The 71214-nt window shown below is 45.9% G+C and overlaps 1 protein-coding gene, 1 long non-coding RNA gene and 1 other non-coding gene across 3 annotated transcripts; all 3 read right to left on the bottom strand.

Annotated features, from left to right (window-relative positions):
* Window positions 1-5249: 5249 nt before the first annotated feature.
* Window positions 5250-5377, bottom strand: LOC115895026. The gene has a single exon (XR_004055233.1). It is a non-coding gene; the product is annotated as a small nucleolar RNA SNORA68 (small nucleolar RNA).
* A 16048-nt stretch (window positions 5378-21425) lies between these two features.
* Window positions 21426-57657, bottom strand: CALCOCO2 (calcium binding and coiled-coil domain 2). Its single transcript, XM_010359745.2, has 13 exons — window positions 57546-57657; window positions 45591-45780; window positions 39387-39489; window positions 39098-39231; window positions 38181-38306; window positions 36188-36276; window positions 35737-35806; window positions 34356-34478; window positions 33972-34058; window positions 30096-30191; window positions 26117-26252; window positions 23990-24018; window positions 21426-23454 (listed from the first exon to the last, which is right to left on the bottom strand). The coding sequence occupies exons 2-13, from the start codon at window positions 45768-45770 to the stop codon at window positions 23287-23289; spliced, it is 1341 nt and encodes a 446-aa protein (XP_010358047.1). The 5' UTR covers window positions 45771-45780; window positions 57546-57657; the 3' UTR covers window positions 21426-23286.
* LOC115894772 lies at window positions 30415-31976 on the bottom strand. The gene is made up of 2 exons (XR_004054948.1): window positions 31592-31976; window positions 30415-31007 (listed from the first exon to the last, which is right to left on the bottom strand). It is a non-coding gene; the product is annotated as an uncharacterized LOC115894772 (long non-coding RNA).
* Window positions 57658-71214: the final 13557 nt, after the last annotated feature.

Here is a 71214-nt window from a genome sequence, read left to right as displayed (position 1 = left end):
GTTGGGAACTGTGTAATTTGAACCATCCACTTCCTATGATTGTGGAAATCTTTTGTACGTCTGTCTGGGGTTGAGTCTTCCTGCAACATTGGCTTAAAAAAATCTCAGGCCTCGGTTGGCCAGCACTATGTATTGTTTTTTCCTGGTGCCACAATTCCTAAAAAACCTGGTAGCTTGAGCATTTCATTTAGGGGGAGTCACTGCTAAAAAACTCAAACCAGGAAGCTTGTCTTCTTTGAGAATTTCCAGGCCTGGTAAGGATTCAGAGCAAGGCTTGCTTAGGGGGGTTCCCTTCCCCTTCCCCTTCCCCTTCCCCTTCCCCTTCCCCTTCTCTCCCTCCCTCCCTTCCTGTGGGGTTTTGCCATGTTTGTCTCGAACTCCTGGCCTCAAGTGGCGATCCATGGGCCTTGGCCTCCCAAGGTGCTGGATTACAGGTGTTTGCCACCGCGCCTGGCCCAGGGGGGTCCTTTCGTCCATTCCAACTCCTCTCCAGTTAAGGGCCTTAGCCCCAGGGTATGGATGGTGAATAATGGGGTTGGAGGTGTCTCATGGGAGCCTTTCTCTCCTAATCCACTTTTTTGTTTGTTTGTTTTGAGATGGGAGTGTCTCACTCTGTCACCCAGGCTGGAGTGCAGTGACTCAATCTTGACTCACTGCAACCTCTGCCTCCTGGGTTCAAGTGATTCCCTTGCCTCAGCCTCTCGAGTAGCTGGGATCACAGGCGTGCACCACAATGCCTGGCTGATTTTAATATTTTTAGTAGAGATGGGGTTTCACCATGTTGGATAGGCTGGTCTCGAACTCCTCACCTCAAGTGATCCACCCGCCTCGGCTTCCCAAAGTACCGCAACCGGCTTCTAATCAATTTTGGAAGATTAGCCTTACATGATTGTTGCATTCCACAACTATCAGTAGATTCTTTAGAGGGGGAAGCAATTTCACATTTGTCCAGCAGAGGGAGCTCGGTGGGAGATACTTTGGAGAGACCCGAGGTTTGGGTTTTTCTTTTCTTTTTTCTTTTTTTTTGAGATGGAATTTTGCTCTTGTTGCCCAGGCTGGAGGGCAGTGGGGCAACCTTGACTCACCGCAACCTCTGCCTCCCGGGTTCAAGCGATTCTCCTGCCTCAGCCTCTGGAGTAGCTGGGATTACAGGTATGCACCACCACGCCCAGCTAATTTTGTATTTTTAGTTGAGATGGGGTTTCTCCATGTTGGTCAGGCTGGTCTCGAACTACCAACCTCAGGTGATCCACCTGCCTCGGTCTCCCAAAGTGCTGGGATTACAGGCGTAAGCCACCGCGCCCAGCACCTAGTTTCTTTCATGTCCTGCTCAAATCTTGCCTTTTCAGTGAGACCTGCCTGACCTCCCTATTTAAGATTGCAATTGCCTCTTCCCTAGTCTCCACGAACTTCTTACCCTGCTCCATTATTTCCTCCAGAGTACTTAGCATTTCCTAACATACTATTCTATTGTAATGGTAACCAACAAATATCATTATTTGTTATGTTTACTATTATATTTTTCATCTTTATTCTTTCTATAATTTAAGCTCCTTGAGGGCAGGGGTCTTTGCCTGTTTTGTTCACTGTGCTTAGGATAGTACCTGGCATGGAGTAGGTGCTCGATTAGTAAATTATTGAATTAATGAATCAATACTCTTATTCCAACAGCTAAGATCTGGCCAGATGCGGTAGTTCATGCCTGTAATCCCACCACTTTGGTAGGCCAAAGCGTGAGGATCACTTGATCTCAGGATTTTGAGACCATACTGGGCAACATAGCAAGATGTCATCTCTACTTAAAAAAAAACAAAAAAGAAAATAGCCAGGCCTCAGGAGGCTGAGATGGGAGGATCGCTTGAGCCCAGGAGATCAAGGCTGCAATGAGCTATTATCATGCCACTGCACTCCAGCCTGGGCAGCTGAATGAGATCCTGTCTGAAAACAAAGAAAATATCTTACAGTTTTCTTTTTTTTTTTTTTTTGAGACAGTCTCACTGTCACCCAGGCTGGAATGCAGTGGCACGATCTCAGCTCACTGCAACCACCACCTCCCTGATGCAAGTGATTCTTCTGTCTCAGCCTCCCGAGTAGCTGGGATTGCAGGCACTCACCACCATGCCCAGCTAATTTTTGTATTTTTAGTAGAGATAGGGTTTCACCATGTTGACTAGGCTGGTCTTGAACTTCTGACCTCAGGTGATCCACCCGCCTCGGCCTCCCAAAGTGCTGGGATTACAGGGGTGAGCCACCGCGCCTGGTCAAGAGTTACTTCTTTACTTCCCCCAGGAGTGTGACTTGCCAGAGCACCTCTGTTAGTTTGATCGCCTTACCAAGAACCATGTTTTCTTCTTACTTCTTAATCACTCACCAGTTTGAGCCTGGTGTTCTTCTGCGATGTTCTGTGTGTCGGCAGCTCACACAGAGGCAGAACCTGAAGCAAGAGCTGGCCATTCCATTTCCTTGCTATTGACTGGTTTAGTAAGGGTCATGTATCTTAGGTTGGGTTCACGAGAGCACAGCCTGAGACAGGGATGCTTGTGCAAGTGATTGATGGACAGACTGTTCTCCGGAGCAGGACATAAGGGAAGCGGGGAAAAGGGAAGCAAGGATCTGATCTCATTTGGAGATTAGGTGCAGCCTGAGCCCATGGGGAGCTCCAGAGCATGAAATACTCCCCTCATGGAGCAAGGGGACAAGCTTTTGCCCTCTTGGAGGAAGACAGTGCCAATTCTGATATGTTTAGTTTCTTCTGTTTTATTTATTTATTTATTTATTTTTATTTTTTAGAGTTGGGGTTTTGCTCTATTGCCCAGGCTAGAGTGCAGTGGTGCAATCATAGCTCATGGCAGCCTGGAACTCCTGGCCTCAAGTGATGCTCCCACTTTGGCCTCCTAAAGTGTTGGGACTACAGGTATAAACCTCCGCTCCTGGTGCATTTTGCACTCCCACCAGCCAACTATGAGCATGTCTATTTCCCACACAGCCTCTGCCACAGGGTGTATGGTCGTGCCTTTGAATTTCTGCCAATGTGATTAATGAGAAATAGTCTCATAGTGCAGTTTTAATTTGCATTTCTCTTCTAAGTGAAGTTGAGCATATTTTCACATACGTAAAGGCCATTTGTAGCCCTTTTTTGTGTGAGTAAACCATCAGCTAATGCCTTTTCCCCACTTTTCTAACAGGAAAGGATTATTTTAAAAAAAACATGCTGCATTAATTAAAGGTACATGGTAATCTGCTATTAACAAAGAGGCGCCAGAATCCAGTGGCTTAGGTAAGATAGATCCGAAAAAAGATAATTTATTTTTCATGTAGCAGTAAGAGGTGAGCAGCCCGGGGTTTTCAGAGTGACTCTGCCATCCTCAACATGTGGCTTCCATCTCTGTGGCTAAGGTGGCTACGCCAGGTGTTACCACTTCTCAATCAGCAGGAAGGAGAAAAGTGAAGAGCAAGCAACTTTATTCCTTCTAAGCATGGGATCTAGAACTTGCATGACTCCCTACTGCTCACCTCTCATTGGCCAGAACTTAGTTTCATGGCCACAGCTAGCTGCAAGGAGGGCTATTAAGTCCAGTCTCTGGCTGGGCCACCATGTATCCTACAAAAGCTTAAGGATGGGCTTTCCATTACTTTTTGTTTTTTTTTTTGAAAGGGAGTCTCACTCTGTCACCCAGGCTGGAGTACAATGGTGCAATCTCTGGTCACTGCAACCTCCACCTCCTGGGTTCAAGTGATTCTCCCGCCTTAGCCTCCCGAGTAGCTGGGATTACAGGCATGTGCCACGACACCCGGCTAATTTTTGTATTTTTAGTAGAGATGGGGGTTTCACCATGTTGGCCAGACTGGTCTTGAACTCCTGACCTCAGGTGATCCGCCTGCCTCGGCCTCCCAAAGAGCTTGGATTACAGGCATGAGCCACCACACCCAGCCTTTTTTTTTTTTTTTTTTTTTTTTTTTTTTTTTTTTTTGGAGATGGAGTCTCGCTCTGTCACCCAGGCTGGAGTGCAGTGGCCAGATCTCAGCTCACTGCAAGCTCCGCTTCCCGGGCTCACGCCATTCTCCTGCCTCAGCCTCCCGAGTAGCTGGGACTACAGGCACCTGCCACCTCGCCCGGCTAGTTTTTTGTAGTTTTTAGTAGAGACAGGGTTTCACCGTGTTAGCCAGGATGGTCTTGATCTCCTGACCTTGTGATCCGCCCGTCTCGGCCTCCCAAAGTGCTGGGATTACAGGCTTGAGCCACCGCACCCGGCCTTTTTTTTTTTTTTTTTTTTTTTTTTTTTTTTTTTTTTTTAAAGACAAGGTCTCTCTCTGTTGCCCAGGCTGGAGTGTAATGGCATAATCATAGTTTACTGCAGCCTCAAACTCCTGACCTCAAGTGATCCTCCTGCCTTGGCCTCCCAAAGTGCTGGGATTACAGGCGTGAGCCACCTCACCAGCCAGTGCATCATTAAGTGACTTTCTCAAAGTCTCACAGCCAGTTGATGGTGAAGACAGGATTCCTGCTCAGGAAAGAAATTCATGAATGAAGCAGGAGTTGTTAGGGAGGTAGGAGAGCCAGAGGTATTCTGGAAGCTCTCCTGGCTCCTCTCAGCATGCTGTGCTCCCTTGTCTCACCCCTGCTCCCACCTGAAAGTTCCCCACCCACCCTGGCCTCATCAACTCAGCACTAATGTCTTCAGCTGAGACTCTGTGAGAGGCAGGTGCTGTGTCTCAGTGTCTGTGGTCCTGGTCCTCAATATGCCTGATTCTCCCTCCACGGAGACTCTGAATGGCTGGGTCAGGTCTCCCTCTGTTTGGCACAGAGTTCTGGCCACAGCATCACATCCTGTTTTGTTTGGTTTGGTGTTCTTGAGGAGTTTATTTGGGCAGACCCAGGGTGAGAGGGCCCTGCACCTATAAGATGTCGGGCCTCTTGGTGGTGACACGTGGCTTGTTGCTGGCCATAGAGGACTCAGTGGGGCAGCAGGAACTCAACCTTGGAGTCATGGAGCTGAGTGACTGCTGGCCGGTTGCACTTGCTGGCTCTGGTCTCCTCCACCTTCATGATCTGGATCAAGTGGGCCCAGATGTGGTGCTGGGTGCCCACGTCTTGGTCTGCAGAAAACAGGAGAGGGCAGGGTGACTGTAATCACTGGGATCTGGGCATTTGGCAAACCTCCTATCAAGTACCTGGCACATTCTGTCAGGCACATCAATTGCCTGGGAGCCCCCACTTGGGATTAACTGGGGGACTGGGTGACCACGAGTGATGTAGAACCTCCAAAGTCACTTTGAGGGGCACAACCACAACCCCTCAAAGGTGACAAGATCTTCCTGTTTGTTCCTCTGTTTAAACCACCGCTGCAAGAAAAAGAGTGTTGAGTTTAAGTGCGACATGTCCTACTTTTTTTTGTTGTTTGTTTTATATATTTTATTTTTTATTTTTTGAGACAGAGTCTCACTCTGTCGCCCAGGCTGGAGTGCAATGGCGCAATCTCAGCTCACTGCAACCTCCACCTCTCAGGTTCAAGTGTTCAGATTCTCAAGGTTCAGGTTCTCCTGCCTCAGCATCCTGAGTAGCTGGTATTACAGGTGCCCATCACCACACCTGGCTATTTTTTGTATTTTTTGTTTTTTTTTTTTTTTTTTTTTGAGACGGAGTCTCGCTCTGTCACCCGGACTGGAGTGCAGTGGCCGGATCTCAGCTCACTGCAAGCTCTGCCTCCCGGGTTCACGCCATTCTCCTGCCTCAGCCTCCCGAGTAGCTGGGACTACAGGCGCCAGCCACCTCGCCCGGCTAGCTTTTTGTATTTTTTAGTAGAGACGGGGTTTCACCGTGTTAGCCAGGATGGTCTCGAACTCCTGACCTCGTGATTCGCCCGTCTCGGCCTCCCAAAGTGCTGGGATTACAGGCTTGAGCCACCGCGCCCGGCCTATTTTTTGTATTTTTATTAGAAATTGGGTTTTATCTTGTTGGCTAGGCTGGTCTCAAACTCCTGACCTCAGGTGATCCGCCCACCTCAGCCTCCCAAAGTGCTGGCATAAGCCACTGTACCCAGCTTTGTTTTATTTTTGAGATGGGGTCTCTCTCTCTCTCACCCAGGCTGGAGTGCAGTGGTGCAGTCATGGCTCACTGCAGCCTTGACATCCTGGGTTCAGGTGGTCTTCACACCTCAGCCTCCCAAGTAGCTGGGACTACAGGCTCATGCCACCATGCCCTGCTGCTAATGTTTGTTTGTTTGTTTTTTGGTAAAGAGGCAGTCTCGCTATGTTACTCAGGCTGGTCTTGAATTCCTGGCCTCAAGTCATCCTCCTGCCTTGGCCGCCTAAAGTGCTGGGATTACAGGCATGAGTCATTAGGCATGGCCCGTTTTCTGTTTTTTTTTTTTTTTTTTTTTTTTTTTTTTTTGAGACGGAGTCTTGCTCTGTCGCCCAGGCTGGAGTGCAGTGGCACGATCCCAGCTCACTGCAAGCTCCGCCTGCTGGGTTTATGCCATTCTCCTGCCTCAGCCTCCCGAGTAGCTGGGACTACAGGTGCCCGCCACCTCGCCCGGCTAGTATTTTGTATTTTTTAGTAGAGACGGGGTTTCACCGTGTTAGCCAGGATGGTCTCGATCTCCTGACCTCGTGATCCGCCCGTCTCGGCCTCCCAAAGTGCTGGGATTACAGGCTTGAGCCACCGTGCCCGGCCTGTTTTCTGTTTTTTTTTAAGAGACAGTCTCACTATGTCGCCCAGGTTGGAGCGCAATGGCTATTCACAGGTGTGATCATAGCTCACTGCAGTCTCAAACTCCTGGGCTCAAGCAGTCCTTCGATCTCAGCCTCTCGAGTAGCTGGGACTACAGGCGAGCACCACCACACCTGGCTCACTTCCTGTTTTTTGAGTGGGAGTTTCACTATCTGGCCCCACCTGCCTCTCTAGCTGGGTCTTGACTGTTCAGTGCTATGCATGCTCCAGCTTTGCCACACCTCACTGGCCCTCAACAAACCTGCATTTCTACACTGCCATTCCTTCTGCCCCGAATGCCTTTCCTCCCCAGCACTGTATGGCAAACTCCTACACATCCTTCAAGGCCCATCTTGAATGCCACCTTCCCTGTGATGACTTCCCCTATTGCCCCAGACTTATTTCCTTGTCTTTAGTGCTCCCATAGAACTTGGTGCACATCTACTCCAGTAGTCATTGCACAGAACAGTAATCATTTGTTATACATGGTGACCTCCTGGAGAATGGGGACGTGTGCTATTTCTCTTTGTATTTGTCTTTTGTTCCCAGAACAGGTAAGTATGTGGTGCCGGGTATAGGTAGGTACTCACACAATAAGTGTGAATGAGTGAACGAGGGGTGGGGTTGATCTGAGCCTGAAAGAGGAAGTTCCCTAGCTGCACTTTCCTGGAGCAATCTCTAGAGGGCAGTCTCACACCATGCTTGTCTTCTCTAGCCTTTTCCCGAGTTGCTTTTTTTCTACTATAGGCAGCTCAGATATATATGGGTGGATGGATGGATGGATGGATGGACAGATGGACGAACGAACGGATGGATGGATGGGTGGATAAATAGATAGGGTGGGCATGGTTCACATGGGCTCTGGAGTTGACAAGCTCTGGGACCAGGGAATCTAACCAAGTCAACCTAGGCACTGGAGGCACTGCTGGCCCATCCCTTAGACACAGTGGCATAGGAGCTAGGCTTATTATTGAAACCTGGAAAAAAGTTATTGTTTTCAAAAAAAAAAAGTTGCAAAATGGCATTGGATAAATATTGAAATAAATGGCTACAAAACAAAATCTCAACCAATTGCAACTCAACTCAGTTTGCATATATAGTTTATGTATAAACTACATTTCAGGTGGGGTGCGGTGGCTCACGCCTGTAATCCCAGCACTTTGGGAGGCCGAGGCAGGCAGATCACCAGAGGTCAGGAGTTCAAAACCAGACTGACCAACATGGAGAAACCCCATCTCTAATAAAAATACAAAAATTAGCCAGGTGTGGTGGTGCATGCCTATAATCCCAGCTACTTGGAAGGCTGAGGCAGAAGAATCACTTGAACCCGGGAGTTAGAGGTGAGCCGAGATTGCACCACTGCACTCCAGCCTGGGCGACAAGAGCGAAACTCCATCTCAAAAAAAAAAAAAAAAAACAAAAACCTTCTGTGGGATGTGAATGCATTTTAATATTTTTGAAATGATGTGGGCACTCCTAAAAGTGTCAAGGGCCCTTGACTTCTTGAAAAGGCCCTGCAAGGACCAAGCGGAATGGAATCCAAGACTCCCCACCAGGGGGCTCAGGACTCTGCTGCTCATTATAAGTCCCTGCTCTGAGTCTGAGTCTGCAGGTCCAGTCCCACTTCCTACTGAGGGCTCTGGAGCCAAACCCGCGAAGATAACATTCAGTAACACAGGCTGCCCTCAACCACAGTCTTTCCTAATCTCAAGGTAAGATGGGAGAGGGTGGTGGTATTTCGTTTACTTAAGCTCCTACATGGGGGAGCTATTGAATAGGAAGAGGCTGTGTCTCCTGGGACTGCTGGCTCGGGGGTGGAATGGACAGGAGACAAGAACAGAACCAAGTGTCGTGTATGCATGCCTGTAGTCCCGGCTACTCAGGAGACCGAGGTGGGAGGATCACTTAAGCCTGGGAGATTGAGGCTGCAGTGAGCCGAGATTGTACCACTGTACTCCAGCCTAGGTGACAGAATGAGACCCTGTCTCCAGGGAAAAAAAAAAAAGTCAAGATTCAAGGACATCTGATGTTTAACCTAGTGCTCTTAATCACTACATCATAATCATACCCTCTTTCAGAGTGACCTGCCCAATTTCACAAAGCTGTTAATCAGGTGGCAGGGCAGAACACTTATTGAGTGCTTACAATCAGCATGTGTCAGGTGCTGTTCTAAATGCTCTACCCATTTTAACTCATCTAGCTGAAGCAGGGACTATAATTTTCAATGCCATTTTACAAATGGGGAAACCAAAGCCAAGAGCGGTTGAGTGACTTGTCTAAAGTTGCCACCAGACAGTCTAGTTCCAGAGTCTGGGCTCTTCACCATGATGACCTACTAGCCTGTCTACTTTATGGAGGGACAAGGTTTGGGGCTGTCAAAACTCAGGGTCAAAAATGACAGGACAAATGGAATAGAGGATGGGCAGGAGGGATGCAGGGGTGTGTGAGGTATGTGAAAGAGGTGGAGCCGGGCGCGGTGGCTCAAGCCTGTAATCCCAGCACTTTGGGAGGCTGAGACGGGCGGATCACGAGGTCAGGAGATCGAGACCATCCTGGCTAACACGGTGAAACCCCGTCTCTACTAAAAATACAAAAAACTAGCCGGGCGAGGTGGCGGGCGCCTGTAGTCCCAGCTACTCCGGAGGCTGAGGCAGGAGAATGGTGTAAACCCAGGAGGCGGAGCTTGCAGTGAGCTGAGATCCGGCCACTGTACTCCAGCCTGGGAGACAGAGCCAGACTCCGTCTCAAAAAAAAAAAAAAAAAGAGGTGGAACATGAAGGAGAACCCAGTCACAGAGGTTCACAGATATTCTCTGCTGTTTCCTCAGTAGGAACTCAATGCTGAGTTCCTATCAAAACTACTGACAGCATATCTCCCCAAATACCATTTCCTTTAAAGGCATTTTGTCAGTGTCTTTTTTCTAAGAAATGGGGTGTCACTCTGTTGCCCGGGCTGGAATGCAGTGGTGTGATCTCAGCTCACTGCAACCTCAGCCTCCCAGGTTCAAGCGATTCTCCTGCCTCAGATTCCTGAGTAGCTGAGATTACAAGCACCTGCCACCATGTCCAGATGATTATTGTTTTTTTTTTTTTTTTTTTTTTTTTTTTTTTTTGAGATGGAGTCGTGCTCTGTCACCCAGGCTGGAGCACAGTGGCGCCATCTCGGCTCACTGCAAGCTCCGCCTCCCGGGTTCACACCATTCTCCTGCCTCAGCCTCCCGAGTAGCTGGGACTACAGGCGCCCACCACAATGCCCGGCTAATTTTTTGTATTTTTAGTAGAGATGGGGTTTCACCGTGTTAGCCAGGATGGTCTCCATCTCCTGACCTCGTGATCCCCCCTCCTCGGCCTCCTAAAGTGTTGGGATTACAGGCGTGAGCCACCGTGCCCGGCCTAATTATTGTATTTTTAATAGAGCTGGGATTTCACCATGTTGGCCAGGCTGGCCTCGAACTCCTGACCTCAAGTGATCTGCCCACCTTGGCCTCCCGAAGTGCTGGGATTACAGGCTGTGCTCAGCCTGTCAAAGTGTCTTACTTAGCAAATATAGCTGCTTTGCAAACGGGTTCCTTTTTCCCTTGTGACTAGGACCACTGTTCTGCCAGAATGGCTAGCCAGGCCTCCAGATAGGGTTAGGAGCCACTTTGTTGAGAAGGATATGAGCAAGATGGCTGTGCAGGGGGAATGACTGGTGTGGACTTCATCAGAGATTGAATTAAGTGATGGAAAGGGAATGTTCCATGGCTTTGGTCCCTAATATAAATCTATTCAGGGTTGTGGCATCAGCCCTAGGTTTCCTGACTCAACTGGAAATCATAAGGACAGGTTTACGGAGGTAGAATGATTCCATTTGGAGAAAGGAGAACTGGAAAGAGACACAGAGCATCTGTAATTAAGTGCAAGAGCTCTGAAGTTGGACTGCCTGAATTCAAATCCCAACTCTGTAGGCAGGGCATGGTGGCTCACACCTGTAATCCTAGCACTTTGGGAGGCTGAGGCTGGCAGATCGCTTGAGCCCAGAAGTTCGAGACCAGCCTGGACAACATGGTGAAACCCTGTCTCTACAAAAAATACAAAAATTCTGGTGGAGCGTGGTGGCTCACGTCTGTAATCCCAGCACTTTGCGAGGCCAAGGTGGGTGAGACCAGCCTGGCCAACATGGTGAAACCCCGACTCTGTCTCAAAAAAAAAAAAAAAAAAAAAAAACCAAAAAACACAAAAATTTACTGGCCATGGTGGTGCACACCTGTAGTCTCAGCTACTCGGGAGGTTGAGGTGGGAAGATTGCTTTAGCCCAGAAAGTAGAGGCTGCAGTGAGTTGACATCATGCCACTGCACTCCAGCCTGGGCAACAAAGCAGGACTGTCTCAAAAAAAAAAAAAAGGTCCCAACTTTGTAACTATATGACCGTGAGTGATTCACTCAACCTCTCTCCGTGGCCCATCTGCAAAATGGGTTTATTAATACCTTTGTTAATTATCACATATTAATGATTAATGTTTTGTTGTGGGGGTTAAAATGATCAAATCCGAAGTGCTTAACACAGTGCTTACCATATAAGCACTCAATGCCTACTATTTTCTTTCTTTCTTTTTTTTTTTTTTGAGACAGAGTCTGGCTCTGTCGCCCAGGCTGTAGTGCAGTGGTGCGATCTCAGCTCACTGCAACCTCCGCCTCCCGGGTTCACACCATTCTCCTGCCTCAGCCTCCCGAATAGCTGGGACTACAGATGCCCACCATCATGCCCGGCTAATTTTTATATTTTTAGTAGAGATGGGGTTTCACCGTGTTAGCCAGGATGGTCTCGAGCTCCTGACTCCCAAAGTGCTGGGATTACAGGCGTGAGCCACCGCACCTGGCCTATTTTTTTTTCTTTTTCGAGATGGAGTTTTGCTCTTGTCACCCAGGCTGTAGTGCGGTGAGTGGTGCGATCTTGGCTCACTGCAACCTCCACCTCTAGGGTTCAAGCGATTCTCCTGCCTCAGCCTCCCAAGTAGCTGGGATTACAGGTGCGTGCCACCATGCCTGGCTAATTTTGTATTTTTAGTAGAGACAGGGTTTTACCAGGTTGGCCAGACTGGTCTCGAACTCTTGACCTCAGGTGATCCACCCGTCTCGGCCTCCCAAAGTGCTGGGATTACAGGCGTAAGCCACAGCGCCTGGCCCAATGCCTACTATTTTATCCAAATTAAGAGGAGATGTTACACTTAAAATTTTGTTAAGAAGGTAGATCTCATGTTGTGTTCTTACCACAATGAAAAAAAACTTAGAAAAGTAGGTAGTCAGCAGAAAAAAAAGAAAAAAAAGGAAACAAAGTTAACTCAGAAAAAAATAAAATATTATATACGGCAGATGCAGAACACAACAAAAATAATCCTGTTGTTCAGTATGTGTTAACAGGGACTGAAGCTGGCTACAGGAAGAATTTCCCAGCAACAAAGAGTGGGAAGCCCTGAGCAAATTGTAAAAGCTCCTCCTCAGTTTCTTCCCAAGAGAAGTTTTCATCTCAGGGGTGGTCATTCTGGAGGCAGGGGCCTGCAGGAGACACCCTGGTAACAGGCAGGTCTGTTTGGCTTCCTGAATCCATGACAGTTGATAAACAAGGCCCCTTCAGATGCTCTGTTGGGTATTGCCTGGGGTGTGTAACCAGGAGATGGAGTGCCTGCATTTCCAAGATCATTTATAGCTGTTTCCTGTACCCGAGTAAATTTTTCATTTTAAAGATGCCTCCTGGCCCGACCCAAATTTCGGCTTAACATTAGCAGTTGCTTCTCTTTGGCTGAGCAGATGAACTGCAAAAACTCTCAGAGTGAAAGAGGGAAGGAGGGTGGGGCTGGGTGAGGCGGCAGGGATGGGTTCCAGGAAATGGGAGGTGGGACTGGTTCGTCACCAGGGTCTCTCTGGTAAACTGGAAGGCCAGGCTGGCTACTGGCAAAGAAAGAGTTACTGAGCATCAGCTGAAGGGATGGCAAGCAGTGAGGGAGGCTCTGGCCCAGCAATTCTTATCTTCAGGAAAGTTTAAGAGTCATTGTCACTTGGAGGGAATTTCCTGGACTATGAACTTTATTGTAGAGAGGACAGAATGGTTGGGTGGGAGGAAGTTAGCCTCAGGTTCCACACCCACCGCTCCCATTCCCCCACAGCTGGGTTTGCTGTTTCTCCAAACAATTTAGTGTTAACAACATAAACCCTGGTCCAGCCTGGCCTCCTGCAGCTGTGTGGCCTTCAAGTCTTTATCCTTGCTAAGCCTTGGCTCCCTCATCTACAAATGGGTTTAATAACAGCACTTGCTTATAGTAAATGCCGAATATATGTTGGGTTTGAATAATGAGGAGGAAGCTGGGGCCAGAGATTTGCACTGAGGAGAATGAACAGAAATCTGTCCCTATTCTTCTTCTTCTATTTATTTATTTTTTTAGACAAGTCTTGCTCTGTAGCCCAGGCTGGAGTGCAGTGGTGCAATCTCAGTTCACTGTAACCTCCACTTCCCGGGTTCAAGTTTCTCATGCCTCAGCCTCCCAAGTAGCTGGGATTACAGTCACCCACGACCATGCCCAGCTAATTTTTGTATTTTTAGTAGAAATGGGATTTCACCGTGTTGGTCAGGCTTGTGTCAAACCCTTGACCTCAGGTGATCTGCCCGCCTCGGCCTCCCAAAGTCCTGAGATTACAGGCCTGAGCCCCTGTGCCCGGCCTGTCCCTGTTCTTGGATGCTGATTAGAGGAACAAGACAGGCATGCATCAAAATAAATGCATTTGGTTGCTTCACCTAACCAATGGTGCAAAAGCACCAATCTTGAAAACAATTTCTAGTTACACCTTGTAGTATATTTTGAGTTCTTGTTTGTTTGTTTGTCTTGGAGATGGAGTCTTGCTCTGTCACCCAGGCTGGAGTGTACTGGCGTGATCTCAGCTCACTGCAAACTCCGCCTCCTGGTTCAAGCAATTCTCCTGCCTCAGCCTCCTGAGTAGCTGGGATTACAGGCGCCCGCCACCACACCCAGCTAGTTTTTTGTATTTTAGTAGAGATGGGGTTTCACCCTGTTGCCCAGGCTGGTCTCAAACTCCTGAGCTCAGGCAATCCGCCTGTCTCAGCCTCCCAAAGTGCTAGGATTATAGGCATGAGCCACTGCACCTGGCCCCTTGTAGTACATTTTGTCTTCCCAGTCTATTTTGAGATGTTGTTCAAGTAAATGTGTGTCCCCAGGGCTCCAGCAGGCTCACAGCAGGAAGCAGCAGTCAGGAAGTGCAAGGTGGCAAGCAGGACACTGGGTTGTCAAGCAGAACCGGAATGTGTTCTGGACCCACTGGCAGGTGAGGTTTGCTGAATTCTACACAACAGCAGCTACCACATCCTTCTGTGTTCTGGAGCCAGGGAAGGCTTCCAGACAGAGGGGGCTTCTCCCTGTAATTTGAGGGAGATTATTGGCTCAGGCAAAGGTTAGAGGGTTTAAAGAGGAGAAAAAGAGAAGCACCGAGCAGCCTCAAGCTGGAGAAAGCCCTGGGGACCTTGTAGAGCTCCTCTTCTGGGGACAAAGACCATGAGGGGTCATAGCTGGCACAGCAGAGCACAACATCCCAGGGAACAGATGTTGAAGCTGGATTAGACCCTGACAACGGATGTGAAATATTGACCCAGCGAAAAGTGCCTGGTGTTTGTACAGAGGCCAAATCGGTGCAGCAGCTTCCATGGGAGGAGGGGCCGGAAAGTGCCCAGGTCCGGAGGTCACTCTCCACACTCCCACACACTCTCCCAGGGGCCACAAGTCAGTCTCCAGCTCAGGGAGGATTTAAAGGAGGATGCCTGTGTTGGAAATCAAGGCAGGCATTCACGGGCATGCACCCACACATGCACACATAGTCTTTTTTCTTTACTTGAAGGCTCACCTAGTTCTGTTTGTGTTAAAAAAAAAAAAAAAAAGAAAAAGAAAACAAAAAGATAAAGAACGCTCACCTAGGCCGGGCATGGTGGCTCACACCTATAATTCCAGCACTATGGGAAACTGAGGCAGGGATCACTTGAGGCCAGTTCAAGCCCAGCTTGGGCCACATAGCAAGACCCTGTCTCTACAAATTTTTTTTTTTTTTTTAAATTAGCCAGGTGTCGTGGCATGTGCCTGCAGTCCCAGCTACTCAGGAGGCTGACGGAGGAGGACTGCTTGAGCCCAGGAGGTTAAGGCTGCAGTGAGCCATGATCATACCACTCCTGCCTGGGTGAGACAGAGTGAGACACCGTCTCAAAACCCCCCAAAAAATCACAAGCTCACCTCCACATAGAAACAACTAGATGTACTGGGTCATGGTGGTGTACGCCTACAGTCCCAGCTACTCTGAGGCTGAGGTGGGAGGATCACTTGAGCCCAGGAGGTGAGGGTTGCAGTGAAGTATCGTGTCACTGCACTCTAGCCTGGATGACAGAGCAAGACCCTGACTCAAAACGATGTTTTAAAAAATGGATGGAAATGCTAATAATTGTGTTTTGTTGATGTAACTATACTTAAGTTTTGTACTTTATGCATTTTAAATGTTCTCTAATGAGAATACATTTTTTTAAAGAGAGAAAAAAGCTTATCTGCCTGTCAACATTAAGTTCCTAAAATCAAAGGTTTCTTTCCAGTCCTACCCTACTAGTATTTGACACTATTGAACCCATTTTCTGAAACTATTTTCTTGCTTGGCTTTCAGGCTGCCCATTTTCTCCTGGTTTCTCTTCCCTTCATGGATGGCTTCTGGTACCCTGCCTGACTCCTAACGTTAGCATTATTCAGGGTCTGTCCTCAGCCTGCCCTATCTTTTCTCTCCAGATTAGCTTGTCCACTCCCTTGGTTTCAGCTATGCTACTCATGTCAGCTCCAACCCAGTTCTTTGCTGAATTATCCCATTGCCTACTGAGTATCCCCACAAGACCCTCAAATTCAGTGAAAACTTGAAGTTCCCTCCCTGAAGGCTGCTGTTCCTTCTGTGTGTTCTATCTTGACTGGCTGGGTCAGAATCCTAGTAATCATTTATCTGCCCCTACCTTTCTGTAGTGGGTTGAATGGTGCCCTCCCACCCAAAAAGAGATGTCCACACATGCCACCAAGCCTGGCTTTTTCTTTTTTTGTAGATAGGGGTCTTGCCATGTTGCACAGACTTATCATACCCTTTATATAGTGAACAAGTATTGCCTTATATGACCAAAGGTGATTAAGTTAAGGATCTTGAAAAGACTTATCCTGGATTAGCCAACTGGGCCCTAAATCCAATGACATATGTCCTTATAAAAGGGCACACAAAGCGCACACACTGAGGAGAGGCGGCGGCACAGGGAGGAGGCACTGTGGCCGTGGAAGCAGGTTTTGTAGTGATGCCACAAGTCAAGGGACACCAACAACCACTGAAATAATGGACTGTCCCCTACAGCTTCGCGATGGAGCCTTGTCTCTCATTATGCCCCACTAGAACACTATACCCTCACCTCACACATGGTTGCAATTCCCTCATTTCAACATGCTCTTTGAAGCTCTTCCTTAAAAAAAAAAAAATCAGCTTTAGAGATAATTGTAGATTCACATGCGGTTTAAGGCTGGGTGCAGTCCTGGGAGGCTTGCAACCTGGGATTCTGAGCCACTCCTACATCCTCGTAACACAATCCTTCCCCACCTTCACCCTACCCCTTGTTAGCACAAATAAGCTTGTTAATGTAGCTCAACTAGGTTGTGTTGTCTTTCAGGACAGAGACTGATTTCTTTTCATGTTCTAGTATTTTTGCTTAAAAGTCCTTTGCATTCTGGTACTGCTTCTCCTTCTGTCTTTGCAGAGAACCTCAGAATACATTCCCTGTGTCTGTCTGCCATCTCTGTCCCTCTGCCTCTTCCAAAGCACACTTCTCGAACATCCTTAACTTGAGCTTTCAAAACACCTTTAATTAACACTGAAGTCCCATGGCTGCCAAGTCCTTAATTTGCAGGATGACTTCCCTTATCTTTTAAGTATCCTTAGGGCTGCCGGTTAGCTCAGTTGATCAGAGTGTAGTGCTGTAAGTATCTTTACATTGCTTTTCTGGGTGGTTTTCTCCTTTCCCGATCTGACTGGGAGAGCCCTGAAACCGAAGACTTTCTCCCCTAGCAGTTTCCAAGCTCCCAGAGGCAGAGACTTGGTTAATCTTGTAGATCCCTCAGGGGAAGAACTTTTTACTTTATAAATCCTGGTCTGATACTAGCTCTGCACACTGTGGGTGCTCAATAAATGTTGATTGACTGAGTAAACAATGAATGTTGTCCTCTGGAGTGTCATATTCCTCCTTTCCACAGGGAGAAAGTAATAACATTAGGCAGAGCAGGCTGGATCGCTTAATGTGATTACCTGGGATTTGTGGGCCAGTGACTCTGTCCCCCAACTTTATTGGGTACATCCATCTCGACAGAATAGATATTACCAGAGACCACTAATGCTGTTGGCCAAATGATGGGCTATCACTAATTCCCTTGACCCTATTAATCTTGATTCTATCGCACTGAAGCTGCTGCGTCCAGTCCAAGATAGGGGGAGAACACAGCACAGTTGTGGTAGCGATTGTACTGACATCAGCGTAATCTATCCAAGTTCAACAGTGTTTAACTTGCTCTGGGTTTGTATTTGAGACATCCTTCATGTCTCAAATGATAATTTGAGATCTAATTCACAATGCATAAAATGCATCCATTTAAAGTATGTAACTCGGCTGGGTGCAGTGGCTCATGACTGTAATCCCAGCACTTTGGGAGGCTGAGGCAGGGGGATCACTTGAGGTCAGGAGCTCGAGACCAGCCTGGTCAACATGGTGAAATCCATCTCTACTATAATACAAAAACTAGCTGGTTGTGGTGGCACACACCTGTAACCCCAGCTACTCAGGAGGCTGAGGCAGAAGAATCACTTGAACCCGGGAGGTGGAGGTTGCAGTGAGCCCAGATCATGCCACAGCACTCCAGTCTGGGTAACAGAGTGAGACTTCGTTTAAAAAAAAAAAAAGGTATGTAACTTGATGGTTTTTAGTATATTTGGTGGTGTAACCATCTCCACAATCGAGTTTAGAACGTTTTCTTTACCCTCCCAAAAGAAACTCCATACCTATTAGCAGTCAGTCTCCATTTCCCCCAACCCCCAGCCCTAGGAAACCAACCTATTTTGTTACTACAAATTTGCCTGTTCTGGACATTTCAAATAAATGGAATCATACACTAATGTGGCCTTTTGTGACCGGCTTTTTTCACTTGGCATAGTTTCAAGGCTCATCCATATTGCAACACATACGACTACTTCCTGTTTATTGACAAATAATATCCCATTGTATGGATATACCATATTTTATTTATCCATTCATCAGCTGATAGACATTTGGGTTGTTTCTACTTTTAGTAAGTTATTTCTGCACGTTTCAGCTTATTCATCCATAAAAATGAGTTAACAGCTGCCTTGTCTTGGAGGATTATGAGAGGCACACAGGGAATATGTGAAATACATTCTAAACTATAAAGTGGTACAAGAATGTAAAGATACTTTATTACTTTAATTTTTTCAGAGATAGGGTATCAACTCTGTGGTCCAAGCTGGAGTGCAATGGTGCAATCATGGCTCATTGCAGCCTCAACCTCCTGTGCTCAAGGGATCCTCTTGCCTCAGCCTCCCCTGTAGCTGAGGCTACAGGTACATGCCACCATACCTGGCTTTTTTTTTTTTTTGGAGAGACGAGGTCTTGCTATGTTGACCAGGCTGGTCTCCAACTGCTGGCCTCAAACAATACCAGCACGGGGTATTATAGGTGTGAGCCATCACACTGGCCTAAAGACTTTTTATTTTGAGATGGAGTCTCACTTTATCATCCAGACTGGAGTACTGTGGCGCGATCTCAGCTCACTGCAACCTCAGCCTCCAAAGTAGCTGGGATTACAGGCGGGCATGCCCCACCACATCCAGCTTTTTTTTTTTTTTTTTTTTTTTTTCTTGAGACATTCTTGCTCTGTCACCCAGGCTGGATTGCAGTGGCACGATCTCGGCTCAATGCAACCTCTGCCTCTCGGGTTCAAGTGATTCTCCTGCCTCAGCCTCCCGAGTAACTCGGACTACAGGCACCCACCACCACGCCCGGCTAATTTTTGTATTTTTTTTTTTCAGTGGAGAAGGGGTTTCACCATATTGGCTAGGCTGGTCTCAAACTCCTGACCTTGTGACCTGCCCGCCTCAGCCTCCCAAAGTGTTGGGATTACAGACGTGAGCCACCACACCTGGCTAATTTTTTGTATTTTTGGTAGAGATGGGGTTTCACCATGTTGGCCAGGTTGGTCTTGAACTCCTGACTTCAGGTGATCTGCCCACCTCGGCCTCCCAAAGTGATGGGACTACAGATGTGAGCCACCACGCCTGGCCCTAAAGACTTTTTTTTTTTTTTTTAAAGGTGGAGTCTTGCTCTGTCACCCAGGCTGGAGTGCAGTGGTGTGATCTTGGCTCACTGTAACCTCCACCACCCGGGTTCAAGTGATTCTCCTGCCTCAGTCTCCCGAGTAGCTGGGATTACAGGAGCCTAGCACCACACCCAGCTAATTTTTGAATTTTTAGTAAAGATGGGGTTTCACCAGGTTGGCCAGGCTGGTCTTGAACTCCTGATCTTGTGATATGCCTGCCTCAGGCTCCCAAAGTGCTGGGATTACGGGCATGAGCCACCGCAACTGGCCAAGACTTTTTTTTTTTTGAGATGGAGTCTCACTGTGTCTCCCAGGCTGGAGTGCAGTGGTATAATCTTGGCTCACTGCAAGCTCCACCTCCCGGGTTCACGCCATTCTCCTGCCTCAGCCTCCTGAGTAGCTGGGACTACAGGCGCCCGCCACCAAGCCCCACTAATTTTTTGTATTTTTAGTAGAGACCGGGTTTCACTATGTTAGCCAGGATAGTCTCAATCTCCTGACCTCGTGATCTGCCTGCCTGGGCCTCCCAAAGTGCTGGGATTACAGGCGTGAGCCACCGTGCCCGGCTAAGACTTTTTAATATTTATATGAGAGCAGCTCAGGAGAGCACTGGGGCCAGTGTAACTTCACTGAGCTTATGCCCTATTGTTGGTTAACTCAGGGCAATCAGTTGAATATCTCTTTGGGTCTCGTCTCTATGTAGAGTCCATTTTGCTTTTTTCCTAGGTAATGGACTGCATCCACATTTCATCCACATTTGTTCATAGGAGACCAGGTTAGAGTATGCTTACTTCAGTGTAAGCTACTGCCACCGTAGAAAATCAAATCACAGGAGAATGATATTTGAACCTCAAGGCAGTCATATTTCATCCAAATTTTTAGCAAGACCAGGGAAGAGGGCTGAAGCTATAGGTGTTAAGGCCTAGGTTTCCCAAATATCTTGCCAACTCTCCTTTTCTTGATTTTTTTTTTTTTTTTGAGACAGAGTCTTGCTCTGCTGCTCAGGCTGGAGTGCAGTGGTGCGATCTTAGCTCACTGCAACCTCTGCTCCCGGATTCAAGCAATTCTCTGCCTCAGCCTCCCAAGTAGCTGGGATTACAGGTGCCCGCCACCACACCTGGCTAATTTTTTGTATTTTTAGTAGAGACAGGGTTTCACCATCTTGGCCAGACTGGTCTTGAACTCCTGACCTTGTGATCCACCTGCTTCAGCCTTACAGAGTGCTGGGATTACAGACGTGAGCCACTGTGCCCAGCCTCCTTTTTAAATTTTAAGTTAGCTTTCTTTCACACTCACATGTGCCAGGGTGACTTTCTTCTCCCTTCACTGCCCATCCAGTAAGCATGCTAAGGTAATGCAAAAACATTTTAATATTAGACTAAGAAAAAATAAATTAGGAAGGAAAACCTGTTGCCATAACAAGTACAAAGATTCAAAAATTCAACTCAGATATATACCATTTGCTCCCATAACTTCCTATTTTTTGCAGGTATATAACTGTAAGCTATATAATGTATGGGTGAGAGAGGGATGGAGGAAGGCCAGGGTGGGCAGTGGGTTATATAAGAACTACTGTTGGCTGGGTGCAGTAGCTCATGTCTGTAATCCCAGCACTTTGGGAGGCCGAGGCGGGTAGATCACGAGGTCAGCAGATCGAGACCATCCTGGCTAACGCGGTGAAACCCCATCTCTACTAAAAATACAAAAAATAAGCCAGGTGCGGTGGCAGGCACCTGTAGTCCCAGCTATTCAGGAGGCTGAGGCAGGAGAATGCTGTGAACCAGGGAGGTGGAGCTTGCAGTGAGCAGAGATTGAGCCACTGCACTCTAGCCTGGGAAACGGAGCGAAACTGTGTCTCAAAAAAAAAATTAAAAAAAAAAAGAACTATCGTTTACTACTAGTGGCTGCCTGGAGCATAATTTCCCCCTTCGAAGCCTTGGTAAGAGCAGCTGGGGATAATGAACAGTGGTTAAAAATGCTTTGTTTTACACCCAGCAAAAAGGGTCATTAATACCTCAACGTTTTTTTTTTTTTTTTTTTTTTTTTTTTTTTTTTTAACCAAGCCCTGTGGAAGGGCTCCTGCTGCTGTTGACAATCATGGTAACCCTTGGGGTAGCAGGGGCAAAGGGGTGGATAATTCACCACAAAATGGTATTCACTGATTTGGATTATGTGCACCACTGTTCCTCTCCATTCATGTGCTTAATTAAGAGCTGACTAGTACAAAATAAATGAAACTGTAATTCTTCACTAGAACTATCTGGGGAGCAACAGAAATTCTGCAGGGAGGGTATGTGCCAGAAAAACTCCTTTATTACCATCTCCCTATTATATTTTTCTATTCTAGGGTTAGTGTTAATGTCAGGTCTCATTCTTCAGGCAGCAAAAGGGCTGGAGAAGTAGTATAAGTTTCATCTTCATTTTATCAAGGATGAAATCAAAGCAAGGAGCTGTGACTAGGACAATATAGTTAGTCTAGGGCATAACTCCCAACCACGTTGGGGAAAGCCCAGTAGGAACACAGGGCTATAGTTGGCTTATTCATGACAACGTGTTTCACATCATTCAAAAGTTTTTGTAGAAGTCTCTGTAGTGACCAGCTGATACTGCCTGGGAGTTATTTCCATTTGTTCAGTCCCTGAGGGGAGAGAAAATGGAATTATTGCTTTCTTATAGTTCAATTAGGCAAATGTGGATAGAGGGCATTGAACTTAGTTCACAAAGGGTGCCAAAATCCACACTGCTCCTTTAAAAAAAAAAATGCATGGAAAGTTACAGCAAGAAGTCAGGGCCTCAGGCCAGGCATGGTGGCTCACGCTTGTAATCCCAGCACTTTGAAGGGCTGAAGTGGACAGACCACATGAGGCCAGGAGTTCGAGACCAGCCTGGCCAACATAGTGAAACCCTGTCTCCACTAAAAATATAAAAATTAGCTGGGCATGGTGGCACACACCTGTAATACCAGTTACTTGGGAGGCTAAGGCATGAGAATCGCTTGAACCTGGGAGGTGGAGGCTGTAGTGAGCTAACTGTGCCACTGCACTCCAGCCTGGGTAACAGAGCAAGACTCTGTTTCAAAAAAAAAAAAAAAAAAAGAAGCCAGGGCCTCAGATTTCACAAACTAATGTTTCATCACCTCCTTCCCCACCTCAAGATAACTGCCAGGACACTAGGACACTCTTTTTTGTTTAATACTTAAGACAGGTGAAGAGAAATCATTGGTGGGGTCTGTCCTTCCCATAGTCCTTTTGATCACAGTTTTCCCATGAGCTTCAAAATAAAAGACTATAAACTGAAGGTTTATTTTAAATTACCTAAGTCCCTGAAATAGAAGAGTAATTTATTTTTAGTATTAAAGAGATTAACAAGTTGTCTCATTATTCTGACTTATCCATATTCAAAACTCACCTACTCAGAAAACTGCAAACCCATAGTTGCTAACAATCCCTATTTAACTATTAAGAAAGGATTTACAACAATACAAGCTATGTACATAGGAAATATCAGAGAGTAGAAAGTGCTAACCAGAGGTACCCAGAAAAGCTTTCTGTGACTGAAATAATACTTCCTGTCTAAGGTTCAGGAGTAAGATGCTTCTTTGGGGGCTGAGAAATTAACATGAGAAACCTTTGGTATCCAAACTGGACTTCTGAGCTCTTTGCCATGGCATTTTTGGCTAGTCTAACGCAATCATTTGGAGAAAGCAACACCGAGGATGAGGTGGAAGAATTCTCAACCTCGGACCAATCTCTGGCCCCAGGGTTAGGACTGAGAACAAATACACTCAAGGGTTGACTTTGAATGGCAGTGGGACAACTAGGAAAACCAATCACTTAGTATCAAGTCAGGCCTGTTGTGAATACCCAGGTTGGCTCCATCCCAGGGCCCTTGTACTGAGACCCTTGGAAGAATGATAGGTGAGAGGATGATACAGCTAGAGTTATGTGACTTAAAGGTAGCAACCCACAAGGATGGCAGCAGAAGTCCTTAACAGTGATCTTCAGATCAGTGACACAACTCCACTGTTAGTGGCAGCAGGGCTGAGTAAATCCCTAATAATTTCGGGTTAGGCAGGATCTTGACTCATATAACTCATGGCAGAAGCTACAGGTTCTACTCTATAAAATCTCTGTATACATCCAAGAGGTTGGGATACTCAGAGAGAGTGGCAGAACACGTGGTCTTCAAAGATCTGCTTCTCTGTAGCTGGGAAGATCTTGTCACAAATTGGACAATTCAAACAAAGGGCCTGCATCTGCTGTTGCTCCAAGGTGTGATCACAAATACCATCTGCTTTGCAGATAGGGCATTTCTTGATGGAGAGCTGGGAGGAAGAGTAAAGAGGTCAGTACAAATGTAAGCTATATGTGGCACAGATGTGGCCATCCTGTCTTCCACTATATCCTCAGTGCCTAGCATAATGACTGGCACATAGTTAGGCGCTCAAGAAATAGTGAATGAACGAAGAGAATGCACATTTGGAGATACTTACCAGGCTTCATCTAACCCCAGAATTGAAAGGGCCTAATATTGCTGAAGTAGCCAAAGTAGCTTCTAGCCTAGAAGGGGCACTGGACAGAACTTATTTGGCTAGAGCTGCCTGGTTCAGATCTCCTCCCTACTTATGCTACCCAACAACTTAAAGGTATAGATCCTAAGCAAAATGCTGATGGATGAACTGTGCTTTCTTCTCCCTTCCACAACAGGCTGGCTCAGCCTTGGGCCCAGAACAAGCTGATCCAGCTGACTTCTGGAGTTATCAAAATGAATCTGTCTCCCTATGGTTCTCCCATGAACTGGAAAAGGAAGGGAAATTTTCAAGGGCTTTGTGGGAATATTCTCATGAATCAAATACTTACCTGACTGGGGGAAGAACTTTCTTGGATACCTGAGAAGAATCAAAAAGATCTCATTCAATGAGAAAACACCACTCTAGCTTCTCCAACTGTGTTCTGGCAGATATTTCCTGTAACTTTCATTGTTCCCTTTCTTCTCACTGCCTCTGATTCTTTCTCTCTCATATGTATACCATTACTGCTGATAGAGGGGATCTAGGTTAATGATAAGGTGAAAAGAAAACATAAATAATGAAATCTTTTTTTTTTTTTTTGAGATAGAGTCTCGCTCTGTCGCCTAGGCTGGAGTGCAGTGGCGTGATCTCGGCTCACTGCAGCCTCTGCCTCCTGGGTTCAAGCAATTCTCCTGCCTCAGCCTCCTGAGTAGCTGGGATTACAGGTGCCCACCACCATGCCTGGCTAATTTTTGGTAGGTTTAGTAGAGACAGGGTTTCTCCATGTTGGCCAGGCTGGTCTCAAACTCCTGACTTCAAGTGATCTGCCTGCCTCGGGCTCCCAAAGTGCTGGGATTACAGGAGTGAGCCACCATGCCCAGCCTGAAATTGTATTTTTTTTTTCTTTCTTTCTTTTTTTTTTTTTTGAGACGGAGTTTTGCTCTGTCATCCAGGCTGGAGTGCAGTGGCGTGATCTCAGCTCACTGCAAGCTTCACCTTCCGAGTTCACACCATTCTCCCATCTCAGCTTCCCAAGCAGCTGGGACTACAGGCGCCTGCCACCACGCCTGGCTAATTTTTTGTTTATCTATTTTTAGTAGAGACGGGTTTTCACAATGTTAGCCAGGATGGTCTTGATCTCCTGACCTCATGATCTGCCCGTCTTGGCCTCCCAAAGTGCTGGGATTACAGGCGTGAACCACTGTGCCCGGCCAAAACTGTATTTTCATTAGCTGTGCGTGTGTATATTATATGTATATACACACACACAGGCTCTATCTATCTATATATATGTTATACAGTCAGAAAAAACAATAAAGCTATTTTCAGAGTGGGGAAAACGAGATTTTAATAACAACAGTAACAATTTAAGGCCAATCTGAGAATAGATTTTAAGACTGTATCCACAGACAGGTACAATGGCGCAAACTTATAATCCCAGCACTTTGGGAGGCCGAGGTGGGTGGATTGCTTGAGCTCAGGAGTTCGAAATCGGCCTGGGCAACATGGCAAAACCCCAACTCTACACAAAATACAAAAATTAGCTGGGCGTGGTGGCTGGCGCCTGTAGTCTCTGCTACTTGGTAGGCTGAGGTGAGAGGATTGGTTGAGCCCGGGAGGTGGAGGTTGCAGTGAGCTGAGAGGATCTGTTGAGCCCAGGAGGCGGAGGTTGCAGTGAGCCAAGTTCACTACTACGCCCAGTTAATTTTTGTATTTTTAGTACAGACGGGGTTTCATCACGTTAGCCATGCTTGTCCTGAACTCCTGACCTCAGGTGATCTGCCCGCCTCGGCCTCCCACAGTGCTGAGATTACAGGCATGAGCCACCGCGCATGGCCACAAACTTAATTTTAAAGAAAAAATAAACTTGTTACCTGTTATAAACACCTGGTTGTAACTCTAAAGATAATGCGGCTGCTTTAAAATGCCGCAAAAAGCAAATGAGATCTCATATTGCTTTTGGAGACAAATGAGAAAAGCTCTCTGTTTAGCAAGGACATGTTACCCTAAGTCCTTTTCACCCCCATTTCCTGTCCTACCACCGAGGAATCTCTGTGGAGCACGTTTCTGCTGCCGTTGGTCAGCCATCAGGGTGGCTGCTGTATCCACTAGTTCCTGGGCGGCATAACTTGCCTCTCTTGCTACCATTTCAAAACCTTAATTAGCTTCCTCAGCTTTGTATGTGTATATCTTCTACATAAAGACATTTCTCTGATTTACACATTTGGAATATAGCCACGGGACTCAATTTGTGTCTGCTGCCTCTAGGCGAATGATCTGATTTGTGTCTTCTGGATTCAGATTTATTTCTCAATTAACACTTCTCGCCTGGCAGTCTTTCCATTGGGTCCTCAGCTTCTGCCCAGCAAGTCTTAACAATGAGACTGGTCTTAATGAGCACCTCAGAAACAAAAATTTAGTAGGGGAAAGGGATGCAGGCAGGGTCCTTCCAGTTGGAATGGGAAAGTTGTCTTACCAGAATATGGGTTTCCATAGACAAGTCCTGGATTTTGTCCTGCGCCTCCTTCATCTGAAGTAGGTACTTGATACGGCAAAGAATTAAAATCCAGACCCATGTAACTGAGCAATCTGCTGTTCTCCCTCTTCAAAAGCTAAGGATAGAGGATGTATAGACATGTTGAAAGGCAATACCAAGAATGGCCACCAGGAACTGGCTAGGAGATGTCCCTCCCAGGTAGTTCTCAATTAGCAATGTGGCACTGGAGAAACTCAGTAATTGATAATCCATAATTCTTCAGAAGGGAAGGCAGCAGTTTCAATATTCCAAAGATCTAAGTTCTTTATACCTGAATTTATTTATTTATTTAGAGTCAGAGTCTCGCTCTGTCACCCAGGCCAGAGTGCAGCGGCACCATCTTGGCTCACTGCAACCTCTGTCTCCCAGGTTCAAGTTATTCTTGTGCCTCAGCCTCCCAAATAGGTGGGATTACAGGCACCCACCACCACACCTAGCTAATTTCTGTATTTTTAGTAGAGACGGGGGTTTCACCATCTTCTCCAGGCTGGTCTCGAACTCCTGACCTCAAGTGATCCGCCTGCCTTGGCCTCCCAAAGTGTCAGGATTACAGGTGTGAGCCACTGTGCCCAGCCTATACCTGAATTTAAATATATTTACTACATTTTGTTTATATTAATACAAAAAAGAATTTTAAATCTCTAAATACATGCCAACTAAAGGGAGGAACAAATGTGTGAATATATGAAAGTGGCAGGAGCTATATTAATACTGCAACTATTCTGATAGATATATCAACGTTGAAACTATTGTATATTATTATTATTATTGTTAAATTTGTTTTTATTAGAGACAGGGTCTTGCGCTGTCACCCAGGCTGGAGTGCGGGATGCAATCATAGATCACTGCAGCCTTGAACTCATAGGCTCAAGCAACCCTCGCACCTCAGCCTCCTTAGTAGCTGAGACTATAGGTGCACGACACCATGCCTGGCTGACTTTTTAATTTTTTGTAGAATGATAGACTCTTGCTTTGTTGCCCAAGCTGGTTTCAAACTTCTGGCTTCAAGTGATCGTCCTGCCTTGGCCTCCCCGTGTTGTATATTATTGAGAGCAGCATATTTTTTCAATTTCCTTCCTAGAATAATTTCTTACATGATGTAAATATTCACCTGAAATAATTTTTCCTTCTTCATGTCTTATCCCATTCAAATGGATATACCAACACAGAGAATGAGTAAGAAGGCAGGGTGGGAGGGAGGTAAGGAAAAAGAAGAAAAGTACTAAAAGTGGCACAGACAGAATTTAAAGTTCTTAGGAAAAGGGAAATAAGCAAATTTCCCTTATCATCTTAAGAGGGTTTTACTACACTCTTAACAAAGCTACCAAATACCAAATCTTTCCCTTCGTTTTGCAAACTGTGTGTGCACCTGCCCCCCAACAATCAAACTAACCTAGAAAAAGGGATTTCAAACTCAAGGTATATATTAAGAGAATGGGAATAGGCCGAACACAGTGGCTTATGCCTGTAATCCCATCACTTTGGGAGGCTGAGGCGGGCGGATCGCTTGAGCCTAGGAGTTTGAGACCAGCCTGGGCAACATGGTGAAACCCCCTCTCTACTAAAAACACAAAAATTAGCTGGGCATGATAGTGCGCACCTGCAATCCTAGCTACTTGGGAGGCTGAAGCACAAGAATCGCTTGAATCTGGGAGGCGGAGGTTGCAGTGAGCCAAGATGGCACCACTGCACTCCAGCCTGGATGACAGAGCGAGACTCGGTCTAAAAAACAAACAAACAAACAAACAAAAAACAAAACCAAAAAATAAATAAATAAATAGAGAATGGGAATAACAAGACTAGAAAGAGAACCCAAAAAGCCTTCTGCAATTATGAAACACATTGGCATAAATGATATAATCAAAAGTAGAAATTGAGGAAGAATTATTGTTTAGTAGGTATGAAGTTTCAGTGTTGCAAGATGGAAAAGTTCTGGGGATCTGTTGCATAGCACTGTGATGCACTTAACTCTACTGAACTGTACACTTTTACATTATTAAGATGGTAAATTTTATGCTTTTTTTTTTTGAGACGGAGTCTCGCTCTGTCACCCAGGCTGGAGTGCAGTGGCACGATCTCAGCTCACTGCAAGCTCCGCCTCCCAGGTTCATGCCATTCTCCTGCCTCAGCCTCCTGAGTAGCTGGGACTACAAGGGCCCGCCACCACACCCGCTAATTTTTTTTTTTTTTTTTTTTGTATTTTTAGTAGAGATGGGGTTTCACTGTGTTAGCCATGATGGTCTCAATCTCCTGACCTCGTGATCTGCCCGCCTCGGCCTCCCAAAGTGCTGGGATTACAGGCGTGAGCCACTGCGCCCGGACAAATTTTATGTGTTTTAATCGCAATTTTAAAAAGAAAACAATAGTAAAAATGATCACTAGGAGGCATAGGCCAGAAGGATTATAGAGGGTAAACATCAGGAGGCGGAGGTTGTAGTGAGTCATGATCACTCCAGCCTGGGCAACAGAGTGAGACTCCGTCTCAGAAAAAAAGATAAGTCTGGGTGCCATGGCTCATACCTGTAATCCCAGCACTCTGGGAGGCCAAGGTGGGCAGATCACCTGAGGTCGGGAGTTCGAGACCAGCCTGACCAAAATGGAAAAACCTCATCTCTACAAAAATACAAAACTAGCCAGGTGTGGTAGCACTTGCCTGTAATCCCAGCTACTCAGGAGGCTGAGGCAGGAGAATCATTTGAACCTGGGAGGGGGAGGTTGCAGTGAGCCAAGATTGTGCCATTGCACTCCAGTCTAGGCGTGGTGGCAGGCGCCTGTAGTCCCAGCTACTCAGGAGGCTGAAGCAGGAGAATCGCTTGAACCTGGGAGGCGGAGCTTGCAGTGAGCCAAGATCACATCACTGCACTCCAGCCTGGGTGACAGAGTGAGACTCCGTCTCAAAAAAAAAAAAAAAAGAGGGTAAAGATGAAGAACTGATGAAATGATGGAAGTACAGATACAGGAGTAGCAGCCAGAATGCATGGACACCTATTCTTTGATGCTGAGCAAGAACATGAGAATGGGCCGGGCGTGGTGGCTCATGTCTGTAATCCCAGCACTTTGGGAGGCCAAGGCAGGAGGACTGCTTGAGCCCAGGAGTTTAAGACCAGCTTGGGCAACATAGCAAGACCTTGTCTATACTAAAAATAAAAAAAAATTGGCTGGGCATGGTGGCATATGCCTATAGTCGCAGCTACTTGGGAGGCTGTGGCAGGAGGATCACTTGAGCCCACGAGATCAAGGCTGTAGTGAGCCAAGTTTGTGCCACTGCACCCCAAGCCTGGGTGACAGAGTGAGACCTCGTCTCAAAAACAACAACAACAACAACAATAACAACAACAACAACAAAGAACATGAGAATGCCCTTGACTTCAAATACAACCACTTTATTTTCTGCCATATCATCTTCAATCAATAATAAATGTTGGTTGGATGAATGAATGAACCAATGAATCAATGAATGAATGAATGCACAGCATTTATTAGGGCCTACCATGGGTCCAGCACTGGTACAGACCACCACTTCTGCTCCTGGTTTGGCAGCAGAGAAAAAGGAAAAAGTTGTGCTGAAGGAAAGGAGTTCCCTGCTAGCATAAAGTTATGTAGGACGTTATTCCCATATCCCCCAAGGCAACACATATTAGCTGTAAAGTTAAAAGCAAAAATAAGTTAGGTCTTCATCAGTGTGGCTTCTTTCAAGGTGACTATTGCCATGCCAAACAAGTTTCAGTTGTAGAATAAAGACAGGGTTTTGTGGTAGATTAGGAAATTAGATTAAATTTACTCTTTGTTTAGGAACAACTGTTTCACCCACTGTCCCAGAAACGGCCCTTAACTTCTTGTTTTTATCACTGCATCTCTGGGCCACCCTGCTCCTTCCCCTTAAAACCTTGGGGTTTTCTACCCTCTTTCACACACTTACATCATTTTCTCCTTCCAATCTCTCTTTCTCTCTCTGCAGAGCATTACATATCATTTTCTTCTCACTCAGTCTTCTTGACAGGTCAAAGTTTTCATCCTGTCAACAATAAAAAAAATTAGGACTAGGATCACATATTGCAGTCTGGGTACAAGGCGGGAAATTGTAGAGGATCTGGCATTGCAAAGAGGGGAGACTGAGATGGAGGAGAAGGCAAATGGGAGGAAGCAATGGTACTATGGGCAGGGTGCTAAATTAAAGTGACTTAAAAAAAACACTTGAAGGCCTGAGCTGGCATCAAGATGCCAGTTTTTTTTTTTTTTTGAACTGAGGGTATAAGTGACCAAGGAGGGAAAAAGCAACCTTGGGGAAAATCTCAAAACTGACTTATCAGAATTAGGGATAAATGAAACCTTGTTTAATCCCACCCAACCATGAAAACTATCATCTTTGTTTTGAATAAACATCTCACTCAGTGAGGCCTGAAGCACTTAGGTTTGGGTTGATGTGATTCCTTCCTACAGTGTGAGGATAGGTATCTGGGCTCAAGTTACATGAAGGAAGAGGGAACACAGGAAGGCATTTGTCCAAGGACACAAGGAGCTCAGACCGCAGTCTTGAGCATCCCAGTGTGATGGGTTGACCTAACTGGTTTCATGCTTCAGAGCTTCCCATCTTCTACCTGCATACATACACATGCGCATACCTCACACACACACTTAAGCTAAGCCTACTAGTTGTGGTTTTTGATCCAAGATTTTTTATTTGAACGCTGGTGCCCAAACTGCTGTGCGTGTCTAGCCGACCCTGAGGTAGTAATGCGAGAGGGGGCTACCCGGTGACAGTGCTGACTGCAGGCTCCTTGCTTCCCATCCCCATTGGCTCCTGCTGGCTCTTCTGGTCCTGCTTCACTTCCTCAAAAGGCAGAAATAAGAAAGGGCTCTCTGAGTCTGCACAGAAACCTGCTTGATAGTTACAAAAACCTTCCCTTAGACCTGTGGCTAAGTTGGGGCCTGTATTTTCAGGGACCCCCATGCTAGTTTCTGGCCATACACTACATCCCTCTTTTTAGCGGAAAGATAGCTTTCTCACCTTAAGAAGGATGTACAGGCCGGGCGCGGTGGCTCAAGCCTGTAATCCCAGCACTTTGGGAGGCCGAGACGGGCGAATCACGAGGTCAGGAGTTCGAGACCATCCTGGCTAACACGGTGAAACCCCGTCTCTACTAAAAAATACAAAAAGCTCGCCGGGCGAGGTGGCTGGCGCCTGTGGTCCCAGCTACTTGGGAGGCTGAGGCAGGAGAATGGCGTAAACCCGGGAGGCGGAGCTTGCAGTGAGCTGAGATCCGGCCACTGCACTCCAGGCCAGGCGACAGAGCGAGACTCCGTCTCAAAAAAAAAAAAAAAAAAAGAAGGATGTACAATCTTCTGGGCTTGGTCTAAAAACCACTAACCTTCGCACCCCTTGCTTTCCTGGACCCCCTTATCTCTGTCACCTACCAGTGCAGCCGCCCTGAGTTGCCTGATCTGTTTGTGAAGTCGTTGACACTCTTTGTACTTCTCTAAGAAACAGGCTCTCCCGGCCTCTACCTTTGCCTTAAGGCGTTCCACCTCTCGTGCTAACTGCTCCTCCACAGTTAGTGCCGCTTTCTTGTTCCTAGGCTCCTGAAGCATAAGATACACAGTCCTCATATTTAGCGGCCTTTTAGGATGTATGAGGATTTAGGATTGCTATTAGCCAGGTGGGTAGCCCCTAGGTCTTGAAAAATATCCCATGAAAACTAAGAAAACTGGCCGGGTGCAGTGGCTCACACCTGTAATCCCAGCACTTTGGGAGGCCAAGGTGGGTGGATTACCAGAGGTCAGGAGTTCGAGACCAGCCTAGCCAACATGGTGAAACCCCATCTCTACTAAAAATACAAAAATTAGCTGGGCATGGTGGCAGCCACCTGTAATCCCAGCTAATCCCTCAGGAGGCTGAGGCAGGAGAATAGCTTGAAACCAGGAGGCGGAGGTTGCAGTGAGCTGAGATCAGGTCAGTGTACTCCAACCTGGGTGACAAAGCAAGACTGTCTCAAAAAAAAAAAAAAAATATATATATATATATATATGTGTGTGTGTGTGTATGTGTGTGTGTATGTATGTGTGTATATATACATACGTGTATATATGTATATAAAAGAAAACCAAGGAAATCCATACCTATCACAAGGTGGTTCAAATCTTTGAATGACTATAGTTTTTTTTTTTTTTTCTCGAGACAGAGTCTCGCTCTGTCACCCAGGCTGGAGTGCAATGGCGCGATCTCAGCTCACTGCAACTCCTGCCTCCCGGATTCAAGCGATTCTCCCGCCTCAGCCTCCTGAATAGTTGGGATTACAGACACCCATCACCATGCCCAGCTAATTTTTGTACTTTTAGTAGAGACGGGGTTTCGCCATGTTGGTCAGGCTGGTCTCGAACTCCTGACCTCATGATCTGCCTGCCTCAGCCTCCCAAAGTGCTGGCATTACAGGCGTGAGCCATTGTGCCTGGCCGGGACTATAGATTATTTAAAACGGTAATTTCTTTGCTACATCAGAGGTCACAAACTGGAATGTGCCTATAGAGAGCAGGCAAGAAATGTAATCGAATGAAGGAGTTGAATGCAACAAAGCAGTGCAGACTGCAGCTAGACGGAGAGCTCATGACCCACCTACAGGGGACAGCAGCTACTCAGCTCTAGCTATTGCTACTGCACAGGAATGTGGGCTCAGCATTGCTAGGTCCTCTCATTTCTCAAAGGAAGCTGGAAATACAAATTTTTATGGGAAATATTCCTATTTTTAAATGTTGATAACTACTTTCTAAAACATATCTGTGTCTGACCTTGACCTATGATCTGCTGATTTGCAAACTTTGTTCTAGTCTTTCCTATATCATGCTAAAGCATACAGTATCTTAGATATAGTAGGTACTCAGTGATTGACTAGATGATGCATATATGATGTGAATTATAATCCTAATGACTGGATATCCCTCTGACGTCAGGATTTCTCATGTCCTTGGATCAACTAAGTAAATGGGGCTTCCAGGCACCTGTCAACACCAGGGGGCCTCTTCTTCAACAATATATTACAGGAAATTATTAGTCAATTAGGCTTTCATTCCTACATAACTGATAATGATGATAATGCTAATATATTAATTATAACAAGATTTGCTTTGAGTGGTATATTTTCCTGTTATAGAGCCCTTTATAACGATTCTTTTTTTTTTTTTTTTTTTTTTTTTTGAGAAGGAGTCTTGCTCTGTCACCCAGGCTGGAGTGCAGTGGCCAGATCTCAGCTCACTGCAAACTCCGCCTCCCGGGTTTACGCCATTCTCCTGCCTCAGCCTCCCGAGTAGCTGGGACTACAGGCGCCCGCCACCTCGCCCGGCTAGTTTTTTGTATTTTTTTAGTAGAGACGGGGTTTCACCGTGTTAGCCAGGATGGTCTCGATCTCCTGACCTCGTGATCCACCCGCCTCGGCCTCCCAAAGTGCTGGGATTACAGGCTTGAGCCACCGCGCCCGGCCTGTAACCATTCTTTTGTCTGCCCCCATTGTAACTCTATAAGAAGAGGGTAGGGGTTATTCTGTGTGAGCCCTAGTCCAAGGATCTAGTTAACTACATCTTGTCATGAAGTTTAACTTGCAATATTCCTTTATCACTTATTACACATTAGAAATGCCCACTTCTAAACATTTTGTAAATCTCTGTCCTTTTGGCTAGAAAGCAAAACATGTAGAGGTGAACACTTTCTTACTTATCCTGTCCATCACCTGAAAATAGGCCCATATCCTTTTCTTCTATATCCCTATAGGCTCCCTCCCACATAACCATCCAAAGACAGACGTGCCATTAATTCCTGTTGTTTCTTCATTGCCGTAGTTTCATTCTGCTTCATTTCCTCCACTGTCTGCTCGAGCTTCTTCTGGTCCTTCCTCTGCACAAAAACAGATTTCAGTACCATTGCTGGGAAAACGCACACATGCATACATACACCATGGAAGGGCCTGCTAAGCTAATGAGCAAGCAGGATGCAGAGGGAGAGGCAAGTCTTCTCTTGTCAGTTTCTAAAGAAAGCCATGAGCTATCTCATTTCAGACTGTTTCCTCTGAGCCCTTTCCTAGAGCCAGTGATATCCAGGTATATTAAAGAACATTAAAATGTTCCTTATACAAAGACCAATGTATATTTTCTTGCAAATGCCTAAAAGTGTTGTTTTCTCCCATGACTCTACCTGTTCAGTTAAACTGAGAAAGAGGTGGCCATTTTCCTTTTTCAGGTGCTCTAACTGCTCTGTCTTATCTTGATCTCCCTGAACAAGCTTCTCCATTTCTTTCTCTTGAGTTGACAACTGGGCCTAAAATAAAAATAGTGAACATAACCAAGATACAAAAGAAGGAAAATAAAACAGGAACAATGCTTTTTAATGTACAATAACAAAGAGATGTGTTTCCCTAGCAACTCCCAACTGCCAAATATCCTGTAGAACTCCTTTACTTTTCAGCTCAACCTTATAGCCTAAGAATCTAAGGCTCAACTGAGTACAATTAGACAAACCACTCTTTAAAGCACCTCTTTAAGGCATAGCTTCCTAAAAATGAGAGCAGTTCTGCTATCTGCTCTATATTCCAGACTTTCGAGTATGATTTTGCTTGAAAAGATTAAAGTTTGATTATTGATATAGATGATTGTCATCTATATTAAGAGCTCATGGTAAATTTTTTATTTTTATTTTTATTTTTATTATTTTTTTTGAGACGGAGTCTTGCTCTGTCGCCCGGGCTGGAGTGCAGTGGCCGGATCTCAGCTCACTGCAAGTTCCGCATTTACGCCATTCTCCTGCCTCAGCCTCCGGAGTAGCTGGGACTACATGCGCCCGCCACTTCGCCTGGCTAGTTTTTTTGTATTTTTAGTAGAGACGGGGTTTCACCATGTTAGCCAGGATGGTCTTGATCTCCTGACCTCGTGATTCGCCCGTCTCGGCCTCCCAAAGTGCTGGGATTACAGGCTTGAGCCACCGCGCCCAGCCGGTAAATTAACTTAGTAATACATGAACAAATCACTAAGTTCCTTGTGAATCATGATTTTTTTTTTTTTTTTTGAGACAGAGTCTTGCTCTGTCACCCAGGCTGGAGTGCAGTGGAGCGATCTCTGTTCACTTCAACCTCTGCCTCCGGGGTTCAAGTGATTCTTCTGCCTCAGCCTCCTGAGTAGCTGGGATTACAGGTGCACCTGTAAATTAGCACGCCCAGCTAATTTTTGTATTTTTAGTAGAGACGGGGTTTCGCCATATTGGCCAGGCTGATCTCAAACTCCTGACCTCAGGTGATCCACCTGCCTCAGCCTCCCAAAGTGCTGGGATTACAGATGTGAGCCACTGCACCCGGCTGTGAATCATGATTTTTTTTTTTTTTTAAAAGCCGGGGGGGCATGAGTAGGGTGGAGGCTTACCTGGTTCAAGAATGGAAAATACATAACCTGAAACTTTAGTGTGATACTTTGAAAAGTATGCCATTAGGCACTCACTGAAATGAAATACATCTTTCTAGGCCACCAAATCGGAGCCATGGTAAGGCTAAGAAAATATCCTTTGACAAAGGTATGGCATTACCTACCTGAAGCTGATCCACTCTGATTCCCATCTTCTCATTTTCTGAGGACATCTTCTGGTTTTGTTCTTTCAGTCTGTGGAAGTGGAGATAACTACGTGAAAAATTCACTTATTGCAGGTCAGCTACCCCTGGCCTTAAATGATTTAAGGCTGGCTTGGCCCTAAGCCTGCAGAGTTATTTAAAAATCTACTAGTCTCCATTGCAGTCCTGTTTTGGCTTCCTGACTCCAAAAAACTGCAAGTATTCAATCCCTAAAGTTAATATTTGAAATCAGATAATTTTTCCTGACTATTCTGATACCAATTTTCTAATTCATGATTCAAAGGGCAGAGAATCACACCTTCAATGTCATAACAGTGTTTTCTCACAAATTTCAGAAATCTAATCTGACTGTATTTAAGGGTATCGATGGTACAGCAGCTCTTCCCCTCCCAGAATTATGGGACATACTCACTGAAGCAACTCTGTCTCCCAATAGTCCTTCTGTTCTTTCACTTTCAGTTCCAACTTCTTATTGATGCTCTGTAGGGTTTCTAGCTCCTCCTATAGATTGAAACACCATCAGAGGGACAGACTATTTCTATGACTTTTGAATGAGTATCTTAGGCAGGCAACAAATATTTATTGAGCACTTACTATATGTCAGGCATAGCATGACACAGCAGTAAATGAAATAAATAAAAGGAAGATGTTCTTTTTTTTTTTTTTTAAGACAGCAATTAAAAGGAGATATCACCCAGGCTGGAGTGCAGTGGCGTGATCTTGGCTCACTGCAACCTCTGTTGCCCGGGTTCAAGCAATTCTCCTGCCTCAGCCTCCCAAAGTGCTGGGATTTCAGGCATGACCTACTGCGCCCGGCCACAAAATGCTCTTTCTATATTAAAAATGCATCACCTTAATTTCTCATTCTACTAGAGCTTATAATTTGTTCATTAAATAAATATTTATTCAGAGCCTATTCCACACTAGACACTGTTCTTGCACTGCAGACACAACAGTGGACAAAATAGACAAAACTGCCCCTTTCCTAAAACAGTGCTGTTCAATAAGTGAGAGCCACATATAATAATAATTATTATTTTTTTTTTGGAGACGGAGTCTCGCTCTGTCACCCAGGCTGGAGTGCTGTGGCCGGATCTCAGCTCACTGCAAGCTCCACCTCCCGGGTTCACGCCATTCTCCTGCCTCAGCCTCCCGGGTAGCTGGGACTACAGGCGCCGCCACGTCGCCCGGCTAGTTTTTTGTAGTTTTTAGTAGAGACGGGGTTTCACCGTGTTAGCCAGGATGGTCTCGATCTCCTGACCTCGTGATCCGCCCGTCTCGGCCTCCCAAAGTGCTGGGATTACAGGCTTGAGCCACCGCGCCCGGCCGAGCCACATATAATTTTAAAATCTTAGTAGGCACATTTTTAAAAAGGTAAAAAGAAACAGATTAATTTTAATAATAGTGTGTGTGTGTATATATATATTTAAAAATTTATTTTATTTTATTTTATTTATTTTATTGTTTTGAGATAAAGTCTTGCTCTGTTGCCCAGGCTGGAGTGCAGTGGTGTGATCTTGGCTCACTGCAACCTCTGCCTCCCAGGTTCAAGCAATTATCTTGCCTCAGCCTCCTGAGTAGCTGGGATTACACGCGCGTACCACTATGCCTGGCTAATTTTTTCTTGAGACGGAGTCTTGCTCTGTCGCCCAGGCCAGAGTGCAAGGGTGTGATCTTGGCTCACTGCAACTTCCACCTCCCAGGTTCGAGCAGTTCTCCTGCCTCAGCCTCCTGAGTAGCTTGGATTATAGGCACCTACCAGCATGCTTGGCTAATTTTTGTATTTTCAGTAGAGACAGGGTTTCACCATCTTGGCCAGGTTAGTCTCAAACTCCTGACCTTGTGATCCACCTGCCTCAGCCTCCCAAAGTGCTGGGATTACAGGTGTGAGCCACTGCACCTAGCCAAATGATAGTATATTTAACCTAATGAAACTAAAATACCATTTCAACATATAAACAATTAAAAGGAGATATTCAGCTGGGGAAGGTGGCTCATGCCTATAATCCCAGCACTTTGGGAGGCCGAGGTGGGTGGATCACCTGAGGCCAGGAGTTTGAGACCAGCCTGGCCAACATGGTAAAACCCTGTCTCTACAAAAATATAAAAATTGGCTGGGTGTGGTGGCGATTACCTGTAATCCCAGCTACTCGGGAGGCGGAGGCAGGAGAATCTCTTGAACCTGGGAAGCGGGGGTTGCAGTGAGCCAAGATCGCACCCTTGCACTCCAGCTTGGGTGACAGAGTGAGACTCCATTTCAGACAAACAAACAAAACTAATGCCTGTTTAAAGATACTGGTATAAGAGGGTGAGATCACAGGCAAAACAGAATATGGTGCTGGATAAGAGGCACCATCCAATTCTGATCTCCATGGTCCAAGGTCACCTATAACCAGCAGCCATACCTGCTTCTTTTGGAGCTCAGCCTGCATGTCTGAGTTCTGCTTCTGGAGGCTGACACAGCTGTCCTTCAGCACCTGGTTTTCTTTGCAAAGCTCCTTGTTGTGCTGCTCAATCTCTTCTACCTCTCCCTACAAAAGAACATTCCATAAACTATATTCCAAGTCCCTCTAGCAGAAAATTCCCATAGGTTAGGATGGTGAGGGACTGGCTGATTGCCATTCACTGCAGTGACATCTATGTACCCCAAATGGGGGCTGCTCCTTAATACCTAGGTAAGGGTATAACAGAAGTATGTCTTTATAACTGCAGCAATACCAAAAAAAAAAAAAAAAAAAAAAACATTAAAAGTTAAAAGGAAAATTGACACAAGAATGTAGCTTCTTCTTGCAGACCATATTGCTTGTCTCTCCCAATGGACTTAGCTCCTTGAGGCCAAGGACAGTGTTTCAACTGATTCTTCATTGTGTTCCCAGCGCCTACCATAGTGCTGGATGAAGAGTAGGTGTCCTGTTAAATAATGAAGTAAGAAAATGAATCTAATACTCATGTATGACAGACAGGCTGTAGGCCAGAACTGAAAGAGATAAAAAATTTGGTGCTTCTCTCCTCAAAGGAGCTTTTACATTTACCATGGTGATAAGATGTGTAGATGACAAAAATTAAACAACTGGAAAAGTTAAAAGAATAACTGAATGCCAGCTGAGTTAAAGAAGTTTTAGAAAAGGAAGAAATCACTTATTATTATGATTCTTGCTAACATTCCTAAGTCATTCCTGAGTGAGTCCGCAGGAGTACTATATGCATTTTTTCCAACGATACCGTTAGATATTCAATAAAGCCTTATTAACTCAAATTCCATCCTATCCTACGTTGCTACTCGTAACGGCAGTAAGGGATTGAGGTGAGAAGTTTTATAAACCTGAGTGGTAACAACCAGGATGTCTTCCTCATTTTCTGGACGGAACTGGAAAGGAATACTTGCTCCCCGGACCACGCCATCCTGATCCACATAGCAGAACTGGTAATACTCATCATCCTTGGGCAGGTAGTAAGCTGAAAACACAACATAAGTTTTAATCCAAAATAAGATCTATTCAGAAAAGTAAAATTCTGGAAGTCTTTTCATCTGCCCCAGAAAGCTCAAGCTGAAGGGAATTAATTAGTCTTGGCTACTGTCTTCAACACCTTTGGTCCAGTATTTTTCTCACCTTTGAATTGGACTTCCTGCTGTTTAGCTGATTTGTTGTTTAGGTCAATGGGCAAAGTAACCCACATGAAGGTGTAATACTCACGGACTGTCTTCCATCCCACCTGCAATGACAAGTAGTTCTTATTTAGTACCTGAAAGGGGCGTGGGGAAAATCCTAATTGGGCTACATCTTCTTAAAATCACTTTTTATTTGTATATATTGAAAATATAGGCCAGGTGTGGCGGCACTTTGGGAGGCCAAGGCAGGTGGATTGCCTGAACTCAATAGTTCAAGACTAGCCTGGGCAACATGGTGAAACCCCGTCTCCACTAAAATACAAAAAATAAGCCAGGCGTAGTGGTGTGCGCCTGTAATCCCAGCTATTCAGGAGGTTGAGGCAGGAGAATTGCTTCAACCCAGGAGGTGGAGGTTGCAGTGAGCTGAGATTGCACCACTGCACTCCAGCCTGGGTGACAGAGTGAGACTCTGTCTCCAAAAAAAGAAAAAAGAAAATATAATAGAATGAGTTCATTATGACAAGATTCTCACACCAGGGCTCAAATCTTTTTTAATTTTTAATTTTATTTTTCACTTATGACAACTACATATGGGAAAATGTCTGATACAACCAAAAATTGGGGTGCACATACACAGCTCAAAATACAAGTCTTGGAAAGATTTGAAAACTAGCTCCTCACCACCCAGGAGAAAAGCTCCAAACATTCTATCTACAAGTCAGAGATAGAGCTGAGACTGATTTAAGGGGAAAGCTCTGGGAATAGGAACCCTGATCCTCTTACAATGGTGTTCTTTGGGCTTCTAAATCAGAAATCACTTCTGACCTGCCCTCTCTATTGGTGTGTCCTCTATTATGTCCAATTAAGCCCTGTCATATATCAACCTACTGCATTAAAAAAAAACTCCATTCTTCTTTATAATGTCTGTTTTGGGGGCAGAGGAAGAATAGGGTTCTTAGATTATGAGGCACCAGATAAGAGATTCCAGGCCTATACAATTTTTTTTCTTTACTCTTTTTCTTCATGCATGCTTAATGATGGCTTTTTGGCAATAAAGATATTAACAACAATCTGATAGTCATAAAGGCCTCTTCTAGGTATTGAATACAATAAATCGTAAGACATAAGGATGCAGCAAAACATGCCTCAGAGCAGAAAGCTGGCTAAGTGGAAAATATTCTCACAAATGTGAAGGGGGTAAAAGATTGCTCAATCTTATCTAGAAAATAAAAGCACACCAGAGAATAGAAAGCAAGCTACTGTGTCTTCAAGGGGACAACACTCAGCAAATGAGAAGCAAAATTACATTTATTGCCATATTTTGACCCTGCCTGAGCTCAGTAAGAAGAGAACTAAAAATAAATCCCATTTTTATATATCAAGGAATCAAAGCAGGGTGGAAAAGGCTATACCAAAAACTCATCAGAACATCCTAGGGCATGTTTTAGAGTCTCATTAATACACACCCCACTGCTGTAAGCATCTCAGAGCCACTGCAGCCTGTGGTGGTACAGGAAGCAGGAATTTTATGGAGTCCTCATTCACATCCTGGAGCTTCTTAATGCACTGTGACCGAAATATCATTGGGAAGACCTAAGAATTATTGCTGCCTTGGAACAGGGAAACAACTTTTAGCCACCTGCAATGTCTGTCCTTGGCTCCTCCATTTGAGTAGTCCTTGTTCCAGTTTGTCTTGGAAACATTTAAATGCCCAAGTCAAGGAGAGTATGAAGCATAGGATTATACACTGAGGGAAGGAAAGCAGACTGCTTCCTGCTTTAGGCTCCATCATTGGTGGTGACTTTCACTACAGAGAAGATGTAATGTATTTGTATGTATTAAAAATATTTACTGGCCGGGCGCAGTGGTGCATGCCTGTAATCCCAGCTACTCAGTGGCTGACGCATGAGAATCACTGGAACCCAGGAGGTAGAGGCTGCAGTGAGCCCAGATTGCACCTCTGCACTCCAGCCTGGGTGAAGAGAACAAGACTGTCTTAAAATAAATTTTAAAAAATAAATAAAAAATAAAAAGATTTACTGAGTACCTACCTGGTGCCAGATACTACCAGTGTCTGGGGTGATGAGGAGTTGAATAGTCCAATTAAGACTACACTGAAAGAACACTGGGGAGAGCGTTTGAGGTGAGATGTGAAGGACGAAACTTTACAGTCAACTCTTCGTTCCCTAATTTACTATCTGCTGCTCAAAGGAATTCAGCAGAGTAGAGGAGAAAAAGCAGAGGTTTGGGAGCCAAACCTGCTTCACGGCTTATTTACTGTGAGGCCTTGGGAAAGTCACCATCTCTCAAGGATATTCATTTTACTTACTTACGCCCAAGAGATACTACTACTCACCTCAGGGGGCTACTGCACTGTGAGAATTTTTCTGTTTTTATATTTTAGACGGAGTCTTGCTCTGTTGCCCAGGCTGGAGTGCAATCACATGATCTCAGCTCACCACAACCTCCGCCTCCCAGGTTCAAGTGATTCTCCTGCCTCAGCCTCCCAAGTAGCTGGGATTATAGGCATGTGCCACCATGCCTGGCTAATTTTGAATTTTTAGTAGAGACAGGGTTTCTCATGTTGGTCTGGCTGGTCTCGAACTCCCTAGCTCAGGTGATCCACCCACCTCGGCTTCCTAAAGTGCTGGGATTACAGGCATGAGCCACCGCACCCGGCCCACTGTGAGGATTTAATTAGGCAATACATACACACACACACACACACACACACACACACACACACACACACACAGTGAGGATTTAATTAGGCAACACACACACACACACACATCCTCAACAAAGGCCTAGCAAAGCATGTCCTCAGGGTAGGCATTCAAGTCAATACCTTTATGGACAATGGACATTAGAAGCCCTTCTTTAGATTAACAATTATTTATTTATTGGGGTATGGTAATACCTCTGAAATGTATGAAGTATTCCAAATATAGATACATTTAAAAAAAATTTTTTTTTGAGATGAAGTCTTGCTCTGTTGCCCAGGCTGGAGTGCAGTGGCACAATCTTGGCTCACTGCAACCTCTGCCTCCCAGGGTTAAGCAATTCTCCTGCCTCAGCCTCCTGAGTAGCTGGGACTACAGGTGGGTGCCACCACACCTGACTCATTTTTGTATTTTTAGTAGAGATGGGGTTTTACCATGTTGGCCAGGCTGGTCTTGAACTCCTGACCTCAAGTGATCCGTCCGCCTTGGCCTCCCTCCTGGGACTACAGGAGTGAGCCACCGCACCTGGTCAAAATATTTTTAAACATTTGTTTTTAAAAAGCCCACGATCGGCCAGGCGCGGTAGCTCACGCCTGTAATCCCAGCACTTTGGGAGGCTGAGGTGGGTGGATCGCATGAGGTCAGGAGTTCGAGACCAGCCTGGCCAACGTGGTGAAACCCACCTCTACTAAAAATACAAAAATTAGCTGGGCATGGTGGTGGGGACCTGTAATCCCAGCTACTCAGGAGGCTGAGGCAGCAGAATTGCTTGAACCGGGGAGGCGGGGTGCCTGTGATCTCAGCTACTTGGGAGGCTGAGGCAGGAGAATTGTTTGAACCAGGGAGGCGGAGGTTGTAGTGAGCCAAGATCGCATCATTGCTCTCCAGCCTGGGTGACAAGAGCAAAACTCCGTCTTAAAAAAAAAAAAAAAAACCAAGATTTTCATATGGTATATGGTGAAGTCTTTACTGGTGGTTGCTAAGTCTAAGCAAAACAGAAATATAACGATGTTCCAAAAACAAAAACAAAAAAGATGTTATAAACTACATTTTAAAGTCTGGTAAGTAATTTTTGAATCATTCTCTTTTTCATGATCTGTACCTGCATTAACCAATGATAGCCACTAGCCACATGAAGCTATTTAAACTTTAATTAACATTAAGTAAAATTTAAAATCCAGTTACTTGGGCTTGGTGCGGTGGCTCACACCTGTAATCCCAGAACTTTGGGAGGTCGAGGCAGGCAGATCACCTGAGGTTGGGAGTTTGATACCAGCCTGACCAACATGGAGAAACCCTGTCTCTACGAAAAATACAAAATTAGGCAGGCGTGGTGGCACATGCCTGTAATTCCAGCTACTCAGGAGGCTGAGGCAGGAGAATCGCTTGAACCTGGGAGGCGGAGGTTGCGGTGAGCCATGATCACACCATTGCACTCCAGCCTGGGCAATAGAACAAAACTCTGTCTCTAAATAAATAAATAAATAAATAAATAAAATAAATAAAATAAAATAAAATAAAATAAAATCCAGTTACTTAGTCACACTAACCACATTTCAAGTGCTTAACAGCCACACGTGGCTAGTAGCAGCAGTACTAGACAGTGAAGCTATAGCTCCATTGTGGAAAACTCTTACCAGGCAATGTGACCTATATGCTTTGCTACATATGAGGAAGAAGAAAAGCAACTACCATCTTCTTTCTAAGACAGAAAACACTCTGGTGTGTTGACACACCTTTTAGTCTGATGATTCAATGCTCTGCAGTCTCAAGAGCTGTCACGACACTTGCCAGTGTCCTGCTGTTGGCCACTATCCCTATTTCCAAACACCAGTCTTGCTACCTCCAGCTTAAATTGCTCATCAATAAGTTTGATGTTCCAAACAATAAAGGCAAAGGAATTCAATGAAGGATATAAATAAGCAACAGCTCCTTCTCAGTGCAGTTGAGAACGGTGTCTGATTTCAGGATGAACAGCACTGGCAAATAGGCACATGACATACTGAGGTGTCAAACCAAAGGTCACTGACATTGGGAGTTGGCAGTATAAATTACTTAAAATTTGACCTTTATTTCCTGTCTCTGGAAATAGGAAGATTTGTCATTATGGTGTATGTGAGATGTATGAGAGAGAAAGACACGGATGGGAGAGCGAAGGGGACATAGAGAGTAAGCTAATTAAAACTTAAAAATACCATTCTGTACTTGAACTGATGGGATGATCAGACACTGAAAGAGGTCACTAAGGGAGCTCATAAACTTTCAGTCCTTGGAAATCATCATAAAGTAGTCAGACGCACTTATTCAGGAATAAACTTTTTGAACACAGGATGTCAATATCCTCAATATCCTTTCCAGATTTATGGTATTTGTATCAAAACAAACTAAACACCATACCAAGTAAGGAAGTAATGTTTACTCTCAGAAGTGACATATGAGGTCAACCATCTCAGTCAAGTCATACATAAATATTTCAAAATAGGATCATTTAAAAAGCATTTAATTTGGGAGGCTGAGGCGGGCAGATCACAAGGTCAGGAGTTCGAGACCAGCCTGGCCAACATGGTGAAACCTGGTTTCTACTAAAAATACAAAAATTAGCAGGGTGTGGTGGCATTCACCTATAATCCCAGCTACTCTGGAGGCTGAGGCAGGAGAATAGCTTGAACCCGGGAGGTTGGGCTGCAGTGAGCCGAGACTGCGCCACTGTACTTCAGCCTGGGCAATAAGCGAGACTACGTCTCAAAAAAAAAAAAAAAGAAAGAAATCAGTTAGGCATTGTTCTGCACACCTGTAGTCCCAGCTACTGAGAAGGCTGAGGTGGGAGGATCACTGAGCCTGGGAGGTTAAGGCTGCAGTGAACTACACTCCAGCCTGAGAGACAGAGCAAGACCCTATCTCAACAACAACAAGAAAGCATTTACATTTGGTCTTTGACAGCACAATAAGGATAGGTGTGGTGGCTCACACCTGTAATCCCAGCGCTTTGGAAGGCTGAGGCAGGCAGATCACCTGAGGTCAGGAGTTCGAGACCAGCCTGGCCAATATGGTGAAACCCCATCTCTACTAAAAATATAAAAATTAACCGGATGTGGTGGCAGGTGCCTGTAATCTCAGCTACTCGGGATGCTGAGGCAGGAGAACTGCTTGAACCCAGGAGGCGGAGGTTGCAGTGAGCTGAGATCATGCCATTGCACTCCAGCCTAGGTGACAGAGCAAGACTCTATTTCAAAAAAAAAAAACAACAAAATTTGAGGATTACATGATTTGCCATCTTATTTTAGCTTGACACTGAAATGAAAACTTGAATCCCACAGCACACATTAGTGTGTGAAGAGAGAAGTGCTGTGGAGCTTGACTAGAATTTAAAAATTGCCCACACATATTATACAAAATGCTTATAATACATAGAGAGTCACACAGTCAGGTAACTAAGAATCACCTCTAGTTTCTGATCACTTGGTACTAAATTAATCACTTACTCTAAAGATGCCAATCCAATCCTTTTGACGAGGGATGAAATGCTGGGTGAAGGTATAACGACATGTGACGTCCCCTCCAGGGATGTAGAACTTCTCCACACTGTTAAAGATGACCTGAGAGAAATGACAGTGATCCAGCAAGACAGCTGATGTGGGGGGATCTTCGATAGTCTTCTCCATGGTAGGGGTCCTGTTATGAAATGTGGAATAGAGTAAGGCTCAGAAAGCATTGTCTGAAATGTTGGCGATTTCTGGGCTTTCATCCAGAGAACATTCTGTGCAAAGCAAGCCAGGAAAAGCAAAATCCTGACAAATACTGAGATTACACAACTTGCTTTCTGTTTCACTTTGAGCCATCTCAGTCACAACTTCCTATGCTACGAGAATTTTCTGACAATATCTTTAACTTCTTCACCACAGGCACCACAACTCTCACATGAACAGAGGCTTATAGCTGCTTAGGTTCCCCTTTCTCTAACTGACTTAAATAAACAAGGCAGCCTAGATAAAAGAGCCTGAGCTGGGAACTGTGAAACTTAAATTCTAGATTTTTCATCCCAACAAGCCCTAAGACTTTAGGAAAGTCCATCTCTCTGGATTTCATCTTCTATATTCAATCCCATTTATCCTATAATTATCAGGACCTTCCATATGCAAGATCCTCTGCTAGGACCTGGGGATGGGAATGAGAAGAAAGGAATGAAAAAAATTATCTGACATGCAGTAGTGACAAGCACAGGTTCTAAATTAGAATGGTGGCGTTCAAATTCCAGTTTCACCACCTATTAAATTTGTGGCATTGGGCAATTTATTTAATCTGCTGGGCTCTGTGCTTGTTTCCTCATCTGTAAAATGGGGCTAAAAATAACATCTATCCCATTTAGTTTTTTGTGAGGCATAAGTGAAATAATGTAAAATGTCCAGCCCTTAAATCAGTGTCTGCCATTGTAGGCACTTCTCACAAAGTATATGCACGTTGAATGACAAAGTACTTAGCACAGAGTCTGCATAAAGGGTTTAAGAGACGTTAGTTATAGTTAGTTATATAGTTATTACTGTTGTAGTTGTGGGTTTTTTTTCCTGGTACAACCTTAAAAGGGGTCCCAATCCAATTGAGAGGATAGATGAGTATACAAATGACTGCCAAATGAATCGAATAAGAAGTGCAAAATGCTCTGGGGTTCAAAAGAGGGAGAGATGCAATTGCTTAGGAAAATAAAGAAAACTTCAGGGAATGAGAAGAATCTTAGATTAGCCCTCAAAGAGGATTAGGATTTTGACAAGTGGGTTTTTGAGTGAGGGCATTCTAGGTGAAGGAAACAGCATGAGTAACAACAAAGAAACAGAAAAATACAACCCACATTTGGAAGACAGCAAACAAGTTTGGATCCCTAGCTATAAATGGGGATAATACCCTGTGTTTCACCTTTCTAGGTTACAGTACACATAAAATGTGATCAAGAATAGGAATGTGGCTGGGCGCAGTGGCTCACACCTGTAATCCCAGCACTTTGGGAGGCAGAGGCAGGTGGATCTTTTGAGTCCAGGAGTTCATGACCACCCTGGGCAACACGGCAAAACCCCATCTCTACAAAAAACTACAAAAATTAGCTGGGCGTGGTGGTGCACACCTGTAGTCCCAGCTACTTGGGAGGCTGAGATGGGAGAATCGTTTGAGCCTGGGAGGACTAGGCTGCAGCGAGCCAAGATTGTGCCACTGCACTCCAGCCTGGGCAAGAGAGCAAGCCCCTGCCTCAAAACAATAACAACAACAACAACAAAAAAATAGGAAACTAGAGTGGTGCATGCCTGTAGTCCTAGCTGTCCAGGAGGCTGAGGTGAGAGGATTGCTTGAGCCCAGGAGTTAAAGTCCAGCCTGGGTAATATAGTGGGACTGTCTCTATTAAAAACAAAAACAAAAACAAAAAAAGGCCACGTGTGGTGGCTCACACCTGTCCCAGCACTGTGAGAGGCCGAGGCAGGTGGATCACCTGAGGTCAGGAGTTCGAGACCAGCTTGACCAAGACAGAGAAACCCCGTGTCTACTAAAAATATAAAATTAGCCGGGCGTGGTCGCACATGCCTGCAATCCCAGCTACTTGGGAGGCTGAGGCAGGAGAATTGCTTGAACCTGGGAGCGGAGGTTTCAGTGAGCCAAGATCGCGTCACTGCACTCCAGCCTGGGCAAGAAGAGTGAAACTCTGTCTCACAAAAAAAAAAAAAGAAAGAAAAAACAAGAAGAAAAGAAAAAAAGCCAAGCACGGTGGCTCACACCTGTAATTCCAACACTTTGGGAGGCCGAGGTGGGTGGATCACCTGAGGTCAGGAGTTCGAGACCAATCTGGCCAACATGGTGAAACCCTGTCTCTACCAAAAATACGAAAATTACCCCGGCGTGATGGCAGGCGCCTGTAATCCCAGTTAGTTGGGAGGCTGAGGCAGGAGAATCGCTTGAACCCAGCAGGCAGAGGTTGCAGTGGGCCAAATCATGCCACTGCACTCCAGCCTAGGGGACAGAGCGAGACTCTGCCAACAACAACAACAACAAACAAAAAAAAAAAAAAAAAAAAAAAGAGAGAGAAACCATTTTGGAGGCATACATACATATTGTATATTATACATACAATAAACAAAGTGGGCCAGGCGCGGTGGCTTACGCCTATAATCCAAGCACTTTGGGAGGCCGACGCGGGTGAATCATGAGGTCAGGAGATTGAGACCATCCTGGCTAATATGGTGAAACCCCATCTCTACTAAAAACACAAAATATTAGCTGGGTGTGATTGCGGGCGCCTGTATCCCAGCTACTCAGGAGGCTGAGGCAGGAGAATGGCATGAACCCGGGAGGCGGAGCTTGCAGTGAGCCGAGATTGTGCCACTGCACTCCAGCCTGGGCCACAGAGCAAGACTCTGTCTCAAAAAAAAAAAAAAAGAAAGAAACAGCCGGGCGCGGTGGCTCAAGCCTGTAATCCCAGCACTTTGGGAGGCCGAGACGGGCGGATCACGAGGTCAGGAGATCAAGACCATCCTGGCTAACACGGTGAAACCCCGTCTCTACTAAAAAATACAAAAAAATTAGCCGGGCGAGGTGGTGGGCGCCTGTAGTCCCAGCTACTTGGGAGGCTGAGGCAGGAGAATGGAGTGAACCCGGGAGGCGGAGCTTGCAGTGAGCTGAGATCCGGCCACTGCACTCCAGCCTGGGCGACAGAGCGGGACTCCGTCTCAAAAAAAAAAAAAAAAAAAAAAAAAAAAAAAAAAAAAAAAAAAGAAACAAAGTGTTTTTAATTGTTGACACCTAATACTTCCTGCCCCTTAAACAAATCACATGCACTGTTTTCTAAATGACTAGCTGGTCTAACATTTAATGAGTCCATAATTCTCAATTTAGGGTTTTACTAGGACATGAAAAAAATATTTCAGCTGTACACAGAAGATGAAGAAAGGGCTATACACATGCAAATACTATATAATATCTTACAAATTCAGCTATCGGTATATGCTGGAAGATTGTGTACACATACAGGCACACATGTAATTTTTTTTTTCTTTTTTTTTTTTCTTTGAGAAAAATGATGAGCCTGCCTCGGCCTCCCAAAGTGCTGGGATTACAGGCGTGAGCCACCACACCCGGCTGGCACATATATAATTTTAAAAAATAAATAAGTATGGGCCGGGCATGGTGGCTCATGCCTGCAATCCCAGCACCTTGGGAGGCCGAGGCGGGTGGATCACGAGGTCAGGAGTTTGAGACCATCCTGGCTAACACGGTGAAACCCCGTCTCTACTAAAAATACAAAAAATTAGCCGGGCTTGGTGGCGGGGGCCTGTAGTCCCAGCTAGTCAAGAGGCTGAGGCAGGAGAATGGTGTGAATCTGGGAGGCAGAGCTTGCAGTGAGCCTAGCGGAGGTGGCGCCACTGCACTCCAGTACGGGAGACACAGTAGACTCCGTCTCAAAAAAAATAAAAATAGAAATAAATAAATAAATATGATAACCAAAAAACAAGATCTCCCCAAACAACCATAATACTTCTTCTAGCCCCATCCTATCTATTTAGTGGTTTTACTTTGAAGTCTTTGAAGTCTAAGCAACAGGCCTGCTTTTTTTTTTTTTTTTTTTTTTTTTTTTTTTTTTTTTTTGAGACGGAGTCTTGCTCTGTCGCCCAGGCTGGAGTGCAGTGGCCAGATCTCAGCTCACTGCAAGCTCCGCCTCCTGGGTTCACGCCATTCTCCTGCCTCAGCCTCCCGAGTAGCTGGGACTACAGGCGCCCGCCACCTCGCCTGGCTAGTTTTTTGTATTTTTAGTAGAGACGGGGTTTCACCGTGTTAGCCAGGATGGTCTTGATCTCCTGACCTCGTGATCCGCCCATCTCGGCCTCCCAAAGTGCTGGGATTACAGGCTTGAGCCACCGCGCCCGGCCCAGGCCTGCTCTTTCAACTCCCCAGTAGTCAGTTTTTTCATAAAGAAGGCAATGGGACTTTGGAGCACTAAACTGTCTATTCTTGAAATTGAGTTAAGGAACTAAAAAATGCATTGACTTTCTGGTTTGTGACACAGTTTAGCCACATCCTCAACCTCAAACCTCAAAAGAGTTTTTCTTTCCATTTTTTTTTTTTTTTTAGATAGAGTTTCGCTCTGTTGCCCAGGCTGGGGTGCAGTGGCGCTATCTCAGCTCACTGCAACCTCCGCCTCTGGGGTTCAAGCAATTGTCCTGCTTCAGCCTCCTGAGTAGGTGGGACTACAGGTGCAAGCCACCATGCCCGGCTAATTTTTTGTATTTTTAGTATAGAGGGAGTTTCACCATGTTGGCCAGGTTGGTCTTGAACTCCTGACCTCAGGTGATCCACGCACTTCAGCCTCCCAAAGTGCTGGGGTTACCGGCGTGAGCCACCACGCCCGGCTCAGAAGAGTTTTTCAAAGATGGGGGCGAGGTCACATTCCAATCTAGGTCAAGACTTTTCCCTATAATAAACTGTTACCTGTGTACAATGAGGTTTTCCCTTGGATGCTATGGGAGAGTGGGCAGGGAGGTTTCTCAGCTTGCAGATCCTTTATTTCCAAGTGATCTACTGTCATATGGAGGCCAGCATATCCCCTCTGTCCTAAGCTTGGAGGACCAATTTATCTGTGCATGTAAAATTACTTAACCTGTCCTTTGCGGGTCATGAAGAACACCCAGATAAGAGTGCTGGGTGCGGTAGCTCATGCCTGTAATCCCAGCACTTTGAGAGGCCAAAGCAGGCAGATCACCTGAGGTCAGGAGTTCAAGACCTGGCTGGCTAACATGGTGAAACCCCATTTCTACTAAAAATACAAAAAATTAGCTGGGAGCGGTGGCACGCATCTGTAATCCCAGCTACTTGGAAGGCTGAGGCAGAATAGCTTGAACCTGGGAGGCGGAGGTTGCAGTGAGCTGAGATCTCACCATTGCACTCCAGCTTGGGCAACAAGAGCAAAACTCTGTCTCAAAAAAAAAAAAAAAAAAAAAAAAAAAAAGAGTGACTTCAGGACCTGCCCCTCAATTAACCCAAGTACCTTACTCCCATTTCTTTTCCTTCACAACACTATCACCATTGTATACATAACACAATGCCTAAGGTGTAGTAATCACTGATTAAGTATTTGTTGGATAAATGAACTAACAAGATATGCACATCAGTCATCAAAAAGTAAAAAAGGAAGGGCTTTGTAGGTAAACAATGGTAAGGGTGACTCTGGGGCTAAGAGTGTGTGTGTTTTATTTTTTTAAGCCCTCTTAATTTGTTGGTTACCTTGGAAAAACTGCTGTTTCTCAGCTTTCTCTTTTCTAAAATAGGGTGAGGAGATCATAATCTTCAAGTGCTAAATCACTTCTTGGTATGGCTGGTTTGGCTGGCATGGCTGGTTCAAGTGGCATGGTGCCAAAAAAACCAAAAGGCACAGATTTGATTTCCTTAAGAACCCATCAAATTCACACTGCATTACCTACCTTACACACACTCAAACTGGCAAGCTGTTGTGAAAATAGATGCTACTCTGAAAGGCAAGACCAGCTAAGGGCATGGGGTAGCTTGGTACAGTCTCTCTTTCATTACTAGAAAAACAACCAATCCAGCCATGTGCGGTGGTTCACACCTGTAATCCCAGGACTTTGGGAGGCCGAGGCGGGTGGATTACTTGAGGTAAGGAGTTTGAGGCCAGCCTGGCCAACGTGGTGAAACCCTGTCTCTACTAAAAATACAAAAAACTAGCTGGATGTGGTGGTGGGCGCCTGTGATCCAAGCTACTCAGGAGGTTGAGGCAAGAGAATCACTTGAACCCAGGAGGCAAAGGTTGCAGTGGGCCGAGATTACGCCATTGCACTCCAGCCTGGGCGACAAGAGCAAAAAACTTCATCTCAAAAAAAAAAAAAAAAAAAAAAAAAAAAAGAAAAACAACCAATCTAAGTTAGCTCATAAGCAGAACGCTTAAGAAAGTACAGCACATATATAGACAACACGAAAGAGCTCATGTTCTGAGGCTTGATTATATAGTCAAAAGAACTTCTAGGCTGGGCGCGGTGGCTCAAGCCTGTAATCCCAGCACTCTGGGAGGCCGAGACGGGTGGATCACGAGGTCAGGAGATCGAGACCATCCTGGCTAACACCGTGAAACCCCGTCTCTACTAAAAAATACAAAAAACTAGCCGGGCGAGGTGGCGGGCGCCTGTAGTCCCAGCTACTCGGGAGGCTGAGGCAGGAGAATGGCGTAAACCCGGGAGGCGGAGCTTGCAGTGAGCTGAGATCCGGCCACTGCACTCCAGCCTGGGCGGTAGAGCGAGACTCCGTCTCAAAAAAAAAAAAAAACGAACTTCTAGCTCTTTTCATTCACCTGAAAACCTAATAATGTGTCTGGAAAAGTCAACAGCTTTGGTTCCTTGCTTATCAAAAATGCAAAAGACCCTACGGAGTTTCCCATTTCAGAAATCTCATCACCTTCCCAGAAGGGATTCAGAGGGCATCCAATGGCACTTGGGGTATTGAGAACTCAATCATTCTTGAAATAAGGTTAAAATTCTCCTCTGCCAAGACTGGGGAAGGGTTTGAGGAGGCAAGTAGACGAGAACAGCAGTGGCTTCTCTTTTCTCCTTTTTTTTTTTTTTTTTGAGACGGAGTCTCGCTCTACTGCCCAGGCTGGAGTGCAGTGGCCGGATCTCAGCTCACTGCAAGCTCCGCATCCCGGGTTTACGCCATTCTCCTGCCTCAGCCTCCCGAGTAGCTGGGACTACAGGCGCCCGCCACCTTGCCCGGCTAGTTTTTTGTATTTTTTAGTAGAGACGGGGTTTCACCGTGTTAGCCAGGATGGTCTCGATCTCCTGACCTCGTGATCCGCCCGTCTCGGCCTCCCAAAGTGCTGGGATTACAGGCTTGAGCCACCGCGCCCGGCCTCTTTTCTCCTTTTTACCAAGTTGTGGACACAAAGGGCCATGAGTAAACTAGAACATAACCATGCCAACCCGAACTTGGTCAGTGAGGAAGTACTCTAGTTTTTCCTGGAGGGAGGCCATCTACTGAGTTTTAAGGTCAGTAATCTTTTGTCTTCCCTTCCTCCCAGTGATAAAATTCCTGGGAGAAATGGGTTCTAACAATGGCTTGGGAAATTACCTTTCTGACAAAGTAGTCTAGAAATGAGTATTTGTGGACAGGGGAGGGAAGATATGTAAAGAGAATTATTATTTTTTTTTGGTGGGGGGGCAGGGTCTCACTCTGTCACCCAGGCTGGAGTACAGTGGCATAGCCATGGCTCACTGCAGCCTCAGCCTCCCAGGCTCGAGTGATCCTCCACCTCAGCCTCCCAAGTAGCTGGAACTATAGGTATGCGCCACCATGCCCAGCTAATTTTTGTATTTTTGTAGAGATGGGGTCTCCCTATGTTGCCCAGGCTGGTCTTGAATTCCTGGACTCAAGCAATCCTCCCGCATTGGCCTCCCAAAGTGCTGCGATTATAGGCGTGAGTCACTATACCTGGCCATGAAAATTAAAATGACTTTAGCATCAACTTCCCCTCCTTTAACCCCCTTTCCCACTATAGAACCTGTCTACCATTCATTTCTAATTTGGCAGCAATTCATAGAGTTAAAGAAAAGAGAAGAAATATAAGAAGAGTGAAAGTTAAATTTAGAAGCCCAGAGAACTACTGAGTTATGAAAAATTAGTGGGATGAACTAGGTCCCCTAGAAATTATAAAGTGGTATTCCACCTAATTCCTTACTCCTACCCTCAAATCAAAGGAGTGATTCACATAAGGAGTGAACAGAGAAAACAAGTAGGGATTTTCAAAAACAAAACTATCAAGCATGGGGAAAATAATGCACAGAGTCCACAAACTGTCAGAGGCAACTTTATTTGGCCTCTGACATAGTCATTACCTTTTTTCAGCTCAGTTTCCAAAAGGATTAGGGCCCCCAGAGGAGCAGGCAATAATGGGAAAGTATTTTTTTTTTTTTTTTTTTTTTTTTTTTGAGACGGAGTCTCGCTGTGTCGCCCAGGCTGGAGTGCAGTGGCCGGATCTCAGCTCACTGCAAGCTCCGCCTCCCGGGTTTAAGCCATTCTCCTGCCTCAGCCTCCGGAGTAGCTGGGACTACAGGCGCCCGCCACCGCGCCCGGCTAGTTTTTTGTATTTTTAGTAGAGACGGGGTTTCACCGTGTTAGCCAGGAGGGTCTCGATCTCCTGACCTCGTGATCCACCCGCCTCGGCCTCCCAAAGTGCTGGGATTACAGGCTTGAGCCACCGCGCCCGGCTGGGAAAGTATTTTTAAATGAGTCCCCTGAACTGTCTCCTAGCTTCTAAGAAAACCTGACACATTTTCATCTAATGAGCTTTTCAGGCCTAATATACTACTCCCAGGGCTGTTCCATGAGGACATAGATCCTCTTATGTCTTCCTGAAGAAAAGGAACAGCAGCCTGTTCTACTTCTGCTCTTGCTGTTTTTTTTTTTTTTTTTGACACAGGGTCTTCCTTTGTCATCCAGGCTGGAGTACAATGGCATGAATGCGGCTCACTGCAGACTTGACATCCCTGGCTCAAGCGATCCTCTCACCTCAGTTGGAGTAGCTGGGACCCTAGGCACATGCCTGGCTAATTTTTGTGTTTTTGTAGAGACAGGGTTTCACCATGTTGCCCAGGCTGGTCTTGAACTCCTGGACTCAGGCGATCCATCCGCCTCGGCCTCCCAAAGTGCTGGGATTACAGGCGTAAGCCACCATGCCCAGCCTACTTCTGCTCTTTCTAACTGCATCTGCAAAATACACTGATAGGCTTTAGCCTTTTATACCAGTGGGCATATGTTTCAAAAGAAATGAAGACTACAGATTACTTCACAGAAGGAAATCAAATGCTTCTACAACCAAGAAAGAAATGCAAATCAATTCTTCATTTGAGAACAGTAAAAATGAAGATAAAAGTCAAACCCAATTTAATTGGATTCCTTATCTTTCTGCTTACTTTTTTTTTTTTTTTTTTTTTTGAGACAGAGTCTCTCTCTGTTGCCCAGGCTGGAGTGCAGTAGTGTGATCTCGGCTAACCATAACCTCTGCCTCTCGGGTTCAAGTGATTCTCCTGCCTCAGCCTCCCAGGACTACAAGCACGTGCCGCCATGTCCGACTAATTTTTGTATTTTTAGTAGAGACGGGGTTTCACTATGTTGGCCAGGTTGGTCTCGAACTCCTGACCTCATGATCTGCCCACGTTGGCCTCCCAAAGTTCTGGGATTACAGGCGTGAGCCAGTGCGCCTGGCCTTCTGATTACTTTTCTTTCTAAACAATTAGCAATTAGCAAAAATGGATGAATTGATTTGAATCCCATTTCTCCCTGGCCCTGGCAGAGATGCTTACACATAACCAGCCTTAAAGAATACCGGCAGTGGATACTATGGGTGTGTGTAGATGACCCTGAAACAGGTAGCAAAAGCAAAGACACAATCACTGGTCTTCAAATTATCGAGCCATTTGCTCCAGCCCACAATTTCCAAGTTAATTCTAGACCCTTACCTAAAATATGAAAATGTTTCAGAGTGTCTTATAAAAATTTTACACCCCAGGAGGCCTTTTATTACTACTCATTAACAATTGTTTGAATTTGCTGTACAGCTTGTTCTAAACAGGCCCTCATCTCACATCCACACCACCATAGTGCCGGCACCAGTTCTAGGGGAAGATGGAAAGAATAGTTCTGGGACATCAGGTGTAGGCAACTGGAAACTCTGAAAGGCTCAAAGCTATGTACTAATCTCCATTTTACTGAGACCATCCACTTTTCCCTTGACAGGGGTGATTCTGACATGCCATGTCCCTGTGACACGGACAGTGACAGTGTTTGAAGTGTGGTGGAAAGGGGACTAGGCTAACAGCCAAGGAAGCTGGGTTCCTATCTTAGTTCTGCCACTCTGAGAGCTTGGCCAAGTCACACTATCCTTTTCTGGCCTGTTTCCTCATCAGTAAAATGCATGGCTCAGGCTAGAAAATCTTCAAGGACCTTGCCTGATATAATGATGATCCTAAATGAAGGAAAAAAGAAGTGAAAGAGTTCATTTAACTCTCTTTGCATCTAAAAAAAATTAAGGCTACATGACATTCTATCAATACATACCGCCAAATTAAATTTTTGTTTGTTTTTTGTTTTTTGAGACGGAGTCTCACTCTGTTGCCCAGATTGGAGTGCAGTGGCACATCTCGGCTCACTACACCCTCCACCGTCGGGGTCCAAGCGATTCTCCTGCCTCGGCCTCTCAAGTAGCTAGGATTACAGGCGCCCGCCACCATGCCCCACGAATTTTTGTATTTTTAATAAAGACAGGGTTTTGCTATGTTTGCCAAGCTGGTCTTGAACTCCTGACCTCAGGTGATTCGCCCGCCTGGGCCTCCCAAAGTGCTGAGATTACAGGCGTGAGCCACCGCACCTAGTCAGCCAAATTAAATTTTTAAAGAGCCACAGATGCACTATCTGACTCGAAAGACAATATGACCTGTTAGTGCCAGGTAACTCAGGATTATTGACTACCTTTTTCAAGGCCCTTTCCATTCCACAGCTGTCATGTCTGCCAAAGGATAGAGTTTCCAGGTCCCTTGAAAATACCTGGGAAACTGAGCCATCTGGATATTCCTTAATCATGTATTCTCCACAAGCTACAAAGACCTACCACATAAAGTCCTTTAGTTGCAATGGAGGTTTCCAATAATAGAATAAGTTATATTATCCATATTTTACTCAGCTCATGGCCACTTGTTGGCTTGCATCTGAAGCAAGAATCCAAGTGATAGAAAAGAGTTAACACATCCAGTGGAGTTGAAATAATATACAAGTGGGAACATTAGCTCCCGAACTAAGCTGGGTCAGTGGTGGAGGGGCAATGGATTAACTGTAAAGAGGCAGATCACGATAACTTCTCTCCTCCTGCCTAGAACGCCTTCTCCGACAGTTGCAGCATGCAAAAGGCAAGGTGCTTCAGGGATCAAACCCTGGTGCTTCAGGGATCAAACCTACTCGTAAAGGGGGACACTGAGGCCCAAAGAGAAAGTAACTTGCTCAGGGTGACGCAGCAAGGCCCCACCTCCGCCTTGATGCCAACGGCGATGACATCCAGGCGAGGGATTACGGAACCACCACAGTTTGGGCCCGCGGGAGGGGACGGGACGCCACGACCCGTGGGGCGGCAGCCGCCGCCAGGGGTGTCTCTTCTGCTCGAGGAGCCTCCCACCCAGCCACACAGCACTGCAGCGCTGCCCTCCGCAGGACAAAACTGCCCCGCAACCCTCCCGGACCGAGGGAGGGGCTCCAAGGCCTTCAGGACACCACTCCCACTATCAACTCAGAGGGTGAACTGCGATGAGAACCGAAACCGGCCACATCTCTAACCCCCGTGGCCCCTTCTCAGGACTGCAAGTCTGAATGGGGGCACCTCGAGGGCCTAACTGCCCCTTTCCACTTGAGGCACTCACCAGGGACAGCAGCCAGCAGCGGCGCGACAGCAACAGGGCAGAGTGGGACGGGGGCGGGGCTAAGCACTCGAGGGAGAGCCCGTCCCCCTGGCCCCGCCCATCACGTCACAACGGTCACAAGCCCCGCCTCCGCGCGGCGCTTGCTGGGACTTGTAGTGCTCAGGCGACCGGGCCCCAGGAGTGGAACTCTGCCCTTGATAGCTCTCCTAAGTCCTGAGCAGCGATCTCACCCAAAGAAACCTACTTCATCCCCTGGAAGAAGCTGTTTACTTTTTTTTTTCTTTTATACCTTTATTTCTTTTTTCTTTTTCTGTCGTCCAGGCTGGAGTGCAGTGGTGCGAACACGGCTCACTGTAGCCCCGACCTCCCAGGCTCAGGTGATCCTCCCACTTCAGCCTCCTGAGTAGCTGGGACAACCATGGTGCCCATACAGCTCCGCCTGCACGCTAGGCTAATTTTTGTATTTTTAGTAGAGATTGAGTTTTGCCATGTTGCCTAGGCTGGTCTTGAACTCCTGGGCTCAAGAGATCCAACTGCCTCGGCCTCCCAAAGTGTTGGGATTACAGACCTGAGTCATCGCGCCTGGGCTACACCTTTATGTCTTTCATCCCTGAACGAGAAAGCTTTATACATTTGAAGGGCCATTAAGAGGTCATCTTGTTTTTCTCCTGGCTCCACTTAACACTACTTCACTAAGAGTCTTTATTTTTTTTTGAGACAGGGTCTCACTGTCGCCCAGGCTGGAGTGCAGCGGGGCGATCTCGGCTCAGTGCAACCTCTGCCTCCCCTGAGTTCAAGCTATCTCGTGCCTTAGCGTCCCCCGTAGCTGGGATTACAGGTGCCCTCCACCATGCCTGGCTCATTTTTTTGTATTTTTTAGTAGAGAAGGGGTTTCACCGTGTTGGCTAGGCTGACCTTGAACTCCGTCTCAAAAACAAAAAAAGAAAAAGAAAAAAAGAGAATAAACTCATGGCCAGGCACAGTAGCTCACGCCTGTAATCCCAACACTTTGGGTGGCTGAGGTGGGAGATCTCTTGAGCCCAGAAGTTTCAGATCAGCCTGGACAAGATAGGGAGACCCTATCTCTATAAAAAATCAAAAAATTAGCCAGGCGTGGCGGTGCTCCCCTGTAGTCCCAGCTACTCAGGAGGCTGAGATGGTAGGATCGCTTGAGCCCGGCAGGTGGAGGCTGCAGTAAGCAATGATCACATCACTGCACTCCAGTCTGGGAGACAGAGCGAGACCCTTCCCCCTCCCCACCAAAAAAAAGAATAAACTCAGTAAGAAAAGAATTCTGCTAAGTCAATTTAAAGAGAATCCCCCATCCTTAATATCTAATCACCCTGACCTGCCTTCGACAAGAGTCCTGTTAAGTCGGTTTAACAAGAATCTCCTTTTAGTAATTTTCCATGCAGTGACCCCTCACTCTGCTAGTTGGCTATAAATCCCACTTGTCTTTATTGTATTCAGAGTGAAGCATAATCTCCCCTTTGGCACTGAATGAATTCTTCCTTGCCATTTTAACAAGTGTTAGAATAATATTTTCTTTAACATCCAGAAGATGTTAAACACTGTATATGCTGTCTATGAAAGATGAAATTCAGAAGTGCCCCTTCTTCCACTGTTTAAATGTGGAAAGAAATTTTTCTGTGCCATCTGACCAGAAAATTTATGCCTCTGAAGCAGCTTTAGATTTCAGGCCGGGGGAAATGAGCATTCCTTCCTTTTTTTTTTTTTTTTTTTTTATGGACAGAGTCTCACCCTGTTGCCCAGGCTGGAGTGCAGTGGCATGATCTGGGCTCACTGCAACCTCCACCTACCGGGTTCAAACGATTCTTCTGCCTCAGTCTCCTGAGTAGCTGGGACTACAGGTGCCCGCCACCATGCCCGGCTAATTTTTGTATTTTTAGTAGAGACAGGATTTCACCATATTGGCCAGGCTGGTCTTGAACTCCTGACCTTGTGATCCATCTGCCTCAGCCTCCCAAAGTGCTGGGATTTCAGGCGTAAGCCACCATGCCTGGCGGGAATGAGCATTCCTAATCTGCTTCCTCACAAGACTGGTGGCATTCAACTGAGATGAATGGATGGTGGGAAATGATGAGTAAGCCAGGAAGTGGGTCATCCATCTAAAGTTCAAATTACCTTCTGAGTTACCAAAATAATAGCTTCCATTTTAAACTCAGTCTGCAGGGACAAGTGCCCTCAGTATCCTGGATACATTTCCCTTAATTTTACTTATTAGATTTTCTAAAAGCACTGAGAATGAACACCATCTGCACCCACACAGCTTATTGTCTACGTTAACATTACTATTTCAGTAAATTAAAAATGAAGACTGGCCGGGCGCGGTGGCTCACGCCTGTAATCCCAGCACTTCGGGAGGTCAAGGCTGGCGGATCACGAGGTCAGGAGTTTGAGACCAGCCTGGCCAACATGGTGAAACCCCATCTCTACTAAAAATACAAAAGTTGGCCAGGCATGGTGGCAGGCGCCTGTAATCCCAGCTACTCGGGAGGCTGAGGCAAGAGAATCGCTTGAACCCAGGGGGGGAGGTTGCAGTGAACCAAGATTGTGCCTTTGCACTCCAGCCTGTAGTCCCATCTACTCAGGAGGATGAGGTAGGAGGATCACTTGAGCCCAGCAGTTTGAGGTTGGGCCTCAACCTCAAACAGTTTGAGGTTGCACCGCTGCACTCGTGCCTGGGAAATACAGCGAGACTTTGTCTCAGAAAGAAAAAAATAAATAAAAATAGCCCTTCCCAAAACGAAACTTGCCTATATAAAACTAATAAAAGGCCACAGATTTAGAATTATGAGAGGGGCCTGAATTCTGCTAAAATGTTGACATAGTTAAATGATTACCAGCCGTTATTCTGGAGGTCACAAGATTTACAACTTTCCCAGTTACTCCCATAAATAACATCACTGTTGTAGAACCTAAGATTGGCCTCTTGATACATCCTTTCAGGCTTTGGCATTTCTGACAATCAGATGGCTCCACCAGAACCCAGGACTCTTAACCGGTCCTGTGACCCCCACCCAGAAACAGACTTAGCACACAAGACATATTTTCCATACCCCTGTGATTGCATCCCCAACCAATTAGCAGCATCCATTCCCTAGCCCCCTGCCTGCCAAACTATCTTTAAAAAATCCAGCCTCCAAATTTTCAGAGATACTGATTTGAATAATAATAAAATTCCGCTCTCTCATTTAGCTGGCTCTATGGGTATTAAACTCTTTCTCTATTACAATTCAGCTGTCTTGATAAATTGGCTGTCTCTAAGTAAGGAAGGAGACCACTACTACTCCTGCTGCCCTCCTCCCCCCACCTTGCCTAGTTCACAAGACAGGAGAAGAGAGAGAGAAACAAAAGTAAGATAAATAGCCAGACAACCTTGGCACCACCACCCGGCCCCAGGAGTTAAACAAAGTAATAATAATAACATCAACCCCTGGCCTAAACTATTTGTGTTATCTGTAAATTCCGGACACCGTAAGAAAAAAGCATTGTAAAACTTTCTGTTCTGTTAGCTGATGCATGTAGCCCCCAGTCATGTTTCCCACGCTTGCTCGATTTGTCATGACCCTTTCACGTGGACCCCTAAAAGTTGTAAGCCTTTAAAAAGGCCAAGTATTTCTTTCTCCAGGAGCTCGGTTCTTAAGACGTGAGTCTGCCGACGCTCCCGGCCGAATAAAAAACCTCTTCCTTCTTTAATCCGGTGTCTGAGGAGTTTTGTCTGCGGCTCGTCCTGCTACATAAGCAGTTGACAAGAACTCGTTGGGTGGTTGCACAACTACTGACCTCAAAATACTCTCTTTGTTGTGTCTACCAATCCTAAATGATTGTGTCATGATCCTTACCCCATCCTAATCAACCCCCAACCCACATTGAAAGAGTCTACACTTAAACCAAGTTTCAAAGACTCAGTATATACCACTATGTGCTCCCCACTTTGAGCCTCCACAACTCTGTCAAAGTACTACTCTTCTCACTGCAGTAAGGATAAATTAGACTTTGTTTTATTAACGGGTTGTTTTGTTGATATTTTAAGCACCTAAATTCAATAGCAAAAAATAAAACAATTAGTCTGATTTCCTTCCTTCCTTCCTTCCTTCCTTCCTTCCTTCCTTCCTTCCTTCCTTCCTTCCTTCCTTCCTTCCTTCCTTCCTTCTTTCTTTTTTCTTTTTTTTGACGGAGTCTCGCTCTGTTGCCCAGGCTGGAGTGCAGTGGCATGATCTCAGCTCACTGCAACCTCTGCCTCCTGGGTTCAAGCAATTCTCCTGCCTCAGCTCCCAGGTAGCTGGGATTACAGGCGCCCACCACCATGCCAGGCTAATTTTTGCATTTTTAGTAGAGACGGGGTTTCACCATGTTGGCCAGTCTGAGGCTGGTCTTGAACTCCTGACCTCAGGTGATCTGCCCCCCTTGGCATCCCAAAGTGCTGGTATTACAGGTATGAGCCACCGAACCTGTCTTTTTTTTTTTTTTTTTTTTTTTTTTTTAAGTAGAGATGGGGTCTCACTGTGTTGCCCAGGGTGGTCTCGAACTCTTGGGCTCAAGTGATCCTCCTGCCTCAGCTTCCCAAAGTGCTGGGACTATAGGCATAAACCACCATGCCCAGGCTAGTCTGATTTATGTATTTACGTAGTTATTTATTTATTGAGATAGAATCTTGCCCTGTCACCCAGGCTGGAGTGCAGTGGTGTGATCTCAACTCACTGCAACCTCCACCTCCTGGGCTCAAGTGATTCTCCTGTCTCAGCCTCCCCAGTAGCTGGGATTACAGGTGCATGCCACCACGCCCAGATAATTTTTGTATTTTTAGTAGAGACGGGGTTTCACCATGTTGGCCAGGCTGGTCTCAAACTCCTGACCTTAAGTAATCTGCCCATCTTGGCCTCCCAAAGTGCTGGGATTATAGGCGTGAACAACTGAGCCAGGCCTTAATCTGATTTATTTCTAATAGAAATGTCAAGGGAGGGCTGCAGCTGCAACCCTTTATAGCTGGTTATTGAAGGAATAGGAATTTATATTCAGACCTACAGAGAAAATCTTTCACTTCTGTCTTCAACTGCTAAGTCTCAGGGCAAAAAAAAAAAAAAAAAGATTGAGGGGGTATGTGGTTACTCTGTGCATGACACAGTAGATTATCTCATTTCATTCTTCTAAGGGAAGCATTTTTATTATTTGCATTTTATAGATGAGAAAAGTGAGGCTTAGAGACATAACATTACTTTCCCACATTCACATAGCTAATAAGTGCCGTCAGAAGAATTTGAGCAAAGCATTCTGACTCCAGTACTGTACTCTTCACTTTTTTTTTTTTTTTAGAGAGACAGTGTCAGAGGTGTTTGAACTAGAGTGACTCCATCTTGAATAGGAGCTGGCTAAAATAAAGCTGAGACCTACTGGGCTGCATTCCCAGGAGGTTAGGTATGCTTAGTCGCAGAATGAGATAGGAGGTTGGAACAAGATACAGGTCATAAAGACCTTGCTGATAAAACAGGTTGCAGTAAAGAAGCCAGCCAAAACCCACCAAAACCAAGATGGTGATGAAAGTGACCTCTGGTCATCCTCACAGATCATTATACTCTAATTATAATTAATTAGCATGCTAAAAGACATTCCTACCAGCGCTATGACAGTTTACAAATGCCATAGCAATGTCAGGATGTTACACTATGTGGTCTATAAAGGGGAAGAACTCTCAGTTCCAGGAATTTCCCACCCCTTTCCCAGAAAACTCATGAATTATCCACCCCTTGTTTAGCATATGATCAAGAAACAACTGGCTGGCCGTGGTGGCTCACGCCTGTTATCCCAGCACTTTTGGAGGCCAAGGTGGGAGGATCACAAGGTCAGGAGATCGAGACCATCCTGGCTAACATGGTGAAACCCTGTCTCTACTAAAAATACAAAAAATTAGCTGAGCGTGGTGGCACACGCCTGTAGTCGCAGTTACTCGGGAGGCTGAGGCACGAGAATCACTTGAACCCGGGAGGCAGAGGTTGCAGTGAGCCGAGATCATGCCACTGCACTCTAGCCTGGGTGACAGAGCGAGAATCCATCTCAAAAAAAAAAAAAAAAAAAAAAAGGCTGGGCTCGGTGGCTCACGCCTGTAATCCCAGCACTTTGGGAGGCCGTGGCAGGGGGATCACCTGAGGTCAGGAGTTTGAGACCAGCCTGGCCAACATGGTGAAACTCTGTCTCCACTAAAAATACAAAAATGAGCTGGGTGTGGTGGCAGGTGCCTGTAATCCCAGCTACTTGAGAGGCTGAGGCAGGAGAATCACTTGAACCTGGCAGGTGGAGGTTGCGGTGAGATGAGCTTGTTCCACTTCACTCCAGCCTGGGCAAAAGAGTGAAACTCCATCTCAAAAAAAAAAGAAAGAACCATAAAAATATCTAACCAGCAGCCCACCGAGCTGCTTTGCCTATGGAATAGCCATTCTTTTATTCCTTTACTTCCCTTATAAACTTGTTCTCACTCTACGGATTCACCTCGAATTCTTTCTTGCTGGATATCTAAGAACCCTCCATTGGGGTCTGGATCAGTAACAACAGAATGTCACTCTGTCACCAGGCTAGAGTTCAGTGTCATGATCACTGCTCACTGAGCCTCAACCTCCGGGGCTCAGGCAATCCTCCTACCTCAGCCTCCTGAGTAGCTGGGACTATAGGCATGCACCATTGTAGCTGGCTAATTTTTTTTTTTTTTGGTTTTGAGACAGAGTCTCACTCTGTCTCAGCTGATCTGATCTGATCTCGGCTCCTGCAACCTCTGCCTCCCAGGTTCAAGCGATTCTCCTGTCTTAGCCTCCCGAGTAGCTGGGATTACAGGTGCGCACCACTAGGCCCAGCTAATTTTTGTACTTTTAATAGAGATGGGGTTTCACCATGTTGGTCAGGCTGGTCTTGAACTCTTGACCTTGTGATCCATCCACCTCAGCCTCCCAAAGTGCTGGGATTACAGGCGTGAGCCACCATGCCCAGTGAAGCTGGCTAATTTTTTATTTTTTCTAGAGATGGGGTCTCACATTATGTTGGCCAGGCTGGTCTCGAACTCCTGGCCTCAGGTGATCCTTTTGCCTCGGCCTCCCAAAGTGCTAGGTTACAGGTGTGAGCCACCTTGCCTGGCCCCATTCTTTTTTTTTTTTTTTTTTTTTTTTGAGACGGAGTCTTGCTCTGTTGCCCGGGCTGGAGTGCAGTAGCCGGATCTCAGCTCACTGCAAGCTCTGCCTCCCGGGTTTACGCCATTCTCCTGCCTCAGCCTCCGGAGTAGTTGGGACTACAGGCGCCCGCCAGCTCGCCCAGCTAGTTTTTTTGTATTTTTAGTAGAGACGGGGTTTCACCGTGTTAGCCAGGATGGTCTCGATCTCCTGACCTCGTGATCCGCCCGTCTCGGCCTCCCAAAGTGCTGGGATTACAGGTTTGAGCCACCGCGCCCAGCGCCTGGCCCCATTCTTAACCACTATCTTCATTATGTTTTTAATGAAGAGTTCAACAAGCCATAAGGGAAGACAAACACATAAATGACTGTAATACCACAAGATGTTGGCTTTACTTATTTATTTTTTTGAGATGTAGTCTCACTCTGTTGCCCAGGCTGGAGTCCAGCGGTGTGATCTCGGCTCACTCACTGCAACCTCTGCCTCCCAGGTTCAAGCAACTCTCCCTGCCTCAGCCTCCTGAGTAGCTGGGATTACAGGTACGCATCATCATGCCCGGCTGATTTTTATATTTTTTAGTAGAGATGGGGTTTCGCCATGTTAGCTAGGTGGGTCTCGAACTCCTGGACTCAGGTGATCTGCCTGCCTTGGCCTCCCAAAGTGCTGGGATTACAGGCCTGAGTCACTGCGCCCGGCCAAGATATTGGCTTTAGAAAAGGAAGTTTTACACAGTGCTAAGAGAGCACAGAATCAATTTTTTTCTAGGGGCAAGAAGGAAGGCTTCATGGGAAAGATGTTAAAGAAAAAATCATTCTGAAGCCTGTTAAAATAGTAAGGAGGACTTCATTCAGGACTGTTGCATTAGGGACATTACAATAGGCGAAAGGCAGTGTGCTCAATTCCAAATTCAATAAGGACAAATGGGATGTACAGCCAACGAGCAGAATAAGGAAAATCCATGGATGGAAAATTATTAAGAGGAGACATCAAGAGTAGGGGGCAGGATTCTTGCTAAACCAACTTAACAGGATTCTTGCCAAAGGAAGGCTAGGGATTGATCACATATCAAGAGTGGAGGTGGCTGGGCGCAGTGGCTCACACCTGTAACCCCAGCACTTTGGGAGACAGAGGTGGGAGGATCACAAGGTCAGGAGTGTGAGACCAGCCTGGCCAATATAGTGAAACCTCATGTCTACTAAAAATGCAAAAAATTAGCTGGACTTGGTGGTGGGCGCCTGTAATCCCAGCCACTTGGGAGGCTGAGGCAGGAGAATCACTTCAACCCAGGAGGTGGAGGTTGCAGTGAGCCGAGATCACACCACTGCACTCCAGCCCCGGCGACAGTGAGAGATTCCATCTCAAAAAAAAGAGTGGGGGATGAGGAATTTGATCAGTTTTTGAGGGTGATCAGTTATCTAGGGTGGAGGGTTCTCTTTAAACTACCTTAAGAATGTTGCCAAAACTGCTGGGTGCAGTGGCTCACGTCTGTAATCCCAGCTCTTAGGGAGGCAGAGGCGGGAGGATAGCTTGAGCTCAGGAGTTTAAGACCTGCCTGGGCAATATAGCCAGACTTGGTTCTCCACAAAAAGGAAAAAAAGAAAGCCAAAAAACAAAAAAAATTCTTGCTAAAATCAGACTCAGCAGGGACAGACATGGAAGCCCAAGGTCAAAGGGCTCAGAGGAGGCTACCTAAAGTTTGGTCAAAGAGAATCTGTGGCTGGGCACGGTGGCTCACGCCTGTAATCCCAGCACTTTGGGAGGCTGGGGTGGGCGGATCACCTGAGGTTGGGAGTTCAAGACCAGCCTGACCAACATGGAGAAACCCCATCTCTACTAAAAATTCAAAATTAGCTGGGCAAGGTGGTGCATGCCTGTAATCCCAGCTACTCTGGAGGCTGAGGCAGGAGAATGGTTTGAACCTGGGGAGTGGAGGTTGTAGTGAGCTGAGATCACACCACTGCACTCCAACCTGGGCGACAGAGTGAGGCTCCATCTCAAAAAATAAAAACAAAACACTAAACAAACAAAAGTAGTACTGGGAGAGCTGGGTGCTGTGGTGCGCACTTTTAGTCCCAGCTACTTGGGAGGCTGAGGTGGGAGGATCGCTTAAACCCATGAGTTAGAGACTACCCTGGGCATCATAGTAAGACCTCATCTCAAAAACAAAATAAAAAGCAAAACAAAATACAAAACAAACACACCAACAAAAAAACAACCCAAAACTTCTGGTTCACCAGGTCTGCCAAAAAAAGAAAAAAGTTATCTGCAGATTTTCAACTGCATAGGGGGTTGATGCTCCTAACCCCTGCATGGTTCAAGGGTCAACTGTAAAATCCTTAACATGTGTTCATTTTTATATCTACATGAGAGTTTGGTTTTATCTTTATTAAGAAAATTCTCATTTTTTTCAGTTTTTTTTTAACATGTAGATACATGTTTGACATAGTCATAGCCTTTATTTTATTTATTTATTTATTTATTTTTTTTTTTGAGACGGAGTCTCGCTCTGCCGCCCAGGCTGGAGTGTAGTGGCCGGATCTCAGCTCACTGCAAGCTCCGCCTCCCGGGTTCACGCCATTCTCCTGCCTCAGCCTCCCGAGTAGCTGGGACTACAGGTGCCCGCCAGGTCGCCTGGCTAGTTTTTTGTATTTTTAGTAGAGACGGGGTTTCACGGTGTTAGCCAGGATGGTCTCGATCTCCTGACCTCGTGATCCGCCCGTCTCGGCCTCCCAAAGTGCTGGGATTACAGGCTTGAGCCACCGCGCCCGGCCGCCTTTATATTTTTTAACACATATGAAGTTTCATTGCACCGAGAAAGTAAAAAACTTCATATGTGTTAGTTTCTTTTTTGCTATATAATAAGTGATTCTACCGTAATTTACTTCACCATTTTCTAACAATTGAATATTTAAGCTGTTTATTTTAAAAAAATTTTTTTTTTTGAGACGGAGTTTTGTTCTTTTTGCCTGTGCTGGAGTGCAATGGCACCATCTTGGCTCATTGCAACCTCTATCTCCTGGGTTCAGGTAATTCTCTTGCCTCAGCCTCTCGAGTAGCTAGGATTACAGGTGCCCAACATCACACCCAGCTAATTTTTGTATATTTAGTAGAGATGGGTTTCAACATGTTGGCCAGCTGGTCTTAAACTCCTGACCTCAAGTGATCCGCCTGCCTCGGCTTCCCAAAGTGCTGGGATTATAGGTGTGAGCCACCGCACCGGGCCCAATTTTATTTTTTTGATCTGGGGTCTCACTCTGTCACCCAGGCTGGAGTGCAGTGGCGTGATCTCGGCTCACTGCAGCCTCTACCTCCCAGACTCAAGTGATCCTCCTCCCTCAGCCTCCAAGTAGCTGGGGCTCCAGGTGTGCACCACCACACCCAGCTGATTTTTGTATTTTTAGCACAGATGGGGTTTCTCCATATTGTCCAGGCTGGTCTTGAACTCCTGGACACAAGCAATCTGCTCGCCTTGACCTCCCAAAGTGCTGGGATTACAGGCATGAGCCACGGTGCCCAAACACATTTTTTTTTTTTTTTTTTTTTTTTTGAGATGGAGTCTCGCTCTGTCATTCAGCCTGGAGTACAGTGGCAAGATCTCAGCTCACTGCCAACCTCTGCCTCCCAGGTTCAAGCGATTCTCCTGCCTCAGCCTCCTGAGTACCTGGAATTAACAGGTGCCTGCCACCATGCCAGGCTAAATTTTGTATTTTTAGTAGAGATGAGGTTTCACCATGTTGGCCAAGCTGGTCTCAAACTCCTGACTTCAAGTAATCCGCCCCCCTCGGCCTCCCAGAGTGCTGGGATTACAGGCATAGCCACTGCGCCCAGCTAATCAGGGCACTTTCTATGGAACTTGTCTGAAGGCCATCTATACCAAGACAAGGATGCTTTAAAAACAGCCATGTTGTTTCCTTACAGGGCAAAAAGAAAAAAAAAAAAAAAATCTATGAACAGGGAAGTTTGTTTTCCCAGAAGGTGGAGGAGGATGAAGAAGAAAGGCAAAATAAAAACAGAAACCTGCCTGTAATCCCAGCACTTTGGCAGGCTGAGGTGGGCAGATCACCTGAGGTCAGGAGTTAGAGACCAGCCTGGCCTACATGGCGAAACCCCCATCTCTACTAAAAATACAAAAAAATTAGCTGGGTGCGGTGGCTCAGGCCTATAACTCTAGCATTTGGGAGGCTGAGGCACCTACATGGCGAAACCTTGTCTCTACCAAAAATACAAAAATTAGCCAGGTGTGATGGCGGGTGCCTGTAGTTCCAGCTACTTGGGAGGCTCAGGAGGCTGAGGTAGGAGAATCGTTTGAACCCGGGAGGTGGAGGTTGCAGAGAGCCGAGATTGTGCCACTGCACTCCAGCCTGGGTGACAGGGCAAGACTCCATCTCAAAAAAGCAAAAGCAAAAACAAAAAAACCCCAGAAACCTGGAAGCTCCATTGCTCATGGGTGGGCAGTCCCCTGTCCAGGGGCTCTTTCAGCCCTATCAGATACAGTTACAAATCAAAATGGAGAGGATTCAGAAGAGGTGCTTGGCAGCAGTTTCTATTACTATTTCTATTTCACTAATAATGGAGTGTATGGAGGATGGGGTAGTGGACTCTATGACCCCACTGCAAGCCTTAAGCAAGCCATCTCACTTTCCTGGGCCTCAGCTTCCTCATCTGAAAACAGGACAAATGCCATGGAGGTCTCCAATAACTCTTCTGATTTAAAAGAAGCCCGATTCTGTGATTATGCACACTTCTACAACATTCTCTCATGCACTGCAGACTTAAAGCAAAACAAATCTGGGGTATGCAAAATTTTACCTAAGCATCCTTGCCTCATTCCCACTCCTTATCTCATTCCTGGTACACATATCAAGACTTTATTTTGGCTGGGCAAAGTTGGGATCACACCTGTGATCCCAACATTTGGAGAGGCAACAAAAGAAGATCCTGTCTCTGCAAAATTGTTTTTTAAAAAATTAGCCAGGCATGGTGGTAGGAGCCTGTAATCCTAGCTACTCAGGAGGATTGCTTGAGCCCAGGAGTTTAAGGCTTCAATGAGTCATGACCATGCCACTGTACTCTAGCCTGGGCGACAGAGCAAGTTTTTTTCCATCTCAAAACAACAACAACAACAACAAAAAAAAAACAAAATAAAATTATTTTGGCCGGGTGCAGTGGCTCACGCCTGTAATCCCACCACTTTGGGAGGCTGAGGAGGGCAGATCACAAGGTCAGGAGTTTGAGACCAGCCTGGCCAACATGGTGAAACCCCGTCTCTACTAAAAATACAAAAATTAGCCGGGCGTGGTGGCAGGTGTCTGTAATTCCAGCTACTCGGGAGGCTGAGGCAGGAGAATTGCTTGAACCCAGGATGCAGAGGTTGCAGTGAGCCGAGATTGCACCACTGAACTCCAGCCTGGGCAACAGAGCAAGACTCCATCTCCAAAATAATAATAATAATAATAATAATAATAATAATAATAATAATAATTTTGACTGGCATAGGAAGAAAGGGCTTCTAGGAGGGACCTTGGTTCAGTGAGCAGAAGCAGGATCTGTCTTTGTTTCATTAACGACTTGAAGGAAGAGCCCCAAACTGAGAAAAGGCTGTGTGTGAAGTGCAGAGCAAACAATCTTACGGGGGTTTTACTGTTGTTTTACTATTTATTTAGTCAGGTGGGTGCCTTAGGAACAAAACAACAGTGAAAACAACAGGGCTGCACCTGGATTTTTCCACACACTCTTGCCTCTGAGAGCTCCTAGGACATGGTCCAAATTTTTTGACAATTAGGAGCCTCCATCATTCTGGTTCAGTTTTTCATGCCCAGGCCCAGTAAGTCCCTCAGTATTTACCCTGTGGATTTGTCTGTTTAGGGTTTGCCAGGCACAAATCACTGATATTCTCTGCTTTCCTGGCTGTCACTGGGTTGAAGCTTGCTTTGCTGTACAGTGAGGGCAGCTCCACTGTTCACCCTGTGTTTGCTTCTATCATCAGCCACGAAAGGACAGTAGTGCCAGGCTCTGACCTATGAGCTCCCGTTGCATCCTCTCATAAATAACCGGTTGTCAGGGATTTTAATGGAAACCCTCTGAAAGCCGTAAATCTTTGCTGCTCTCTCCTGCATCCTCTCCCTCATTTCCATCACAATATCACTCCTGAGGGACCGGAGACCAAACAGAAGCTAGGCAGAACAGATTGGTAGGACGCTGGGGAAAGAAAACAGTGGGATGGGGGAGGGGAACAGGGCTGGGACAGTTGGTCTTAGGGAAGCATCTGCTGGGTGACCAGTTGATGATGGTCACCTGGCCCCTTAGGGCTCGGGGGGAGGGGCACCACCTGCGGAGGGAAAAGAGAAGAGGGCTGACTGAATAGCAGAGGGGTTTCTGAAAGAGCAGCAGATGGGCCACTGGTTCCACCTTGGGCCCTCTCTTCACTCGGGGGTGACTGTAAGCACCACGTAGTAGGCTTCCAGGGTCGGCTTGGGGCTAAGCTACACCCTTGC

The sequence above is a fragment of the Rhinopithecus roxellana genome, chromosome 19 (genome assembly GCF_007565055.1).
Source record: "Rhinopithecus roxellana isolate Shanxi Qingling chromosome 19, ASM756505v1, whole genome shotgun sequence".
Taxonomy (NCBI): Eukaryota; Metazoa; Chordata; class Mammalia; order Primates; family Cercopithecidae; genus Rhinopithecus; species Rhinopithecus roxellana.
Note: the sequence above shows the minus strand (reverse complement) of the source record. Positions and strands in the feature narration are given on the sequence as shown.

Bases quoted from the DNA above. Each gene is read 5' to 3' on its own strand.
- CALCOCO2 (XM_010359745.2), bottom strand. From the start codon at position 45,770: ATGGAGAAGACTATCGAAGATCCCCCCACATCAGCTGTCTTGCTGGAT. The intron at 39,232-39,386 runs GTGAGAAAAATA...TTGTGTTTTCAG, and splicing joins GCAGGAAGTCCAATTCAAAG to CTTACTACCTGCCCAAGGAT. The intron at 30,192-33,971 runs GCACGTCTGTCT...TATTGTTGACAG, and splicing joins AGAAACAACAGGAATTAATG to GATGAAAACTTTGACCTGTC.